The following is a 72,089-nucleotide window of genomic DNA, read 5'->3' as shown; positions in this document are numbered from 1 at the left end:
TTTTCAGATTTCTGCGTCATTTGTTCGCCTAGCTCGCGGATCGATTTTTCAGATTTCTGCGTCATTTGTTCACCTAGCTCTCGGATCGATTTTTCGGATGATTCTTTTTGTTCTGGGAACGATTTTTCTGATTTCTCTGCGTTTTCTTTATTTTGATGCAATAAGGCTTTTATGAGTTCTGCCAAATCAATTTGGTTAGTTGGAGGTTAATTAATTTCTGGCTCTGCTGTGAGCCCATTCGTCCTGTTTTGCATTTCCTCTGAAGTATTCCCCATTGCATATTCGGAACGGTCCAACGTGCTAATATTCGAAATCAAATTATCCCCTTGTTCCATGTTGCTTAAGATGTTGGACCGCCTACTTTTAGCTTGGTTATGTGTCTGCATTAGTTCAATTTATACCCGGTACACAACACACTAATCAGAATAAATGTATCCCCCAAGAATTACGACAGTTACACGAATGTTACCCAACCTAGTACGTACTTTTTCAGACGCAAAACAAATTTATATCTTTGATCGACGTCAGTACAATTTACAATGGAGGAAAAAAAACACATACATATAAAACACACAAATATAGAAAACAAAACAAGACAAACAACACAACGCCGCTCAACAACGCCGTGAATCTTTTGAAAGTCTGCTCAGAAACAACGCAGAAGTTGTTTGAGCGCTTCAGGGAAAAAAATTAAGATTATACAACGCTCGCCGTCTAACGTTTCAGAGATATTAGACTCTAGCGGAATCACAGAACAGGGTCGCCATGTGTAATGTCGTTGCATTAATTTGTTCCGAAAGTGGTGCTGATACTCAAAACTATAAAAGTGAGTTGGAAGCTGCGAGCTATCTGAGGAAGTTAACCTTGCATTACTTCGCAACTGTTTCACCAGGTATCCAGTCTAGCTTACCAAATTCCCAACCAGACTAACATTAATTATAATCTTTTAGTACTAATCTTACGATAACCGGTGATACATATATAAAAAGACAATTTAAATAAAAAGAAATAAATCAGTTTATATTTGCACATTTATTTTAACATTGATCATTGTTCCATTAAAATTTCAGCATATCAAACTTGATAACTAATCTGGTGCCTTATTTAGGATTGTGTAAATGTGAGTTTGTAATCTTACAGAACACATCAAATAGGGAGCCAAGATTGGGAGACTACATACAACACCGCATTCATAAAATAACACACAAATAACGTTGAAACATATGCAAGAGGAAATTAACCACAACCACCCGATTCAATTTTCACCCAAAGAAATTGCGTTCGTAGCGCAGTCCTGTCTGTCATGAAATTACCACACACTTGTATACTAAATTCATACTAACTCTCTGTGAAATCTTCCCGAAAAGAATAGCTGAGGGCTACTTTGATGCTTACACCACATGCTTCACGTGGTCACGTTGGTTTACACAAGAGTGTAACTCCACAATAATTTTGATAATAAAAATAAATTACATCGAAATGCAATTTACAAAAGAAAAACCTCGAACTGATTACTATTGTCTTACTGTTAACCTGATGGGTGAAACAATTGTATAAGCACGAGGTACTGGTCTCAAAAAGTACACCCCACGTGGGTTGAACATAAAGGAAAGTTGCTATATTGAAAATTATTGTCAAGACGAGACATTATAATTTCACGCACATTCGCATTTAAGATTGATGATCTTAGTTAGAGTTACTGAACAACACGTGGTTCCACTTTACTCACAAAGTAATGACAAAGCAACTACCGGAAGATATTTTGAACTTCACACTCGAATTTTGCAGTTTAAGATAACATTATATATTTTCGAGCTAAACCTGCAATAAAGGTGATTAAATTTTCAGTTAGGCTGAACTTAAGAAATCCATTGTCCTACAGACTTAGCAGCCACGCGCTTAGCCGGAGATCTTACCACTTCAGACGCTCGGTGCGGACAGACTGACCTGGGCCCCTACCAAACGTGCTTAACAGATACAAACGGAAGTGACCAGAGGCAGCTTCCTATACCAACATGACAAGGGACAGACAGGACCATACTAAGAATAGAAACCTCTCTGCTTTTAGAAAGCGTAGCTACCTCTTCCGACATTGATCCTACTGTTCTCTAGCAGACAGGCTTGTCTGCTACCATCAAGCATGCAACTACAAATACATTTGCTCATTCATCCTCTCACACAGAAGGGAAGGGGGATGACAGTATCTTATCATATACAGTATATCAAAGAAAGCGGATGTTGGTTCCGTATGAGACTGTGTGACATGAATTACATATAAACTGTGTTTTAAAGTGTAGTAGTGTGACAGATCGTTCTTGTTAATGTGTAAAAGTAACACGTTCCATTGCTCAGTCTCCTCCCAGATAGTCAGAAACACCACAGTAAATTTAGAAGAGGAATTCTACATCTACATCTACATCTACATCCATACTCCACAAGCCACCTGACGGTGTGTGGCGGAGGGTACCTTGAGTACCTCTATCGGTTCTCCCTTCTATTCCAGTCTCGTATTGTCCGTGGAAAGAAGGATTGTCGGTATGCCTCTGTGTGGGCTCTAATCTCTCTGATTTTATCCTCATGGTCTCTTCGCGAGATATACGTAGGAGGGAGCAATATACTGCTTGACTCTTCGGTGAAGGTATGTTCTCGAAACTTTGACAAAAGCCCGTACCGAGCTACTGAGCGTCTCTCCTGCAGAGTCTTCCACTGGAGTTTATCCATCATCTCCGTAACGCTTTCGCGATTACTAAATGATCCTGTAACGAAGCGCGCTGCTCTCCGTTGGATCTTCTCTATATCTTGTATCAACCCTATCTGGTACGGATCCCACACTGCTGAGCAGTATTCAAGCAGTGGGCGAACAAGCGTACTGTAACCTACTTCCTTTGTTTTCGGATTGCATTTCCTTAGGATTCTTCCAATGAATCTCAGTCTGGCATCTGCTTTACCGACGATCAACATTATATGATCATTCATTTTAAATCACTCCTAATGCGTACTCCCAGATAATTTATGGTATTAACTGCTTCCAGTTGCTGACCTGCTATTTTGTAGCTAAATGATAAAGGATATATCTTTCTGTGTATTCTCAGCACATTACACTTGTCTACATTGAGATTCAATTGCCATTCCCTGCACCATGCGTCAATTCGCTGCAGATCCTCCTGCATTTCAGTACAATTTTCCATTGTTACAACCTCTCGATACACCACAGCATCATCTGCAAAAACCCTCAGTGAACTTCCGATGTCATCCACCAGGTCACTTATGTATATTGTGAGTAGCAACGGTCCTATGACACTCCCCTGCGGCACACCTGAAATCACACATACTTCGGAAGACTTCTCTCCATTGAGAATGACATGCTGCGTCCTGTTATCTAGGAACTCCTCAATCCAATCACGCAATTGGTCTGATAGTCCATATGCTCTTACTTTGTTCATTAAACGACTGTGGAGAACTGTATCGAACGCCTTGCGGAAGTCAAGAAACACGGCATCTACCTGTGAACCCGTGTCTATGGCCCTCTGAGTCTCGTGGACGAATAGCGCGAGCTGGGTTTCACATGACCGTCTTTTTCGAAACCCATGCTGATTCCTACAGAGTAGATTTCTAGTCTCCAGAAAAGTCATTATACTCGAACACAATACGTGTTCCAAAATTCTACAACTGATCGATGTTAGAGATATAGGTCTATAGTTCTGCACATCTGTTCGACGTCCCTTCTTGAAAACGGGGATGACCTGTGCCCTTTTCCAATCCTTTGGAACGCTACGCTCTTCTAGAGACCTACGGTACACCGCTGCAAGAAGGGGGGCAAGTTCCTTCGCGTACTCTGTGTAAAATTGAACTGGTATCCCATCAGGTCCAGAGGCCTTTCCTCTTTTGAGCGATTTTAATTGTTTCTCTATCCCTCTGTCGTCTATTTCGATATCTACCATTTTGTCATCTGTGTGACAATCTAGAGAAGGAACTACAGTGCAATCTTCCTCTGTGAAACAACTTTGGAAAAAGACATTTAGTATTTCGGCCTTTAGTCTGTCATCCTCTGTTTCAGTACCATTTTGGTCACAGAGTGTCTGGACATTTTGTTTTGATCCACCTACCGCTTTGACATAAGACCAAAATTTCTTAGGATTTTCTGCCAAGTCAGTACATAGAACTTTACTTTCGAATTCATTGAACGCCTCTCGCATAGCCCTCCTCACACTACATTTCGCTTCGCGTAATTTTTGTTTGTCTGCAAGGCTTTGGCTATGTTTATGTTTGCTGTGAAGTTCTCTTTGCTTCCGCAGCAGTTTTCTAACTCGGTTGTTGTACCACGGTGGCTCTTTTCCATCTCTTACGATCTTGCTTGGCACATACTCATTTAACGCATAATGTACGACGGTTTTGAACTTTGTCCACTGATCCTCAACACTATCTGTACTTGAGACAAAACTTTTGTGTTGAGCCAACAGGTACTCGGAAATCTGCTTTTTGTCACTTTTTCTAAACAGAAAAATCTTCCTACCCTTTTTAATATTCCTATTTACGGCTGAAATCATCGATGCCGTAACCGCTTTATGATCGCTGATTCCCTGTTCTGCGTTAACTTTTTCAAATAGTTCGGGTCTGTTTGTCACCAGAAGGTCTAATATGTTATCGCCACGAGTCGGTTCTCTGTTTAACTGCTCAAGGTAGTTTTCAGATAAAGCACTTAAAAAAAATTTCACTGGATTCTTTGTCCCTGCCACCCGTTATGAACGTCTGAGTCTCCCAGTCTATATCCGGCAAATTAAAATCTCCGCCCAGAACTATAACATGGTGGGGAAATCTACTCGAAATATTTTCCAAATTATCCTTCAGGTGCTCAGCCACAACAGCTGCTGAGCCAGGGGGCCTATAGAGACATCCAATTACCATGTCTGAGCCTGCTTTAACCGTGACCTTCACCCAAATCATTTCACATTTCGGACCTCCGTCAATTTCCTTCGATACTATTGCACTTCTTATCGCTATAAACACGCCTCCCCCTTCTCTGTCCAGCCTGTCTCTGCGGTATACATTCCAATCTGAGTTTAGGATTTCATTACTGTTTACGTCTGGTTTCAGCCAACTTTCTGTCCCTAGTACTATATGGGCGTTGTGACCGCTTATTAATGAGAGCGGTTCTGGGACCTTTCTGTAGACGCTCCTGCAGTTTACTATTAGCACATTAATATTATTATTCCCTGTTGTATTTTGCGTACTCCTACCTTGCCGCGTCTCAGGAGGCATCTTGTCGGGCCTGGGGAGGGGATTCTCTAACCTAAAAAACCACCATGTGCACTCCACACGTACTCCGCTACCCTTGTAGCCGCTTCCGGCGTGTAGTGCACGCCTGACCTACTCAGGGGGACCCTACATTTCTCCACCCGATAACGGAGGTCGAGAAATTTGCACCCCAGATCTCCGCAGAATCGTCTGAGCCTCTGGTTTAAGCCTTCCACTCGGCTCCAAACCAGAGGACCGCGATCGGTTCTGGGAACGATACTACAAATAGTTAGCTCTGGTTTCACCCCGCGAGCGAGGCTTTCCGCCTTCACCAATTCCGCCAACCGCCTGTACGAACTGAGGATGACCTCTGAACCCAGACGGCAGGAGTCATTGGTGCCGACATGAGCAACAATTTGCAGTCGGCTGTATGCCGTAAATGACAACAGATTTAAGAAATGAAAGGAATCCAACAGAGACATTTCAAACCACTTAAACCTAAGTAACCTAAGGATATCACACACATCCATGCCTGAGGCAGGATTCAAACCTGCGACCACAGCAACAGCGTGATTCCGAACTGAAGCGCCTAGAACCGCTCGGCCAGAGAGGCCGACATGTCAGGGGCAAAAACGGTTTTCCAGCACCTAATGTGCAGGCTGCCTGGCTCAACAGGTATGCTGTGGGAGTAGTATCAGTCTGTTTTATCGACCTTTGTCTCAGGGATTACACATGCAGTTGTGCAAATTGGGGTTATGTTGAGATGGTCAGAGAAGACAATGGAGAAGGGGGAGCAGGTAATAGATAGGGAGAGAGAGAGCAGATGGAGATGGAAGAAGACAGTGGTGCATGAGGGACTGGACAGAGAGATGGGGAAAAGAAGCTAGACAGGCACAGGCGCGAAAGGAGATGGCTAGGGAGAAGGCTTGGAAGGAGATGGTAAGAAAAATGAGGGCAGGAGATAGAGAGATGGGGCAGGATCAGATGGACAGAGAGAGGAGGAGGAGGAGTAGAAGATAGAGAGAAAAGGGGAGGAGGAAACAGACACGGGGGGGGGGGGAGGGAGGAAGAGTGGAGAATGAGAGATGGAGGAGGAGGATATGGACAGATAGAGGAAGAAGAAGAGATGGACGTAGAGACGAGGAAGGAGAAAATACGTGCAATACATGTGTCAAATGCATGCATGGGTGAAACTGTGGGAAAAGGCTAGTTACATCTATAAAGGGATGTTGAGTATCGTGTCGCAGGTAGTTGTCAATGATTATTACGAAATTTATTATGGTTTATATTGGGATAAATGTTCACAACTAACTGATGGAGGGCGTCTTAGTATAATTTAAATTAATATTGTGTGTATACTGGTTGCTGGTGAGGAGGAAAGTTAGTTACTAGTATTTTATTAATGATCTCATTCATAAGCAGCCATATCACAGTCATCACAGGCGCTCAAGAAAGTTATAATTAAGCTTGACTTGTTTAATCAGAATCGGACGATGACTCTCCTTGTCCGCAGTCTCGATGATTCGAAGCGATCTGCAATCCTGGCTGAATAAAATGTCTTGGTTTTCTTGCGTTGCGTAGTCAGTCGGGAAACCTCAGATCAAACGGAAAGTTTGCTTTGATAGAGCTTATTATTAGATGAAATAATGGAGCTCTTGGATCTGATAATTGCAGGTACGTTTCCAATTCATCGGAAGTTCCCTTCTGATTACCAACGAAACGAGACCTCCGTGCAGATCTCCAATTAGAGAATACATATATCGTGAAATTCCGTACACACCTTTGATGTAAATGCTCAGTATATATTTTCTTGAGTAGCATACAATATATTCTCAATCTCTTTCTTCCAGTAATCTCGATAGCAAAACTACAATTATTCAATGCCGCTATTCGGCACGGAAAAGATCCTAGAATTCCTCTCAACACACCAGAGAGAATATTACAAAGAGTAATTATGCGCTCATGGAATAGCAATGGTACTGTACTACTTTGCGCATCGATTCTGCCAGTATATAGATGGTCCTCATAGAACTGTGCAGGTATAATTAGTAGAATATAAAGAGATATTTCATTAGTATACTCTACCTTTGAAAACAAATGTACATTCTAAAAGAAGAAGCAGCCGCCAACTATAGAACTAAATTGCATTACTTTTTTGTTGGCAGTGATGCCTTTGCTATGTTCGAGAGTTTAATGAAACGTTATTCTGGAGGGAACGTGAACAAGCACCAGCGATTATTCAGTTATAGCTATAGCACAGCACATTACATTTCAGAAAATGCATTTCGGTATTTGGCCTCAAGGTTTGGAGTTTTCCACAGCCCTTTCATAATTTCCCCAGATAAGTAGAAGAAAATTAACTCATCTTGCTGTTAAGTGCATAACTAACTGAGTTTGAAAACATCGACGGAATACATTGCAAGAGGATCAGTGAACCTGAAACTTGAGCAGACAGGTGACACTGTTGTGAGGACATGGATAATCCTTGCTACCTTTTCAAAACACAAGCATAAATTATACAGAACGGGCGAGACAAGTCCGAGAAGCTTTCTGTAAATATTTCAGTGCACCGAAGAATGTTTCATGACAGCATTGATTCCTAAATTACAACAACAACTAATTACAAATTAGACTTGTAAACTGTATCATTTATTACGTACCTGCGCCCTTTTGAGTTTATGTCTACACTGCAACTGCTGTTGCAAAGGAAATAAAACAATTATGCAGGCTGAAAGCTAATGTATTCTTACGTGTGTGGAGTGACAACTCTAGCCAGAAAAAAATAACTACAGTTACCAATTCTGGGAAATGAAAAAAGTAAAATAAACATTTCTGATTAGTGTACTGGAACGAGAGGATATTCAATCCTTCGATTTATATCGCATCGAGTGAAAATGGCATCTTCTTGGGAAACATATTACAGCATAACATGCACCAACGACCATCCAACAGTTGTCAAACGCGCTAGTGGAGGAATGAAAATCCTTGCCACAAGAAGAACTCTTCACTAGCCTTGTGGCCAGAATGGGAGGACGTTGCAGAGCATGCGCTGCAGTCCGTGATGCTCACACATCCTGTTAAAAACCATGTCTCGCCTTTTGTAGCATCCAAGTGACCGCCACGAATTGCGGTGACTTCAATGTAGTCATTATCTTTGAATATGTATGTCATCTCTGTTCGTCTCACTGCGTATTTCTTTCAGTCATATTCTGTACTATACTGTAGCAGTTCTTCCTATGTATGGTGCAAGTTTCATCGAGCAATGTTACTTGGTAGTGACACATCATGTGAAGGTTACTTTCGCCCTTAAGGTTGGCTCACCAGTGTATCAAACGTGCTTACGTCCTGCAGCTACAAAGAAGCCATATCATCCAGTATCGTCACGTGTTCCATTCTAACGCCTAAAAATATGACATACCTTTCATTATAAAGAAAAAAATAATTTAAGAGGCAATACATCCTCAGACATATCTTTTGAGCTTGTTTCCTTTCCGCATGTTAAAATTAAAGCTTATTTAGTTTCTTTCCTCATAAAGGCCTTTCGTTTCAGTTACTTTGTAATTTAAATACGATTCTGAAGCTATATGCAAAGACACTTAAACATAAAGTAAAACTGCGTAGCTCACGACGAATAGGCCGACTGGAAACAAATTGTCGCGGGGCTCCTTTTACGGTCGGATTTTCCAGCCGTTTAGCAGCGCATATTGACATGGTGGAACACTTTATTGGTCCCTCTTTCAGCGTGAAAAGAATTGTACGTTTACGCTGCCGGCCAGCAGTACAAATTCAATCGACATTTTCGGCAGCTATATTGCTATGTTTTTCAATATTAAACTTTCACTTCCCCGTCGGACTTTATCAAATCCAATACATCATGCCACGAAATTCTGTCCAAGTGAAAAAGAAGTGTTGAAAATTCTGGCACCGCTTTTAGCCATGCAGTTCTGTTTATCGGAAGCGAATCCTCCCTCTGTAAAGGTCGCAATAATATCCTCCTGCTGCCTTTGAACTTTTATATGCACGCAGTGTACAACAGCAATAACGCGAAAATTTACCTTCAGCAGCGAGTTTTATGATTACTTGCCAAATGAGTACTGCGGCAAACAGCCACCGTTCCTTATTACACTTGTAGCGTTATGAATGTACAACGGCATTCCATAGCTTCCCCACGTAATGACGGTGAGGACCTGCCTCCATCACAGCGAGTTTGTGCTGTTGCTAATAAGCTTATGGCCCAGTCAGCAAAGAACTATACAGGTCGAATAAAGGAAAAAAATTCGCGTAGTCACATATGTTTGTACGGTGCTAGAAGGAAGTGCCACGAACACAATAATAAAGATTCTCACCGATGGGGTGCAAACACAACTACCTTTGTAAAAAAAGAAAAATACTACAGGAGGTTTCCCTCTAATTTTCCTTCGTTGACCGGATTATAATGCAAAGATAAATTTTTGCCAAAGTGGTTATTCATATTCTACTCATTTAGTTGTTGTTATGAGTATTGCACATAACCGTTTCTCACAAAATTAGCGAAGAATCAGTGCATGGAAGTTGATTTTACAAGTGATACGTTTTGTTTGCTGAAATCCGAGCAACTACAGACTACTGCTGCGTATAAGCCGTGCAGCTTTGTCAATGCATTATTTTGCAGACACCATGGAGAATGGTGGGGGAGGAGGGAAAGGGAGGGGAAGTAATGGCTAAAACATGAAACGAGAACGAGATAGAACAATGTATCTATCTGATTGCTTGTAATGCGTGTTGGGGAGCGACCACTTAATGTTATTGGAAACCGGTGATTTCCGTCGCAATAAAGAATTAACGCACATCTGGTGAAATTGCTTCAGCACTGACTATCGTTTATATTACTTCAATGGAGGAAAATAAACACACCGAAATACTTTCCTTTCTTTTGTTTGTTTGTTTGAGTGTGTGGCGTGGCCATGAGTCTTCTAACTGGTTTAATGCGGCCTTTTTTTTTTCGTTATTGAATTTCAATTCCCCCCGAAGGGGGCGGGCTGGCAGCAGCTTAGTATTCCGCTCTTCAGCCTACAGATTTTGTGACAAAGATCAGGAGAACAAATAACAATAAAAAACAGGCGATAAAATCGGAGACTTAGAGAGTAACAAAGCGAAAAGAAATCGTGGAACTTCAAACAAACAACAGAGGGATGATTAATGCGGCCAACCAGGGCTTTGTCTTATTGATCTTTCCACGAACAAATCCACGAGAAGGAAATAACAACGGTTCTTCAGTTGTGCATAGCAGTATGCAATCTTAGTAGTATATTTGCTAATTAATGACTCATAGTTGCAAACTACTAACACAAATTACGAAGGACGTTCAGTACCACAGTTTTATCTGGGCCAATTTCGGTTCAAAAAAGCACAGAATTTGTTGTGAGACATCTTGGAATATTTTCGCTGCGGTTTCATGAAGTTCCGATATGTGGCAGCGCTACACGTAGCCATGGAGGTGCGTTCCATACAAAGGACACACGATCCCGCAGTTCGTCTGTGATGATCAGGGGACAAATTGAATAGCGACCATTGTGGTGATAAACGACGCGTGAAATTTTCTCTTGCTTGCACTTCCGTCTCTTTAAAGTTCTATAGGTAAAATAATGTATCGTTTACAAAAGTAATTTAAATTCTGCTGTATAGGGTTCGGAAAACGAAAGATAGATGGAACAGTATCATCTTTCAGCCATTTGCAATTTACATAGTTCGCAAGGAAACAACAACTTCCCTCGAAAAGTTTCGTACGTAGAAAGCGGTCTTCTGTCGCTGAGAAACGTTGCCTACAGACAGCATTTACCTATTTCTCTAAAAGCTGTAGTTTTTAAAGAGGAAACCTGCAATTGAACTAGTTAAATGCACGTTTCTTATATAATCACGTACCCACTTTAGAAGGTGTAGACAGCACATTTACGACTAACAGCATATATCTCCCGATAAACAATGTTCGACCTGTGTTATTATAAGTCTTGAAACACATTGCTTAACAGACTCTTAACACCACAAGCCGATAAAGGTGGCACAGTGATTAGCACACTGGACTCGCATTCCGGAGGACGATTGTTCGAAGCCGCGTCCGGCCACACTGATTTAGTTTTTCCGTGACTTCTCTAAACCGCTTCAGACAAATGCTGCGATGGTTTCTTTGAAAGGGCACGGCTGCCTTCCTTCCCCATAGTTCCCTAATCTGATGGGGCCGATGATCTCGCTGTTTGGTCCCCTCCACTGAATCAACCAGACAACCGACCTTACCACCACAATGGCGCCCAGTCGAATGTTCAAAATATCCCGCAACTGCAGCGCCCTCGGTCAGGATATATTCAAAGACCAGGAGCATTGCAGCCATCTGAGCAAATATCGTCCCGTGAAGTATATAAAGATTTTGAACAGGTTTTTCTATCAAAATACTGGTCTTCTGGAATACAAGAAAGACTAAGGCAGGAAGTGTTATATCCTGAGCCCTTCTCATTCTCTAGAGGATCCTTAAAAAATATTTTGAGAAATATATTAACGAAACATTATACTGGGGCGTACCAATTCCTTTACCTGACATACTCAGAATACTTAAATCCAGATTACCCACGAATATAAGGAATCAGCTTTTGTACATAAATGATAAGGGCTTACTCTTTCATGACCACTCTTGATCACATTGATTTAATTGAGGAGCTGAACTGAGGGCCGTTGCTTCAGAGGCTTCCATGAATATGTCGGCTGCCAGCGGAGATAGGGGAGACCCCATTGCTACGCCGTCTGTCTGCTCGTAGTATTTTCCTTGCCATTTGAAGTACGTTGAAGTCAGGCACAACTCGACCAGGTCGCATATGTCTGGCGGGACATGCTCTTGAAGGATGCGGATAGTTGCTTCTACTGGCACGTTCCTAAATAGTGATTTCACGTTAAAGCTGACCATGATGTCCGTAGGTAAAATTGTTTCTCCCTTTAGGCGTTCTATGAAGTGCGTCGAGTTCTTCACATAAGAGTCCGTCTTCCCAACTAGACGTCTCAGTTTGCAGGCTAGGTGCTTTGCCAAATTGTAAGTAGGTGAATTGATCCCATTCACTATTGATCTCAAAGGACAACTTTCCTTATGTATCTTTGGAACACCGTAAATTCTAGGACTGGTACTCTGGGAATAAGACCCTTGGCTGTGTCAGCGTCAATTCTCGAGTCTTTAATCGCGGCCAGCGTCTTTCCAATTATCTTCGCCGTAGGGTCCGCCCATAGTTCTTTGTAGATGGGATCATTTAATAATTCTTTCATCTTGTCTTCGTACTCCACTAAGGACAAGGTGGATGCATTACACACTGCAGGCGTTTACAAGGTGGAATGCGTATGTGGAGGGGCATACATCAGCGAGACTGGTAGGCTAATAGCAACTCGCATTCGGGAACACGAGCGTTATATTCGTCTAGGGCAACACAATAAGTCCGCAGTGGCAGAACGCCAGCAAGACGGCGGAAAAGAAATAAAATTCAGCGAAGCCTGTGTGTTGGCCAAGCAGCCGCTTATGACGAAACGCAAAATCAGAGAGACCATCGAAATACTTAAACACCCTAATAACATGAACAGGGAGGATGGACTCAGGCCTGCCCCATCTTAGCTGCCAGCAATCAGAGCCCAACAGACCGCACTGTCAACACGAGGCACGAGCGCTACCGGCGAGTAACTGCCGCCGCGCGGCCGACGTCCAGCAGTTGGAAAACAGCAGTAAACTTCTCATTCGACGGTGACCACCAATCATGGTACATAACACAAGAGCCAATAGACAACAGAGGTCACGTTCTCCCTCCACCGCAATAACCCATTAAAATGAAGTTCCCTCTCCTTCTTCCTTAAGTGACCAATGAAACTAACTACCTTCTGTAAAATTATGACGTAATGGCATGCGCAGTGAACACTGACAACAAAATATAAAGGACACTGCATAGCTGGAACGTACCATTAGACCCAGAAGAAGGCCGCTGCAATCGTGGCCGAAACGTTGGTTTTTCTCTAGCAGCAGTAGTTTTATACATTATGACGCGGTACTATACCCAGAAAACTTTTACGTCGACTGACTCTGGCCGCGGAAGCCTACGCAATTATATCAACATACGTTATCGTTTATATGGCATTTATTTACAAGTAAAGTTAGAGTTATGACGGTTCGACTGACTTTTCCAAGGATATTATGAATAACACATTTCACAGTAGGATATTGTTCTTGTAGTAAAACTCGAAGAATGCATCTCAGCATAAGATGGAATTCTCTTTGTGGTCACCTCATGTTTGGTCATCTGGTAGAGATTGTTTTAAGATTTAATTGTGCATGGAATTCCTAGCGAGAGTTACTATTTTATTACAAGTTGGTAAATTGATTTCGGTCGTAAAGGACGCAGTCGGCTGGGATGAATTCAAGCAGCCCGGTGAAAAAATCGTTTAGAAACGAACGAATGTGCTGTAATCACATACCCCTTCAGCTGTCCATAAACCTACTCCCGTAGTTCCGTATGGGAACTGGTCTTCATAATTGAGTACCGCCCGTGTGACCAGATTGGGAGATATTCTGTCATTTGTGCTATTAATGATAGAGGTTTTAGTAAATTTTTTAAAGAAATGTAAACACCACCGTTTTGGCTACATTTTTGTAGGTCAGCGCGATTTTTGGGCGACACGAGGAAATCCAGGTGCATTTTTATGCGCTTATTTTAAAGTTATTTGTAATGATGTTTACCGCTCCGCTGCCTCGTGATATACTGAAACCCCAAAGTTCTAGCAGTCTACAAATAACGACTCCAATGCAAACATTAAACTGCTATAGACAGGTAATTAGCCTATTACAGTAGTGCGTACATACTTTTAACTTACCATAACGCTAGTGGACGAATCAAAATCTGTTTTCCCTATCTTTCTTGTTACAAACTTACTCATAATTAGAGTATATCACAACAGCCTGGAGCACAAAAACAATAAACGGTATTAAACTTAATTTCAAGTAACAAAACAACAACTGAGCTCAACTAAGTCCAACAACGTACACTAGTTGGCTAAAACAGGAATGGGCGACAAATGATAGTGCTGTCCGTTTATCGATAGTTTAAATCTATCGGCGGTATTGTTCGCTTTCGACAGTGCGTATCTCATTTTTGTCTTATGATTGAGAATCAAAATCTCTTTCAGTTAAACTGCCGGGCAACGAAGTCATATGTAATTATTTGATTTAGCTGGGTGCGTCCTTTGATGAGGGGAAAAGTGCTGTGACAGGTTAACGTTACGTTCACATGTTGGAGAAAGGCTTAGCTCATCGAACTGCTCATCTCCCTATGAACGAACACGTTCATCCAACAAGATGGGGCTACGAGTCACACCGCGCGAGATTTCGTAGCAACTGTGAGGAATCTGTTTTCCAACCATGTTAACCACCAGACAAAGGGATATAGGATGGCTGGCCTGATCCGCTGGCTTTTCAGCCTGTGATTTCTTTTTCTATCGGCCTATTTTAAATCACATGTGTTAAGTCCTCCAGCACATGATTTAAAACGTCAACTTGAGGAAGAAATCTAACGAATTCTAGGGAGATGCTGCAACAGGCAATGGGCGATGTTGGCTGAAGACTTTCCGAGTGCGTATCTAAGAAACGTTACTAGAGGAAAACAAAGATTTTTTTTAGGTTTTTCGCTACGTTTACTACTTATTCACTCTTGATAACACTTTTAAAATCACTTGATTTGCTTGCCGCACCCTCTACTAAGGTCAAACGTGGATGGTAAGTAGTTTAGACAAGGGGAGAACTGAAACGTAAGAAATCATGGTACAACAAAAGAATGCTGAAGATCACATGGATAGATCGAGCAGCTAAACAGGAGGTACTCTATCAAATAGGGTAAAAGATATACGTGACAAAACATGAATAAAAGAAGGAATCGCGGGTAGGGCTCATCTTGAGGCATCAGGTAATCGTCAGTTTTGGAATGAAAGTGTAAGTGGTAAAAATTCTACAGGAAGAGCAAGGTACGAATACAGTTATAAGATTCAAGAAGATTCAGTTGCAGTAGTTGTGCAGAGACGAAAAGGCTAGCGCAGAATAAACTATCGTGGAGAACCGCAGCAAACAAGTCTTCAGACTGAAGATTACAACAATATAAATCGCTGTTTAGGATGACGTTTTTCTCTTATCGACTATTCAAGTGGCAGACATTAATAATATGGAATTTTATGCGATTCAGTGAAATAGGTCAGTGGTACCCAAACTTTATTCCCCATTTACTGCAGAGATAATTTTCCATTCCACCCCTAAGCCTAGGTCCTATTCATAACCTTTGAATCATCCTTAATTCAGATTATCTAAAATAGATTATCTACTACAGAAAAGAGGATTATGCTATAAATATATAAAATAAATACGGTAACTGCATCACAGATGTCACAAACGCAAAAAATTATGTGAAATCTTATAATTTTCTGACCTGTTAATGAGATGGCTGAGCATGTTTTCTGGAACCAGCTAGTCTATTCTTGGCTTCGTTATTGCTAGCGTCAAGGGATATTCTGGATTCAAACGATTTCTTCGATTCGTTTCGATTGTTATCAGTGCAGAGAAACAATGCTCACACTATTAAGTAGAGGAGAATGCAGTAAGGTGTGTAATGGCAGCGTCATCAAATTCAGTGTACTATTTATGTACATAACATTAAAAATCACAAACTGACATGTTTTCGATTTTTATTTTCACTCGACTGTCAAGTGACGTATCCAGAAGACTTTCTTTTACTTTTACGGGAAGATCAGGAGAATTTATGGCGGCATTCCAAAACGGATTTGCAGTCCATTTTATGGATTATTGTCTTTCGCAATTTCTGGAAAATATTTGGAAACCTGTAATCTGAATTTTGTTCGTGAAATTAGGTTATTTCCCAAAGTCTATCAGCAATATTAACTCCATTTTATCCACTACGTTCCAACACTGTTGGAAAATCTGCAGTATTCCCTTTATTAACGCAATCAATCCAAAATAAAACTTTTCTATAATATTCCGTTACTTCCTGACAACGTTTAAAAATAATTCTGTCAGAACCTTGGAGCTGAAGGTTGAGCTTGTTAAATTTCTGGAATATTTCCGTCAAATAAGCTAATTACTCCACTTTCCATCTTCAAAATGTTCTACCAGGTAGGATTTCAGTTCTGCAGGGAAACATTTCCCTTCATTTTTCAGTTCAAAAAGAAGAGTCAGCTCGCGAACTCGTCACAATCAGGGCACCTTGGTGTGCAAAGATAATTGAGTGTATTTTCTCGGTAAACAATGCAATGTTGCCACATATTTATGAGATTAATTTTGAGAATACGAGCAGCAAGAAAGCTTTCTTTACATGTCAGTGAAGTAGCACAATCTGTGGACAAACCTACAACCCAGTCTCACGACAAATTTAATTTTTTATCTTATCAAATGTTTTAGAAATACCTTCGTACTAGAATTTAGTCAGTAATAGCGCCTTTTTTTAACATAAACATACTGAACAAATGTAAGTAGGTCAGAATCATCAGTCACATCCTCCGATTCATCCCTTTGAATCGCAAATCTTTTGTCCATAATATTTTCTGCTATCTGCTCAACAATGTATTGTGCTGTATCACGAATTCCGCGCTCTTCACTTGTTTCACAATTCAGAATCTTTAGTGGAATTTTTGAGTATTTATCTTCTATAGTCAAAGAACCATGAATAATAAAATTCGGTTGACTCGTCTGTATAAGCGACGGTTGGTTTCATAGTATCCATAGAGTAGGGTCGGTTTCATAGAATTATTCGACAGTTTGAAGCCGTGGCTCACACACATTTCATGCGAATCCATATTTAATAGAAGATTCGCTGTAATACCTGTAGTCCCGTATCTCGGGTTTTTGTCTTGCTCATGCATGGTTCAACTTCAACTTCAGCACTATTTTCACCTGTGTGGAACACGCGTTGTGGTTGGGGGTTATTCAGGACTATCGCCACTCGCCCTTGCTTCATTGATTTTTAGTTTTCCTCTTATAATGAATTTACCCATCATACAACAAAAGTTAAGTATGTAGTCCACTACCACAATAATAAAAAGAACTACAGCGGTGATAATCGGAAAATCAATTTAGAAATACAAGGGTTGGAACTTTAATAGTGGCAACTGTTTATTTACAGCTCGTACAAAATACATACGAGTTTCAAAGTTTTACTGACCTTCAAAGTAGTCACCACCAGCATTTTGTATAACCTGTTACCAACGATGTGGAAGTCGTAGGATACTCTTAGCAGTGCCAGTTGTGTTGACAGTTTGTGCGACGCTTTCCATAGCCCGACGAATTTGTAGCAGTTCTGAACCGAATGCCGTGAAGGGTTTTCTTCAATTTAGAAATCGAGTTGAATTCACGAGGGCTTAAGTCAGGGGAGTGCAGTAGGTGATACAGCACTAAGCCGACCCATCAGTCAAACAAATTAGCAACAGCTTGCGCTGCACGTGCTTGAGCGCTGTCCTGCAAAATGTTGTCAGGTCCTGCAGAAAGTGTCATCACTTTTGTCTCTAAGCTGGTCGTAGGTTGTGTCCCCTAACTTAAGCCCCCGTGAGTTCAACTCGATTTCTAAACCGAAGGAAACACTTCATGGCATTTACTTCAGAACTGCTACAAATTCGTCGGGTAATAGACCGCGCCGCACAAACTAAAATGGTTCAAATGGCTCTGAGCACTATGGGATAAACATCTGACGTCATCAGTCCCCTAGAACTTAGAACTACTTAAACCTAACTAACCTAAGGACATCAAACACATCCATGCCCGAGGCAGGATTCAAACCTGCGACCGTAGCGGTCACGCGGTGCCAGACTTAAGCGCCTAGAACCGCTCGGCCACTCGTTCGAACTGTCAACACCTGTCAACACAACTGGCACTGCTAAGAGTATCCTACGACTTCCACATTGCTCCAGCGGGTTATACACAATGCTGGTGACTACTTTGAAGTTCAGTAAAACTTTGAAACACGTATCTATTTTTCACAAGCTGTAAATAAATAGTTGCCACTATTAAAGTTCCAACCCATGTTAAAGAATCACATAAGAGCAATTGAGTAAAGTAAGTGATCCTGCACATAAAAGTCACCAAAATATACGAGCACTGAAATGTCGGTAACTTAGATTCGCCGGCCGAAGTGGCCGTGCGGTTCTAGGGGCTACAGTCTGGAACCGCGTAACCGCTACGGTCGCAGGTTCGAATCCTGCCTCGGACATGGATGTGTGTGATGTCTTTAGGTCAGTTACGTTTAAGTAGTTCTAAGTTCTAGGGGACTGATGACACAGCAGTTAAGTCCCATAGTGCTCAGAACAATTTGAACTTAGATTCGCAGACACTATTGTCGTCGACGTCTGAAACAATACAAATGATAAGCAAATGCAGCTGTAATATATCACTGTTGAGAAGACTGGGACAAAAAACAAAATGTTTTCTTGGACTGAGGGCAGTTCAAAACTCTGTCTGAAATATTTTTCGTTATTTGTGATCATACAAGATACGTATTATACTAACTGAACGCTATTTTAATGTTTAGATGCCCACTCCAGAAACTTCATGTATTCCTGAGGGTACGCACACCCATGGTTGAATATCGCCGAAATAGACCATTGACCATACTGTCACTACTCCATGCAAACCGCCAGATGAAGTTCAAGTACCGTTTCAACAAAATAAAATCGTTGTAGTTTGTTACTGACATCAATACTTCATGAAAACTGAATCACGTAAACTAGTTACAAGGCTTGGGCGTGCAATGATGTGTTGAAAGAATCGTAATTCCGATTTTCGTATTAATATGTAGTTCTTTGGTAGTTGTATACCAATTGCACGCATCACTAGTGTAGAGGAAAGCGATTGGAAGCTTCTCTAACCATTTGGACAGTACAAACAGCGTTTCCCTCCTGGCCAAATCCGGCATCACACCGGATTATAGAGTAATGCCACCACTAGCGACAGCCCGTCATAGCTACACCGCAACGCAGGCCTGCCCGGTACCCGCGAATGCAAGATGCAAGCCCGCTGCGGTCGCTGCTGCTGCCGCCTGGCGTCCGAGCACAGAATTATTACCGGACGGCGGGACTTCCCCGGCCGCCCTGCGGTAGTGGACCAGCCGCAGCTACCCGCCGCCACCGCTGCCAACCCACACGACAGGTGCTCGTCAGTGTCACACAAATGTGGCTGTCTCACAGCTGCATCAGCTGGTGACATGCTTTAGCGAGGCTGACGCATGTGGAACAGCCTGCCTGGCGAATATCTATGACACCTGGTGGGTACCGTGCAACGTGGGCTTTCTCCTTTTCAGTCCTACGGTCACAATAAGCGAACAATGGATATTCCGCTGAAAGTGATGATGACTCTGAATTACTTAGTGTGTAGTTCCAAAATACTACAAATAAAAAAACTGAGTGTATACACGTATACATCGTACATTCACATTTATTTGACCACCAATCAAGAGCTAGAAGAGCCACATTTTGCAGTGACAGACGTACAGGAAGAGTGTCAAATGAGATTCTGGAAGTGTGGTGTGCGTCCTGTAAGACCTCCAGTACACCACCATCAGATTATTTGACTTGTCGCTCTAACGAAGTAGGCGAGTGTCAGCAACATGTCTCGTGGTCTTTTCGTGGCGTGTTTATCTTCTGCCGTTAGGTCAGGCGATAGAAATGCCACTTGCACGCTTAGAGTAGCAGATTGAAGGTGACCAACTTTAAACAGAACTTGATTAATTTTCACACACATTTATTAAAAGTAATAACAAGCATAAAAATTACTTAGCTTGGTTCTGGATGCTATTTACAATTGACAATCAGAAGTTCCTTTGGTATTGCTACGTTAATCTTATTCTCACATATATCTCTGATACTTGACAAAAGTGTCTATACATTAATTTTCATGGCTATGTACAGGAATATGGTAATCCTTTTGGGCTCAGACTGAAACTTGACTATAGACTGGTACAGACAAATGTAGAACTCGTACATACTGTTGCAGACAAATGCAGACTGACTAATGGGAGGTCTGTACACTCGTTATAATACCTCGCGCATTCATGTATCACTGCGTGAGTGTGATCCACGAGGAGAAAAGGTCCTACATAGCAGCAATCTCATTGGCTGCGTTACATGTTAATACACGGACCGGCGGAAGCAGAATTTGGTCTGTCTCTACGGCAGCACCATCTCGTAGTGCGGAGACGGACGAGCGCTGCGCCTGCGCTGTTGTACTTAGCGTGGCGCGCTCTACTGGGAAAGTTGTGTAGGCGCTGACTATGCAGAACTATGAACACAACAGGAAGGTACCGACAGGGGTGTGCAGCCATACTGACTCCACCTGTGCGCCAGGTTTCTCGGTCGATGGTTGGTGGTGCAAAGCTCGATCAAGGTGATTTCACAGATTCGTCATTGGGTTTAAAGTTGGGTTACCAGGGGAGTGTGGTAAACTCATCCCAGTTCTCTTCAAAATACTCATGTACACAATGAGCTGTGTGACACATTGCACTGTCCTGCTGGTAGATGCAGAGGTTAAAACAAACTGTGTACAGGGGTGGACATAGTAGCTAAGCATTCTTGCACACTTGTGCTGACTCCTTGTGCCTTCCAGATTTCGGCATCACCCAGTGAAAACCACAGAAACATTCCCAGGACCATAACGCTCCCTCCTTGCTGCAGGGTGTTTGATTTCAGACATCTCACACCCTATACGTCAGCGGCTATCTGTCTGTTGGAACACGAAACGAGTTTCATGTCAAAACGCCACCTATCGCCTCTCAGTGGACCACTAGTAGCGGTAATGGCGAGAAAATTCCAGCTTTCGTTGCTGATGAGCAGAGCAGCATGGATGCATTAACAAGGCGCTTAGTGTAGAGGACCAACAAAGCAGCAATGTTTGCTGAACTGTCATTGAGGAGCCACTGTTGGTACCCCTTGCTTTATCTGGGCGGTCAGCTGCTCAACCTCTCTTAGCCTGTACATATCTCTACTACCATCGTTCACCCCTTTTATCTATGGCCCGTGGCACACCACAGTTATCTTGACATCGGTTTCGCACAGCACCGTTTTGCCATGCAGCACGCGAGAAATTTACGAAGTCAGCCGTTTCGGAAAATTTTTCCACCATTGTCCCGAAACCCTTTTATCATGCCCTTTTGGAAGACAGATAAATCGCTCCATTTCCCCATTACAACAACAACCACACAGTTTCAACATTCCCCAATACACTTCATATGTCTTCTACTGCTAGTAATGCCACCTGCAGTCTGTTAGTCGTTACTGAACGTTGACATCTAACATAGGCGGTGATCACATGAGTGATACAGAACCGTTTCATTAAGTCTATGGCGAATTCTGCTGTCATTTACCTTTCATTTATTGGCCCCGTGGTCTAGGGGGATTAGTAATCGAAACGTCCTCGGTCCCAGGTTCTAAAACCGGCACTGCTTAAATTGTGAATAAAAATCATCAGCAATGGCAGCCGAAGACTTCCGCCACGAAAGGTCACCCTCATTCTGCTAACGGCCATTTCAAAGATGGCGGAGGAGGAGACAGAGGTTCGAGGCACTCTCTAGCTCTTAGGGTCGGAAACTGTTCCTGGGCTCATGGTCAGTAATGGAAAAAAGTGTCATGATGATCTCTCCATCGGCAGACTAGCCCCATTCACAACTTCAGGAGGGGACTGCCAAGGGGGAGGTGACCTTGAGAAAGAGACTGAATAACCAACAGAAGGGTAATATTCTAAGAGTCCGAATGTGGAGTGTAAAGAGTTTGAACATGGTAGAGAAGATGGAAAATCTGAAAAGGAAAATAGACATAGTGGGGGTCAGTGAATTGAAATGCAAAAAGGCTAGGATTTCTGGTTATATGAGTACAGGGTAATATCAACAGAACCAGAAAATAGGGTAACAGGAGTAGAATCCGATATGAACAGGAAGGTAGGGCAAAGTGCAGCGATTGCGAACTGTTCAGTGACAGGGTTGTCATCATCAGAATCGACAGCAAAGCAACACCGCCAACATTAGTTCACTTATACATGCCGACTTCGTGAGCAGAAACGAAAAGACAGAGAAAGTGTATGAGTACATTGGACAGGTAATTCAGTACGTAAAGGGAGATGAAAATCTGATAGTCATCGGGAATTTGAATGCAATTGTAGGGGAAGGAGTAGAAGAAAGATATGGGAGAAATGGGCTTGGTAGTAGGAATTAGAGAGGAGAATGAGTAATTGAGTTCCGCAATAGATTTTAGTTACTAATAGCGAATATTTTGTTCAAGAAGAGGAGGCGGTACACCTGGAGAAAGCCGGAATATACTGGAAGATTTCAATTGGGTTACAACTTGGTCTAGCAGATATTCAGATATCCGACACTGGATTGTAAGGCTTATCCAGGAAAACATACAAACTCAGACCACAATTTAGTACTAATGAAAAGTAGGCTAAAGTTTAAGAGAATAGTTAAGAAAAATCACAGCACGAAGAAATGGTATATGGAATCACAAAGGAATGCCCAGGTACGCTGAAGGTCTCTTAGGCTATATATAATATAATAATGAGTAGCTCAGTAAATAGTTCTACGAAAGAGGATTGGACATCTCTAAAATGACAATCACACAAGCTGGAAAGAAAAAGGTAGGTACGAAGAAGCTACTGTGAAGAAACTATAGGTCATAGAACGACTTCTTCGGTTGTTCGACGAAAGAAAGAAGTGCAGAATTGTTGAGGAAAATTCAGGAATACAGAAATACAAGTAGCTTAGAAATGTAATAAATAGGAAGTGCAGGGAAGTTAAAACAAAATGACTGCATGACAAATGTAAAGGAACTGAAAAAGCCGGCCTCGGTGGCCATGCGGTTTTAGGCGTTTCAGTCCGGAACTGCGCGACTGCTACGGTCGCAGGTTCGAATCCTGCCTCGGGCATGGATGTGTGTGATGTCCTTAGGTTAGTTAGGTTTAAGTAGTTCTAAGTTCTAGGGGACTGATGACCTCAGATGTTGTCCCATAGTGCTCAGAGCCATTTGAACTATTTTTTTTAACTGAAAAAGGTATGATTGTCGGAAGGACTAACTAAGCATGCAGTAAAATCAAAACAACATTCGGTGACATTACAAGCAAGACCAGTAACATTAAAAGTTCAATAGGAAATTCTACTGTTAAACGTAGAGGAGGGAGCAGATGGTGGTAGCAGTGCACTGAACGCCTCTATGATGTGAAGAACTTGTCTGATGACGTGATAGAAGAAGAAATAGAGTAGATAGGGAAGAGCCAAGGGCTCCAGTATTAGAATCGGAATTTAAAAGGACTTCGGAGGGTTTAAGGTCAAATAAGGCACAAGGGATACATAACATGCCGATGAAATATCTGAATCATTGGGTCAAGTGGTAACAAAGCCACTATTCATATTGGCGTGCAGAATGTACGAGACTTGTGACACAGCATCACACTTTCGCAAAAAGGTTCGAAGATTGCAAGTGCTGACAAGAGCGAGAATTATTGCACGATCAGCTTCATAGTTCACGCATCCAAGTTGCTAAGAATAATAATACACCGTAAACTGGACATACTTTGATTGCCGTGGCTACTTCGACAACCCATATACTAAAGGACTGCTAGCTCAGTTAGTTGTTCAGTATATACTATTTGGTGGTAAAACTCCATCAATTTACGCTAGATGGTGCAAAGTAGTGCCGATTTCCTTGTGCAACAGTTGGCGAACGTGTTGCGACATATAATTCTATACGAAAAAGAATATTGAAACCTGGTTGCGCAAACTTCACCGATATCATAGAAATGCAAAGCCATAGGTGTTTTAAACTATATCATATATATTACACGATTAGTTCTAAAAACAAACCACTGATTAGGTTTTTATTCACATGTATATATCTGCCAGTACATACGATTTCTGAAGTCATGGGCATGATTTACTTCGACCACTGGTCATTGTTACCCCAGGAATACAGGCATATAATTTATAAAACAATGTTGATGCCATTGACAATAGGGAACTGATTAATACATACACTAAAGAACCAAACAAACCTGTACAGGTTCCTAATATCCTGTAGGGCCCCCGGGAGCACGCAGAAGTGCCTCAGCACGACGTGTCATGGACTCGACTAATGTCTGTAGTAGTGCTCGAGGGAATTAACATCATGAATCCTGCAGGGCTGTGCCTAAATCAGTAAGAGTGTGAGGGGTGGAGATCTCTTAGGAACAGTACTTCGCAGTGCATCCCAAATACGCTCAATAATGTTCAGGTCTGTGGAGTTTGGTGACCAGCGGAAGTCTTTAAACTCAGAAGAGTGTTCCTGGAGCCACTCTGTACCAATTACGGACGCGTGGGGGTGCCGCATTGTCCTACTGGAATTCTGTCGGAAGGAACAATGGACATGAATGGATGCAGGTGATCAGACACGACGCCTATGTACATGTCTTCTGCTAGAGTCGTACAGAGCTTCCACCAGTTTGAACAGTCCCCTGCTGACATGCAAGGTCCATGGATTCATCAGGTTGTCTCTTTTGTGACTTGGCAAGACAGCCAAGCCGCTATGATTGGTAGCCGAAAGGCACGCGCTAAGCCCACGCAGGATGGCGCGAGGCCTGGACATTTAAGGAAGCTAGACTCCAGCAAAAAAGGTCGTAGCTGTTGGAACACTTAACCCCAATCCACAATTGGTGAACATCGGTCTGACGGTGCATGCATCACAAGACAAATAGCAAATGATAATGGCGCCTTGCTTGGTCGTAGCAAATGACGCAGCTGAAGGCCATGCTAAGCATCGTCTCGGCAAATGAGAGCGCAATTTGTCAGTGAACCATCGCTAGCAAAGTCGGCTGCACAACTGGGGCGAGTGCAAGGACGTCTCTCTAGACCTGCCGTGTGGCGGCGCTCGGTCTGCAATCACTGATAGTGGCGACACGCGGTTCCGACGTATACTAGCGGACCGCGGCCGATTTAAAGGCTACCACCTAGCAAGTGTGGTGTCTGGCGGTGACACCACATTCTTCCCCCGCAAATCGGCGAACGGTTGTGTTATAAGGCTTCCACCCGCCGTGGGGAGGACCCCATGTTAAAGTATGCGACGAGGTGGGGAGCCTAACAACACGCGAGGCTGTGCCACCCGCACCCTGCCATTCGGTCCGAGGGAGCTAGGAAACGCCTGAAAACCTAGTCCAGGGTGCACGCCAACATGCGGTGTATGCGCCCGTATATTGACAGGAGGGGCCGAAGGGTCGACCTCCATCGGGTCGGGGCACTTGACGAGCGAAGACGCCATGTGGTCCGGAGCGGGCAAGAAATCCATGGCGGAGGACAACGGGTCACGGGAAGCGATCGGCGGCGCGTTACCCAGGGAGGCGCCCGGCGGTTGCAGCGACGCGTCCACTGCGGGTGTCGCCGGCGGGAGAACAGGCGGAGGCGTCGGCGGCGGCGCGTCGCCATGGGGCAAAATGGAAGGCATCGTCGGTAACACCTGGGGCTGAGGCGAGCCAGTAGATGGGTCCCCAGGGCGCTGACCGGACGGCACCGTCGCTGAAAGCAGACGGGGAGCGGCAGATCCCATGCGACGACAGAGGTGCAGCTGATTGAGATGCCGACGCACCTCACCAGAGGCCCCCAAAACCAGATACATAGCGTGGCCGAGGCAGCGAAGAATGCGCCCTGCGAGCCAACGCCGTGAACCGCGATGGTTGCCGTAATAGACAACGTCGCCTGGAGAAAAATCAGGTGGCTGCCGCTGCACAGGAACGTGATGCGGTGGATGTAGCAAAGACATCAAGGTTCGATGAGGGCGACCGTGAAGCAACTCAGCCGGTGAGCGACCATCTCGGGGCTGAGAGCGATACGAGGACAAAAAGAGCAATAACGCGTCCTCCCGAAAATGCGACTCTTTCAACTTCAACATCTGTGACTTGAAAGACCGGACCAAACGTTCAGCGGCACCGTTTGACTGTGGCGAAAACGGCGGGGACGTCAGATGTTGAAAACCATTGGCCTTGCAGAATGACTGAAATTCTGCGGACATGAATTGTGGGCCATTGTCGGAAACAATAGTCTGTGGAAGACCTTCAATGCAAAAGATAGATAACGCTTGGAAGGTGCAGATGACGTCGTGGAAGACATCCGGACAAAAAAAGGAAAATTACTGAATGAATCGACCAGAACCAACCATCGAGCATTCCAGAATGGACCAGCAGAATCGATGTGTAAGCGTTGCCAAGGGGAAGTGGCTTTCGGCCATGCAAAGAATTTCCGCGGTGGTGCGGATTGTTGTTCGGCACACACCATGTAAGATGAGTACATATTCATAATTGCGGCATCGATTCCGAACCAAGTACAGTGCTGACGAGCAAGTTGTTTCGTTCTCACTATACCCCAATGTCCTTGGTGGAGAGGCTTTAAGACAGAGGACTGTAACGAACGTGGGACCACGACCCTGGACTGATCATTATCAGAACGCTACAGTAAAACACCACGTCGTACAAAAAGTCTCTCATTGTGAGCAAAAAATCGGCGAACCAAGGGATCCTCGATCCCTGACTGACAAGGGCCATTGCGTAGCAACAAAACGCAGAACGGTAGCAAGGACAGGGTCGGCAGCTGTGGCCGTAGCTACTCGATGAAAATCAATCGGAAACGATTCGACCACGTCATCGGTTTCCGAATCAATGAACATGCAAGCAAGTTCGGAAGAATCGAATGCTCTATCCTCAGCAACGGGCAAACGGGACAACGCATCGGCGTTTCCGTGCTTAGCAGTGGACCGATACAAGATATCGTAGCGGTACTGCGAGAGGAAAATAGACCAGCGAATGAATTTCTGCGCTGTACGTGGAGGTATAGGCTTGGTCGGATGAAAAACCGATGTCAAAGGTTTGTGGTCTGTGATGATGGTAAAGTGACGACCATACAAGAAATCATGAAACTTTGTAACACCAAATACGAGAGCCAATCCTTCTTTCTCAATCTGTGAATAATTTCTTTGGCAGACGACAGCAATTTGGACGCCAAGGCAATAGGGCGATCGTGCGAACCATCTTTGTGCGCAAGCACAGCACCGATCCCGAAATCCTATGCATCCGCCATCAACAAAAGGGGCTTCCGAGGATCGAATGGCGTAAGGCATGTATTGGAAAGCAACGCCGATTTCAACCGGCGAAAGGCGCGGTCGCATTCCGTCGTCCAGACGAACGGAACACCCTTACGGCGTAAGCGACGAAGCGGAGCTGAAATGGAGGAGGCGTAGCGCACATAGCGATGATAGTAATTTATTTTTCTCAGCACACTCTGTAGCTGCTTCAAATTCTGCGGCGAAGGCAAGTCTTGTATGGCACGGAGGTGCTCTGGACTGGGATGTATGCCTTGGGCATTGAGTACGTGTCCCAGATAGGGTAAGTCACTAGCAAAAAACACACATTTGTCCTTCCGCAAACGAAGACCATTTTGTCGCAAGACCTGAAATAATGTTCTGAGATCGGCTAAATGTTCTTCTTCCGTATTTCCGGAGATCACAATATCGTCCAGATAGTTGGCTGCAGTAGGGACCGACGCACAAACAGTTTGTAGATATTGCTGAAACAATGCAGGGGCGGATGCACACCCGAATGGCAGTCGTTTGAATCGATACAAACCAAGATGCGTGTTAACCACCAAAACGCGCTGGGATTTCGTCCACCGGTATTTGCAAGTACGCATCTGCTAGGTCCAACTTCGAAAAATATATACCCGGGCACAGTTTGTCAAAAAGATCTTCTGGGCGGGGTAAAGGAAAAGTTGCAGTCACTAGTTGTGGATTCACTGTTGCCTTGAAGTCAACGCAAAGTCTCAATTTTCCGGAAGGTTTTTGCAAAATTACTAAGGGGGATGCCCAGAGAGAAGCCTGCACACGTTCAATTACACCATGTGATTCCAAATCGTTCAATGTTTTTGCGACCTCATCACGCAATGCGTGGGGAGCATTTCGGTTGCGCGGTTACTTTCAGCTCCAAATGTGCTTTATAGTTCTGTATGCAAATTCGTCACAGAGACGAGAAACACTGGCTGAAGGCACAGTCTGGTTCACTGATAGGACCTGATTGACTATAGACAAGTTAAACAACTGAAATAAATCTAAACCAAACAAGTTCACAGTAGAAGAAGAACGAAGGACGTAAAATGACACAAGTTTTGTTTGTCCCTTGTATGTTGCAAGAAGGCTACACTGTCCTAACACAGGGATCACTTGTCCTGAATATGTAGTTAGCTTAACATTTGCGGCACGCAACGGAGGTGTGCCCAGCTGTTTGTACGTGTCGTGATTGATCAGTGAAACTGCAGCTCCGGTATCGAGCTGGAACGGTATCACTTTGCCGTTAATGTCCAAGTCAACAAAAAGTTAATTGCCCTGCTGACGACAAGAGCGACTGTCTCATGCAACGTGAACTGACACTAGTAGAGATTCACTTGGGATTTGACGGGATTTCCTTTGATGTCGACACACACGTTTTGTGGGACGAACACAGTCACTGTGAGAGAGAGTAGCACTGGGCGGAGTGGCATGAACTACATGAATTTCCATGGGCGAAGGTTCACGAACCCGAGTATTCTTGGTTCGATTCCGGCGCGAAACAAAGGGCCTGGTATGGTTGTGAGTGTCCAATCTGAGCTTTTTCTGGCAAACACTCTGAACATGTCCTTTTTTATTACAGAAAAAGCAAATAGCCTGGCGTGACGGGCAATTCTCACGCAAATGTCTAGTAGCACACTGCGGGCATGATTTCACCGCATTTGCATGCTGGCGCGGGACACGTGGCTGAGAGCCAGGCGGCTTTGGCACGGCGGGGCGCGAGGACTGTTTACTGTTCTGTGCAGCTCGCCCGGCGGGCCGGTTAACGTGACACACAGGTGGCGAAGTTTCAAATGATTCCTGAGCAAAGTCAAGTGTGTCCTGCCGATCCAATATGTCCATCACTTGTTGAAGGGAGGGATTGACTAGTTTCAATATCTGTTCCCGTATACGAACATCAGAAACGTTCTGTGCAATTGCATCGCGCACCATAGTATCTGAATAAGGGAGTCCACATTCACACTCAAAACCACAATCCCTAGTAAGGCCTTGCAAGGTTGCAACCCACTCCCGATTAGTCTGACCTGCCGTACGTTTTCTACGAAAGAAGGTATACCATTTGGCAACAACATTGACTGATTCTTTGAAATATGCATCTAATGCAGACAAAATTTCGTCGTAGGACAGAGTTGCTACGTCGCGTCGGGGAAATAATTTCACTATCACTCGGTACGTCTGGACGCCAACGGATGCTAAAAAAAAGGCTGCCGCTCGTTACCTTGAATTCTGTAGGCGGCGAGATGAAATCCAAATTGGCGTGACCACTCCGTCCAGCTTTCCAGTGCTCCATCAAAAGGACGAAAAGGTGGTGCAACTGCGTGTTGTGGCTGCGTGAGCGGTGGAGCGGCGGCTGCCTCATCGTTTTTCAGTGCACGTTGAGCCTGGACTAGCTGTCCAAGGGCATCCAATAAGGCCTGCGTCTGCCGATTCTGCAAGCGATAAAATTCGGACAGTACATCTGGAGATTGTGGCGAAGCCATGACACCTTAAATCAGGAAAATCAATACGATCGCAAAATCCTCGTCGTCAAACTGTTGTGACTTGGCAAGACAGCCAAGCCACTATGATTGGTAGCCGAAAGGCACGCGTTAAGCTCACGCAGGATGGCGTGAGGTCTGGAACAGTTAAAGGAGTTGACTCTAGTAAAAAAAGTACGGAGCTTCTGAAATACGTAACTTTAATCCATAATTGGTGAACATCGGTCTGATGGTACATGCATCACAAGACAAATAGCAAATGATAATGGCGCCTTGCTTGGTCGTAGAAAATGACGCAGCTGAAGGCCATGCTAAGCATCGTCTCGGCAAATGAGAGCGCAATTTGTCAGTGAACCATCGCTAGCAAAGTCGGCTTCACAACTGGGGCGAGTGCTACGACGTCTCTCTAGACCTGCCGTGTGGCGGCGCTCGGTCTGCAATCACTGATAGTGGCGACACGCGGGTTCGACGTATACTAGCTGACGGCGGCCGATTTAAAGGCTACCACCTAGCAAGTGTGGTGTCTGGCGGTGACACCACAGTCTCCATACGCGTGGACATTACTCCGATCGATACGATCTGAAACGAGACTCGTCCGACCAGGCAACATGGTTCCAGTCATCAACAGTCCAATGTCGGTGTTGACGGGCCCAGGCGAGGCATAAATCTTCGTGTCGTGCAGCCATCGAGGATACACGAGTGCGCCCTCGGCTCCGAAAGTCCATATCGATGTTGTTTAGTTGAATGGTTCGCATGCTGACACTTGTTGATGGCTCAGCAGTGAAATCTGCAGCAATTTGAGGAAGGGTTGCACTTCTGTCACGTTGAACGATTCTCTTCAGCCGTCGTTGGTCCCGTTATTACAGGATCGTTTTCCGGCCGTAGCGATGTCGGAGATTTGATGTTTTACCGGATTCCTGATATTCACGGTACACTAGTGAAAAGGTCGTACGAGAATATCCCCACTTCATGGCTCCCTCGGAGATGCTGTGTCACATCGCTCTTGCGCTGGCTGTAACACCACGTTTAACTCAGTTAAATCCTGATAACTTGCCATTGTAATAGCAGTAACCGGTCTGACAACTGCACCAGACGCTTGATGTCTCTTACAGGCGTTGCCGACCCCAACGCTTTATTCTGCCTGTTTACCTAGATCTGTATTTGAACATCCATGCGTATACCAATTTCTTTGGCGTTTCAGTGTATATCGGCCAGTATCCTTGCTTACAGCATTTTCAAAAATCTTTGAGAAAGTAGTATACTCAAGAGTGGTTAGCCATCTCAACAGTAATGGGATACTTAGTAAATCACAGTTCGGATGTCAAAAATGCTGTTCCACTGAGACACCAATATACAATTTCACTGTCCACATAATAGAGTCTTTAAATAGTAAAATCTCCCCAACAGGAATTTTCTGTGACTTGTCCAAAGCATTTGATTGTGTGAACCATGAAATTATGTTACAAAAATTACAATTCTATGGTATAAATGTCATACGAACAGAACAGGAAGCAAAAATTTTCCTTATATGGGTCAAGTGATTTAAATAAGTTTCCCATTTCATCTAACTGGGATCAAATTACATTAGGTTTCCACAGAGTTCAGTGATGGGTCCCCTTCTGTTCTTGATATATGTGAGCGACCTCCCTTCCTATCTGAAACAGGAAGCTGAACTGACACTGTTTGCTGATGATACAAGCACCATTATTAATCCAGTAAAAGAAACTCCAATTGAAAATGATACAAATAAGGCACTTGGAAAAGTCATTAATTGATTTTCTGCAAGTGGGCATGCTCTAAACTTTGAAAAAACACAGTACATCCAATTTTCTGCTGCAAAAGTACAGTTCCTTCAATAAATATAACACATCAACAGAAGTCAGTAACCAGGGTAGAGCATACTAAGTTTTTGGGTGTACGTATAGATGAAATCTTAATTGGAAAATTCATATTTTGGATCTTCTAAAGCGACTAGGTTGAACAACTTTTGCAATCAGAATAATTGCCAATTTTTAGGATATAGAAATTAGTAAGCTAACATACTTTGCATACTTTCACTCTCTGATGTCAAACAGAATAATATTTTGGGGTATCTCAACATTTAGACTAAAAGCATTCACTGCTCAAAAGAAAGTGGTTAGAGTAATGTGTGGGGTTCATAGTCGCACATCCTGTAGGCATCTTTTTAAAAGATTGGGAATTCTTGCAACAGCCTCACAGGACACTTACTCACTAATGAAATTTGTTCTCAAGAACATGGACCAGTTTAGAAACAACAGTGACATTCATTGTTATAATACCAGAAAAAAAGAAAGACTTACACTATCCTTTACTCAACCTATCTTTGGCACAGAAAGGGGTAAAAAACACTGCTATAAAATTTTTTGACAAATTACCAGATGAAATAAAATATCTGACACACAACAGTAATAGCTTCAAAAATAAATGGAAATCATATGTCCTTGACAACTCCTGCTATACCACATGTGAATTCTTCGATAGAAATAAATAAATCTATAAATATAGTATATGCATTTTGTGCCATTTAAGGAAATGGGGTAAATAATAGAAATATTAATCTTTAACTTTGTATTGAAATATATTAAAAACTTGTTTCATATGTGCATTGATTTTGCACTTGACAATTTCCACATCATACCGGCTACCGTACCGTGTGATTGATCAATGGAACACGCAAGCAACTAACTAACTAACTATTAACTATCTGCATAAGGATGAAGGCTGATTTGTGATTGTTAATGTGTGTACAACTCACAAAAAGAAATGTCAGTCACTGCAACCTGTTGTGGTTCAGGCAGTGTTTAAGGTACAATATATAATGTCAAATATCTCTGGAGAAAGGAATGAAGTTTGTTTAGATACAAGTGCTAGATATTTACTCGATAAACGAGGATCAAAAAATGGTTCCAATGGCTCTGAGCACTATGGCACTTAACATCTTAGGTCACCAGCCCCTAGAACTTAGAACTACTTTAACCTAACTAACCTAAGGACATCACACACATCCATGCCCAAGGCAGGATTCGAACCTTCGACCGTAGCAGTCTCGCGGTTCCGGACTGAAGCGCCTAGAACAGCAAGGCCACCGCGGCCGGCGAAAACGAAGATCAGATAACTTTAGTTGTCACTGCACAAGATGTTTTGAAACGACGATTTAAGTTTAAGATGAATGAAACCGAAGTTATTATCAGCAATGAAATTGGAGCTATTTGTGCGGTACTCAATGCTTGTACCATTCGTTATATTTATAATTTTGATGATGGGTAACACTGCTTGATTTACGTACCATGTTAGCCGCTTCTTTTATGAGGATTAACAAACCACTTAACAAAACTTTGCCGGCCGGAGTGGCCGAGCGGTTCTAGGCGCTACAGTCTGAAACCGCGCGACCGCCACGGTCGCAGGTTCGAATCCCGCCTCGGGCATGGATGTATGTGATGTCCTTAGGATAGTTAGGTTTAAGTAGTTCTAAGTTCTAGGGGACTGATGACCCCAGAAGTTAAGTCCCATAGTGCTCAGAGCCATTTGAACCATTTTTGAAGAAAACTTTAGATCAACGAATCTGTTTTCATGTGGTCAAAACGTCATTGTGTTTCTGAAATGTTGATCACAAAAAGAATGATAATTGACAGTTGTGGTGGAAATATAGACCGGTCAATGTACACCCAAATACATGATAACTTCGACCATCTACAATTTATCTCATTACTTTCTCTGCATTTCAGAAAATGTGCTGTACTAATTAGTATGTAATCCTTGCATACAAGCCCCTATGTTCACTAACATAAATATCACAGAAGTTGAAAAAACACTCATGATAATTACGTTTTAATCTGAAAATCGGTCAAAGTATACCCAGTTTACGGTCCAGAAGAATGTAAAAGAAAATTGAGGATGTGTTAGATGACAATTACTTTGGCTTTAGGTCAGATAAGGGCACCAACACGCATTCATAGCTTTTGTCGACCTTGAAAAAGATTTCGACAGTGTAAACTGGTGCAACATGTTTGAAATTCTGAGAAAAATAGGGGGTAGGTTACAGGGAAAAACGAATTATATGCAATGTGTACAAGAACCAAGATGGAACAATACAAGAACCAAGATGGAACAATAAAAATTGAAGACCAAGAACGAAGCGGTCAGATTAAAAAAGGCGTAAGACAGGGATGTAGTCATTCGCAACTTGTATGGTGGCAGGCTATTTTTCCCGCCTCACATGTGATTCTCCGTAACATGCCAATTCTTTTCATACGGCAATTGCCATACTTTGGACATAATTAGAATAATTTCCGTAATGAGGAATGTAATGAGCAATGGACACATGCACAGATTTCATCTATATGGTATTAATTAATCCATCATTTGCATGCAGATTAATGCATACATTTTTACAGCAATGTGAAACTGAAGAGGGCAGTTGCTCAGGCTAGGACGCAGAAGCGCGACATGGAAATAGACTTTCGGAAATGTTTGCGAGGCACACCGATTCTGATCGTAGGGAGCCAATTTAAGACGACAATGGTCTGGGCTCTCGCCTCTGCATATTTCTATGACAGGTAGGAAAAACTCTCTACGTCGCTGTTTTAATAAACGCTCAGATCACGTGATCCTGTCGTGAATAGCACGTGGTGTTCATGTGTAGAGACACCTGCGCTGGTGAAACTTAAACGCAATAACAAAAACTCAGAGGCTGATTGAACGAATGGAAGACAAGGAGGGAGAAGGCGACGTTATTGCAACACAGAAGTTTGCTGGAAAATTCCGATCGGCTTGAACAAGTAGGTATGAAATGTACCGAGTACTACCATTGGCCAGTACCAGCGTTGGTGCGAGGCAAGACTGCGATACAGTGGGGGACGTTCACGACAATATAGTCAGTTGCGGATAGGTACTTGAGGCTGTCTTTTCTCGAGAGGCGTCGAGTGTTGCACAGGGTGCTTACGTGACACAGAGAGAGGTTTTTCTGTGAACATATTTGGTTCACTGGGCTCTGTTCCATTTGTGCTGATTCCTCCGCGGATCTCCAAAATGGAGAAACGAGATGAGTTGTTCTAGTTAACTTTCTGGTGAAAATTTTGAGAGCAATATTGTGCACGTCGCCCAACCTTGTCGAATATACACAGGTATTTTGTCTTAGCCTAGGGACACATACTGTCTTCCGCTTTTAGGAAGTTTAGGGAAGTTTCCCGGGGTAAATTCGGTCAGGGGGCAGCACAGGTTGACAAGCACAAGCCACACAGCACGCAGCAGCTGCCCACCTCGCTACTGTCGCTGCACACTTCGAAAGGTAAATGACACATTACTGAGGCAGTAACTGTTGACGTCACTAGCGTGCTTTCACTTCAGACCTGCATAAGCTACGAGTAATTGCTAGAGTTTCCTCATGTTCGAGACCTGCCATGTGACCCTAAGGTTCAATCTCGGATAAGTAATACAGGTGACACGAAACACTGCCCAGCTACAGTACCTTTGTTTATTTTTTCAGGGTGAGTATTACTGATGCAGATTTCAGGTGAGATTTCTACTTGCACTTTTGTCATAATTTTTCATATTTAGTTTTGTAACATTTGATGAATATACTTTCCTTACCCTATATTTTTGGCACGGGATCTTCCTAGACTGTAAAGGATTTTCCTGAGATTACCATTTTCGCATCCTGAACCTCAATGTGTATGGTAATTTATGTAATAAAAAAATTCTGTCTACAGGGAATAGACTGTTTGTTTGTCCTAAAACAAAGGTCCTCCTTCCTCAATAAGATATTCTAGGTGCACCTTCAACACGTATTCTTCTATTCTTACAGTGGGTGTGTTTTGGATCTATCTACCTGGCAGAACCTGGGTTCACAGACTTAATATTTTCCTTTTCCGAGCACTCTTTGTGCGATAAGGGGTAGGGTAGTTTACACAAAAACCAGAGCGCTCCGGATGTTAGATCCTACTGTACAATTTATGCACTGAATTAGCAATGACAAAAATAAAAGAAAGGTTCACAAGTGGAATTAAAATAAAAGATGAAACGATATCTGTGATGAGATTCGCTGATGACATTGCTACCTTTAGTGAAAGTGAAAAAGATTTACAAGATCTGTTGAATGGAATGAGAACAGCTAGAAACTTAACATCAAAATTGTAGATGAAGTTACGGATTTCTGCAACTAGGCAGCAGAATAACCCATGATGGATGGAGCATGGAGGATACAAAAAGCAGAGTGGCAAAAAGGGCTTTCCTGGCCGGGAGAAGTCTGCTAGTATCAAACATACACCCTAATTTAAGGAAGAAATTTCTATAAGGTACGTTTGGAGGACAGTATTGTACGGTAGTTAAACATGGACTGTGAGAAGACAGGAACGGAAGAGAGTCGAAGCATTTGAGATGTAGTGTTACAGAAGAACGTTGAAAATTAGGTGGACTGATAATTTAAAAATGAGGAGGTTCCGCGCAGAATCGGTGAGGAAATCAATGTGAGGAAAGCACTGACAAGAAGAAGAGGCAGGATGGTAGGGCATCTGTTAAGACATCTCGGGATGACATCAATGGTACTAGAGGCATCTGCAGAGGGTAGAAGCTATAGAGAAAGAGGGAGATTGAAATACATCCAGCAAATAGTTGCGGACTTAGGCTGAAAGTGCTACTCTGGGATTATAAAGGTTGGCACCGGAGAGGAACTCGTAGCGATGACTGAATAAAAAAGAAGTCTGCTTTTCAAGTGAACAGTATAATATGGTTTCGTCTTTGGTATCCCGCTAAACGCTGTGGATAGTAAAAGCACAGTCCCATTGACAACTTATTCACAATCTGCCGAAGCATTTAAACAGAAGGATTCATTAATGAGGAAAGACATGTCACGTATAGGTTCATACATTTAAGTGCAAATGTTCTAATGTGTTTGAATTCCTAAGGGACCAAACTGCTGAGGTCATCGGTCCCTAGACTTACATATTACTTAAACTAACTTATGCTAAGAACAACACACACACCCATGCCCAAGGGAGGACTTGAACCTCCGGCGGGAGGAACCGTGCAATCCGTGACATGGCGCCTCAAACCACGCGGCAACGCAGCGCGACCATTTAACTGCAAATTCAAATAGTTTTTACGTGTTCTTGGTGTCAATAAATGACAATGTGAATTTCACAACCCAGGGGGAGAGAGTGGCATATCCACTCAGCTTCCCCGCCCTTCTTCCTTGAGCCATTACCGCTCTTTCCGTTTACAGATAGTACCTCATGTTATGATGTCGAACGAATCTTCGCCATTGTTTGGTGGCCAATGCTAAATAGAAATATACAAATCTGTCCTCTGCATATACAGCAGGTTTGTCAGTGAAGTCGATAAGGAGCTGGCTGCATGGTCTTGGTCGACAACGACTAAAATAATTAGAAATCGTTGGTAAAAAATAATAAATTGTTCTTAACTGGTGGTACAGGAGTCTTCATAGGAGGAATATAATTACAAACGGAGAGTTATAGAGGCATCATCACATAGGCAATACTTCAACTAAGCGCCTTGTTAGAGGTTGCCTCCTATCAGCTGAAGACTATATTACTTTCCTACTTGACGTCCCGAGGAAGTGTGGCCTTTAAAATGACTTTTTTTTAATAATATGAATTTTTATATATGTGTTTGGAGAGAGAGAGAGAGAGAGAGAGATTCTTGATTGAGATTTTTACTGTAAGTCGTAACTTGTACCTGAATTTTGGTTGCTGCCTCTTTGAATGATGAGCTTCTGCACCATTTGGAGGAAGTTATTGTTCTTTAAGGTTTTAAAATACGACTCTGTTAGTTACTTGGCCGTATTGCGGATAGCTCTGAGCCCAAGTTTTCGTAGCTTTTCATACCTAAGGGACGACTGTTGTAATGAAATAAGATCGAACAGTAGTCTGCTTTTCGTGAGAAAAGGAGATTTCTTAGCACACAAACTTCCTTCAAACTACACGTCTTGCTACATCAAAATTGGTCAGTGGAGTTCAGCACCATACTATTGTACAAGAACATAATCCAATTACTGTAATTAATAAATTATGAGAGGTTGTTACTTATTGAATGAAAACTATAGAGAATGCATTTCTTTTCCTGTATTTTAGTGAACTTTGTACACTTAAAATTCTGTCAATTGATAGACGGCGACGACAATGAAGTTCACCTACTTTTCCAAAAACAAAATATTTTTATTCTTCACTTCCAGAAAATTTGTATACATAAATGTTTAGCAACTCTTATGCATACTTTACTCGGTTTTATCACTAAAATATAAATTTTCATTAAATGTAACAATACGTTCTGAGCGACGGCCTAGCAACACGTCCTCTTTGCACAAGATACAGATTAAAAGTTCTCTTTTTCTTTTTTAATAAATCAATTGTTTTTTGTTTTTTTTTAGAGTCCATACTCAAAGATTCACAATTACTATTGTTTCGGGGATTGCGCGCTAAAGAGTTTGTTGCTGTCTAGCTGCGCTTCACTTTACTTCAAGTACTTCTTGAATCAAATTTACATTTACGGCATTTACATACATTACTGAGCTTCTCAGAATAAAATCAGACACAAATTAGTTAAAAAAAGTGGCAGTGAGGCTCACATAACATTACAGGCAGAGCGCACGCTAGAGACTGGTTGCAAGCCGCGGGGCGGCGCTAGTCTCGACTCGCGCGTCCAGCGATACTAGTACGGTCCGCGGTCGATAACTGCAACCCCTAACAAGTGTGGTATCGAACATTGATACCACACCTCACATGGCAGTCATTGTGCACTCTGTCTTTGTTAACAACGTGTGATTTCGCACTTATCTTACGACTGCTCTGTTACATCACGTGAATTATTCCCGTATCTTTCCAAGGCTGGCTGATAAAATCATGTCTTTGGTGTTTCTTGCAGTACACCTCTGATAAAATCAGATTTTCTGGACCTTGTTAAATGATTAAGGTTTTTTTTTAACAATACTTGTAGGAGGAAAACAAACGTAGTAGTGGTTCGCTACTAACTGTGCATAGCAGCATGCAGTCTATGGATGTTCTTCTCTTTCATGACACCCTGTTTATTCAGTACCTTTGTCCTGTACGCTGATAACCCAAACCTTTATGACCAACTGCTTAAAAACTTGTTTGTCGTCTTTGGAACGAAATACGTCACCGCTTCCGCGTATCAGCAATCCGACAGTTTGTTGGTACGATTGTGGAGGCACATGGCATTAGATGTCTACGCACAGGTCATGTAATACGCGTAAATAACGGGCCGCTGACTTGTGTACGCGGTAATCGCACCCGATAGCGACGCAGATGCGTTCCACAGGGTTTACGTCAGGCGAATTTGGTCTCTGAGACACCAGTGCTCCTCAAACCACTGTAGCACGGTTCTAGGTCTGAGACACGGATAGTTATACGGCGGAAAGATAGCATCGCCATCCGGGAAGACATCAAGCATGAAGAGATGCAGGTGATTCCCACCTGTCAGCCTGTCCCATGCAAGCGTAGGAGAATGTCTCCCGTAGCATAATACTGCTCCCTTCAGTCTGCGTCCGTGGAGCGCTGCAAGTTTCGAGCCGCCGTTCGCCTCGCGTCGGCATTGGTAAAGACGACCATCGGCCTAGATTAGCAAAAATGTGGTTCACCCGAAGATACGACACGTTTCCCTCTACCGACGGTCGAATCCCGATGGTACCGCGCCCCCTGCAATCGTAATTATCGATGTCATTCGGTCAACATGTGAACACGTAGAGGTGGTCTGCTGCGAAGCTCCATGTTCGTTCTACAGTGTACCATGAAGTCTGTGTTCCGAAACACTTGTGCGTGCACCAACATTGCGCTCTTCCGAGAGAGAAGCCACAGACCACCATCTGTCCTGCTTTACAGAGCAGACAAGTTTCCGCTCTCCACGTTCTGTGAAGAGTCGTGGAGGTCCAACCTTTAGTTTCACTGTCCTTCTACCTCTTTCCGTAGATGCTCACGACAGTAGCACGTGAACATTCGACCAGCTTCGCCGTTTCCGAGACGCTCGTTCACAGGCTCTGAGTAATCATAATCTGTCCTTCGCAAAAGTCATTTATCTCAATGGATTTCCCCCATTTGCAACCCATATCTTCGCTAGGGTGATCCTGTGTTCGTGTCTGCTCCGCCTACATACATTTGTTACCGCATCACGTGCCCGTAACGCCACCAGGTGGCGTCCAACGTCGCTTGGGGCAGTGCTCATAGTGTTTTGGCTTATCAGTCTATGTGTTCATATGAAACTGCGTCTGTTGAGAGTAACCAGTCTAGGATGTGCTTCAGAGCATTATAGGTGGTGTGCTTTATCATAGATCAACATCTACATTTATCTGATTACGCTAAAATTCACAATTAAATGTCAGTCAGAGGGTTCGTGGACCCAACCTGAAATTATTTCTGTACCATTCCACTCTCGTACAACGCACTGAAAAACAACGAACACACAACTTTTTCAATAGGTGAGCTGATATCTCTAATTGTATTAAGATAATCAATCCTCCCTATGTAGGTGAGGCTAACAAAATATTTTCACGCTCTGAGGACAAAGCTGGTGATTCAAGTTTCATAAGAACATCCTGCCACAACGAAAAACGCTATTCTTTTAATGATTGCCGCACCATTTTGCGTATCATATCCGTGGGTCTCTCTCCCCTATACCGCGATAACACGGAACCAGCAGTCCTGCTTTGAACTTTATCGGTGTCCTCCGTCATTCCTATCTGATATGGATCCCACACCGCACAACAATACTCCAGAACAGGGCGAACAAGCATAGTGTAAGCACTCTCTTTATTAGACATGCTGCATTTTCTAAGTGTTCTGCCAATAAATGGCAGTCTTTGATTTGCTTTCCCCAAAACGTTATCCACAGGGCGTTCGGCCATTCCCGTTACAGACTTCTACGACTTGTAAAGGGAAGTGAGTACATCATATTCTGAATAGGAATCCAAGTCAAAAAACGTATCTTATTCGTTCTACGACGGTTTCAGTTCAGATCTGCTGGCACGAGTTCTGGCAGCTGCACTAGAAATTGAAGAGACACCAAGTGGGATGGAGAGTGAGTACCAGAACATGCTTCGCACGTACAATGTCTGTAACAACGTTGGTGGCCGCCATATCGAGCCGCTCTTGTAGTGCATCAGTACTGTTCTGTACGTACAATATTCAGATATTTTTTTTTTTTTTTTTTTGGAATAATGTAATCGCATAATGTTTCAGTGTTAATACAAACAAATGTATTTAAAGTGTGTACTGGATGTTTCGTTATGTTTCATTTGCTGCCTAATGACTGTACCGCTGCACACCTAATGCAATTCCTCAAGCAAAAGTGAATGAATTAAACATTTCAATTGAAACTGTCGTAAAACGGAAGCTGTACGCTTCCAGACAAGGGTTCCTATCCACAGTATTCTGTACTCTCTCTCCTCTACAAGTCCTAAAAGTGGGTAACGGTAATTTCCGAACCCCCAGCATGTGACCTTTTCAATTTAAGCTATTCGTAATTGTAGTCTCGAGTATTTTGGTGAATTTATGGTCTTTCGACTTTCGTGTGTTCTATGTAACCGAAATTTAGCAGATTCTCTTTATTACTTACGTGGACGATTCCACACTTATCATTATTTAGAGTCAACCGCCACTTTTCACACCATGCATATACACTCCTGGAAATGGTAAAAAGAACACATTGACACCGGTGTGTCAGACCCACCATACTTGCTCCGGACACTGCGAGAGGGCTGCTATACAAGCAATGATCACACGCACGGCACAGCGGACACACCAGGAACCGCGGTGTTGGCCGTCGAATGGCGCTAGCTGCGCAGCATTTGTGCACCGCCGCCGTCAGTGTCAGCCAGTTTGCCGTGGCATACGGAGCTCCATCGCAGTCTTTAACACTGGTAGCATGCCACGACAGCGTGGACGTGAACCGTATGTGCAGTTGACGGACTTTGAGCGAGGGCGTATAGTGGGCATGCGGGAGGCCGGGTGGACGTACCGCCGAATTGCTCAACACGTGGGGCGTGAGGTCTCCACAGTACATCGATGTTGTCGCCAGTGGTCGGCGGAAGGTGCACGTGCCCGTCGACCTGGGACCGGACCGCAGCGACGCACGGATGCACGCCAAGACCGTAGGATCCTACGCAGTGCCGTAGGGGACCGCACCGCCACTTCTCAGCAAATTAGGGACACTGTTGCTCCTGGGGTATCGGCGAAGACCATTCGCAACCGTCTCCATGAAGCTGGGCTACGGTCCCGCACACCGTTAGGCCGTCTTCCGCTCACGCCCCAACATCGTGCAGCCCGCCTCCAGTGGTGTCGCGACAGGCGTGAATGGAGGGACGAATGGAGACGTGTCGTCTTCAGCGATGAGAGTCGCTTCTGCCTTGCTGCCAATGATGGTCGTATGCGTGTTTGGCGCCGTGCAGGTGAGCGCCACAATCAGGACTGCATACGACCGAGGCACACAGGGCCAACACCCGGCATCATGGTGTGGGGAGCGATCTCCTACACTGGCCGTACACCACTGGTGATCGTCGAGGGGACACTGAATAGTGCACGGTACATCCAAACCGTCATCGAACCCATCGTTCTACCATTCCTAGACCGGCAAGGGAACTTGCTGTTCCAACAGGACAATGCACGTCCGCATGTATCCCGTGCCACCCAACGTGCTCTAGAAGGTGTAAGTCAACTACCCTGGCCAGCAAGATCTCCGGATCTGTCCCCCATTGAGCATGTTTGGGACTGGATGAAGCGTCGTCTCACGCGGTCTGCACGTCCAGCACGAACGCTGGTCCAACTGAGGCGCCAGGTGGAAATGGCATGGCAAGCCGTTCCACAGGACTACATCCAGCATCTCTACGATCGTCTCCATGGGAGAATAGCAGCCTGCATTGCTGCAAAAGGTGGATATACACTGTACTAGTGCCGACATTGTGCATGCTCTGTTGCCTGTGTCTATGTGCCTGTGGTTCTGTCAGTGTGATCATGTGATGTATCTGACCCCAGGAATGTGTCAATAAAGTTTCCCCTTCCTGGGACAATGAATTCACGGTGTTCTTATTTCAATTTCCAGGAGTGTACAAACAAATGTACTTGAAGCGTGAACTGGATGTTTCGTTATGTTTCATTTGCTGCCTAATGACTATACCGCTGCACACCTAATGCAATTTGTCAAGCAAAAGTGAATGAATTAAACATTTCAATTGAAACTGTCGTAAAACGGAAGCTGTACGTTTCCAGACAAGGGTTCCTATCCACAGTATTCTGTACTCACTGCCCTCTACAAGTCCTAAAAGTGGGTAACGGTAATTTCCGAACCCCCCAGCATGTGACCTTTTCAATTTAAGCTATTCGTAATTGTAGTCTCGAAGTATTTTGGTGAATTTATGGTCTTTCGACTTTCGTGTGTTCTCATGTAACCGAAATTTAGCAGATTCTCTTTATTACTTACGTGGACGATTCCACACTTATCATTATTTAGAGTCAACCGCCACTTTTCACACCATGCATATATCTTGTCTAAATCGTTTTGAAATTAGTATTGACGATCTGACGACTTTATAAGATGATAAATGAAAGCTTTATCTGCAAACAATTTAAGAGGGCTGCTCAGAATGTCTCCTAAATCGTTAATGTAGATCATGGACGGCAGAGAGCCTGTAACATTTCCTTGGTTAACATTAGTTCAGGAAATCACGAATACCTTCGGAAAATTGAGATGATACTTCACAGGCACGCAGTTTCATTCGAAGTCGCTTGCGAGGAACGGTGGCAAAAGCCTTCTGGAAATCTAAAAATATGGGATCAATTTGGCATCCCTTGTCGATTGCCCTCTTTACTTGACAAGAATAAACAGCTAGTTGTGTTTCACAAGAACGATATTTCTTGAACACGTGCTGCCTGTTTGTCAAACAATTCTTTTCTTCGAGGTAACTAGTGATCTTCGAACCCAGTAATGTCCGAAAGTCCTGCTGCAAATGGAGGTTAGCGAAGTAGGTCTGTAATTTAGCAGATTACTTCCATTTCCCTTCGTGGGAAATGGTTTGACTTGAGCAACTTTCCAATCTTTAGGTACGGACCTTTCTACTAGCGAGTGGTTGTTTATGATTGCTAAGTATGGAGCTATTGTATCAGCATACTCTGAGAGGAGCCTGACTGATATGCAGCTTGGAGGTGGAGAAGTTGCTTTCATTGGGTTAAGCTGCTTTGCAACATCTACAATATCCACTTCCAATTTACTCATGTCGGCAGTTACCTGTTGATAATGTGTGGAATATACTGATTATTGGGGCTCTGTAGAGGTCAAGTTGACTTTAAACTGAAAATAAGTAGAAAACACGGAAGGAAAATTTAAATTCTCATACTCCGTTCATTTCTAAGTGAATGGCTGAAGAATGGCATAGTGTCATTTTTTAATTTCTTTTTCGTAAGTCTTACTCAAGACTCTTGAGTACTTACTGTTCCTATTGTTTGGTGGCAAAATTGTCAGACCGCAAATGCCAATGTCAACGATTCAGTTCTCAGTCCATCTTGCGTTCCTTTCCTATCGCTTATCACTTCTTACATCTCTCTCAGTAGTTTTTGTATGTAAAAATCGCCAAGCACCTTTGTGCTTTGCAGCCCACGTTAAACTGTAACTGCTTCTGTAACTGACCGTCAGTCACTTCTGAGTTTTTAAGGAGCCAAACCATTACCATAACCTGTAGGATCCCACCTATTAGAGCAATGTGGCGTTCAGTTTTTAACATTATCAGAGTTTCATTTTATTTACAGTATTTTCCCACTAAGACATAGAAATTACGTGAAAAAGTGTTTCCAAATTCGAACGATCTGCGGACTATTCGTATATAGCCTTCGATGCAAAAGTAACATAAAATACGAAAACTAGTCATTAAATATCACTAGCAACACGAGGCAATAGTAATGAAATGCTTAGTAACCACATAATATATATAATGTAGCGCTAGAATTCTTACATTTTTCGTAGAGTAATAGCGTTCCCATATTTGTACAACTGCTGTCTATTGCAAGATAAACTTAGTCCCAGACTAGTACATGTGGAAAATAAAACAGACTGCGTGTTAAACTTACTGTGGACGAAGTACACTCTTCACTTACGGCTAGTGGTAATCCGCGTAACTGCCACTGCAGGCTACTGTGCCGCTACACAAAATGTAGATTCAACTCGAACATCGCCAGATAACGATTACGAAAACAAAAGTTTTTCGTTATAAAAGAAAAATTTCATGTCATAGTAGGCAAGGAGCCTTTGGCTGCAGGAAATTTAATCCGAATTATTGATGCCTATCCTTCAAAGATAAAGAATTGAAGTGAAGGCTAGGTAGGGAAGGATAAAGAAAAGACCGGAATACAGGAAAAGAAATTAAATTTTTAGCTTGTACGCTTGGATATACCCTGTCACTAAGGAAGAGACGCGATGAAAAGAACTTTGAGCGAATGAATGTTTGAGTTAAGTAGACGTGCAACTCTAAAAAGAATACTTGGATATAGTCTACTGTGTATAAGCAGTAGCCATAAAGTACGCCTCGGAATATAAAATAGGTGTTGGAAGGTCGAGGAAAAACTGGCGACCAAAATTTTCTTCGTCGTAGCCTAATACTTCAAAAGACGATGAAAGAGGACACTGAGAACAATGTAGAAACGACACATTACTTTATCATCGATTTTAACAGATGTCATACCGGCTTATTTCTGTGGACCTAGAATTCATGTGCTCTGTGTTACGAACTCGTTTCATGTCTAGATCTACATGTGCTGTAGAAGTTACCACACGGTACATGGAGAAGGGTACCTTTCATGATTGTTAGTTATTCCCTTCCTCGTTCCACTCTCATATGGAACAAGTTATTGTTTCCTATGAGACCAGAGTTTTCTTATCTTGTCTTCGTCATCCTTGCGCGAAATGTGCGCTGGTGGGAGTAAAACTATTCTGTAGTCGGTCGCAAATTCCAGTTCTCCAAACCTTTTGAACAATGTTTCAGGGAAAGAACGTCTTCTTTCCTGCTGGGGTTTCCGTTTGAGTTCAGGGAGAATACGCGTAATATTCGCCTTTGATCAAACCACTCCTTCTCCGTCTCCTTCTTCTTCTTCCGTTCATGTGTTAGACATGCTGTCTGTTACGGTAGTCCATCATCTGAATGGCGTTTCTGTGCATTTACAACTATACACGTTTATCGGGAGTCTTTCTCCACCCAAACAGCTATATTTTCCTTCCACTTTCTCCTATTTCTTTTTAATTTTCTTGTGTATGTTTTATATTTCTACATAGTTCCTTGCATCCTCATTTCAGTTACTGTCTTCTCTCTTACATCCCTCTTAACAAACTTCATTTCTTGAGCCTGTATTATACTTCCTTGGTGTCTTGGTGTGACTGGTGCTGCTATAGTTCTGTAAACGTTTCTTATCTTTATTCCGAAATTTTTTTGCAGACGTCCCATATATGGAAATAAATTTATATAACTGTTTGACAACGTCATGTCGTATTCACATGTGATGCTGCACCCTAGATATTAAAAAAATTATCTTGCTCAAAGTTTTTATTTCTCAAGTCTATATATTAATTTAATGCCATTACTTACATTTATTTACAGACAATTTTTGGTTTTATACTTAGGCTGTCTGCTGTGAATAATAGATTTCCATTTGAAGGTCGTCTTCGTTATCTACAATCAGAGTTCGATTTTCTAAATATAGGATGGCATTTAGTCCAGCGTCCGGAGCTAAATATACTCACAATTTTCCATTAACTGACCACTTCATCTTTGTATACAAAGAGTATTGATGAAATATATTATTCTTGTCTTGCCCCCATGTTTAAATTCATTGGCTTTATGTTTCCCATACCTGTAAATATTTTGGTGCTTGTATAATAGCTCTTAATATCATTTATGCGACGAGATGAAAACCTCGTTCAGCCATTACATTCCATAACATTTCTGTATCACAGTATCAAATACTTTTCAAAATCTACAGGGTACTCCGAAAATGTCCGCTAAAATACTTCTAGGTCTTGTAGAAGGGACTGAGCAGATAATACTCTGAACTGGAACCCACGTTCGGAGACGTACCGTTTCCGTGCTACAACCAGCTGAAAACATTACGGTATATTGATCATCTTTACTTATGGACCGTCTGACAGCAACTGAATAAGACACAATTTTAGTGCCATACGCGTTTCGCCTTTATTTTCTGCAAGGCATCATCAGTGGCTGGGAATATGTACATATGTCAGCTATTTAAATTACATTTCTGTCACTGTGCCTATAGGTTATAAACAGTTCTGGTGGTTGGTATTTCCTATTAAGTAGTAATGTTTTGAACTGTACTTACAGGTTGCGTGGACAATTTCTTACATATTACGCTCCTGTTGAATTTTTGGTGTTGTTATTCTTCTTATGAACGCCAATTTGCGGTATTTTCAACATTCCACAGTACTATGCACTGAACAATGTTTTAATGCAATGTTTTGGTTTCTGTTGGCGACTGTCAAATGTTTTTGCCAAAGATCGAATGTTATTGCCAAACTTATGAGTGTAACTATTGAAGCATCTGTGGTCTGTTCGTGTATGCATTTCTGTGTGCGTTTGTGTGTGTGTGTGTGTGTGTGTGTGTGTGTGTGTGTGTTTTGGTGTGATATTAATTTTATTTATTATAATTTCTAATTTTTTTCTGTGTGTGTGTATGTGTGTTTTGGTGTGATATAATTGTGTGTATGTGTGTGTGTGTGTGTGCGTGTGTGTGTCCAGATGGTGTGGGGAAGAGTTCTTTGTTTTATGTTATCATTTCCTTTATTAAGTGTAGTAGGGAGCCTGTGCTGATGTGTGTTTGTTCATTTATCACATGTTTGTTTTCAGCTATGGCTTTCTGGATGTGGAAGTTTTCTTGTGTTTGTATAAGATGTTTGTCATGGTTGCTTATTCTCATTATTTTCATTTCTTGTTCCATGTTTGTTGGATGATGGTTACAGTGTTTAAAATGCTCTGCAAATGTGGAATTGTTTGTTTCATACTTCCAACATCTGATATGTTCTTTGTATCTTGTTTCAAAATTCCTGCATGTCATGCCTATGTATACTGCATCACAATTTTGACATTCAAGTCTATATATTCCTGCTTGTTGGAATTTGTCCCTCTTGATCGGTGGCTGGCTTAAGTGTGATTGAAGGGTTTGCCCAGGCTTATATGCTATTTTGAAGCTCTGTCTCTTTAGGATGTTTGCAACTCTGTGTGTTAGTTTATGTGTGTAGGTCATGGTGTACCATCTGGTTCTTTTCTGTGTGGTGTTGTCATTGTGTGTGTTTGTTGAGTGTATTTGTAAGTTTTCAGCTTGTGAGTTCTTTTGTATTCTGGAAATGTTGTGTTTGTTTTGCATCTGTGTTTTTATTTTTTGATTGAGCATGTGTACCACATGTGTGTCATACCCGTCGTTCCTAGCTATTTGTATGATTGTACTCATTTCTTGTTCATAGTTTCTCTTGCTAAATGGGATTCTGTTTAATCTATGTAACATGCGTCTTAGTGCTGCAAGTTTCTGGCTGTGGGGGTGGTTGGATGTGGAATGTATTATTGTGTCTGTGGCTGTTGGTTTTCTAAAGATGTTAAATGTATGTTTGCCATTTTCTTTTTTAATTGTAATATCAAGAAAATTTATTTGATTTTCTTTTTCTTTTTCAAGTGTGAATTTTATATTCTGATGAGCTTTGTTTATTTCTGAATGGAGTTCATCTATTTTTTCACTTGGCTCATCTACCAGACAAATAATGTCATCTGCGTATCTGTACCAATATATGATTTGGAAACTTTCATTTGTGGTTATCTTATCAAATATCTGATTTTCTAGGTGACTGATGAAAATGTTTGCTAGTGTTACTGATATTGGGGATCCCATGGGCAGTCCATCAGTTTGTAGATAATATTCTTTCTCAAACTGAAAGTAGTTTTGTTCAGTTGTCAGTGTGAGCATATCTGTTATTTCTTTTATTGCGTCTGTGGCGAGGTTGCTGTGGGATGAGAGATTTTGTTCTATGATTTCTATTGTTTCTGTGATACGGATGGAGGTATATATATTTTCTATATCGAATGAAATCAGTGATGCCCGGCGTGGTACCTGTATGTTCTGTATGTTTTCTATTAGGTTTCCTGTGTTTATCACTGTTCCTTTGTTTTCTGCTTTATAGTGTTTTGTAACTAACTTTCGGAGGTGTTTGGCTATGCGGTATGTTGGGGCTTTCTTAAAGTTGATAACAGCTCTCATTGGCATTCCGTCTTTATGTACTTTCTGTTGACTGCGGAGTGTTGGTGCTTGTGGGTTTTTCTGTGTTAAGTAGTTTTTCAGTTTGTCTGTGAGTGTGTGTTCAATGTTTTTCAGTGTTCGTTTCACATTTGCCTGGAATCGTGTAGTTGGATCTGACTTTAGTTTTTGTATGGCATTGGTGTTTACGTATTCCTTGGTTTTTGTGATGTATTGCTCTTTATCCATGAGTACTGTTACATTTCCCTTGTCTGCTCTTCTTATTAATACGTTATTGTTTGTTAACTTTTGTTTTAACCTTCTCATAGTGGCTGCTTCTGTTTGGTTGTTCTTATTGTGTGTCTGCTGTGTTTGTTTTATTGTGCCTTTTATTCCTTCTTTTACTAGTTCTCTTGTCAGCCCTATGTTTATTTCACAATTATTTTGTTGTTCTTCACGTGTAAGGATGTGTTCAGTTTCTACTATGAGATTTTCTATGTACTGATTGTTCACTTTTCTATTGGTGCAGTGTTTCAAACCCTTTTCCAAGAGCAATTTTTCATTTTCGTGTAGTTCTGTCTCTGTTAGGTTAACTAAGCGTGGATGCAATGTGTGTTGGTGTTCATGTGGTTTCACATTTAAAATGTAAATGTGTTTTTGCGTCTTTTTTACTGCTAGTTTCATTACCTTCTGATTATGTTTGTTTTGTAAATGTTTCATTTCTGTGTATGTGTTATGTTCAGTTTTTTCTACTAGTGCCATGAATACTGCGGCGTTTCCTACATTTTTTGCCAATTCTAGATGAGTCTCATAGAGCATCATGTTTAGGTACTGTTTTTTTTCGAATAGAGCATCTTAATTGCATGTAGTAACCAATATCGTTCTGCAAATGATTTCGACTTTTCTGCCACTGTAGAAATGTTGTTAACCTTTACATTAATGTAACTTGGAATTAAATCGTTCTTTTTGCATGTTTTGCTGAATTTTATGTGCTGTATCGGCTTATGCAGTCTCTGACGTATTTTCTTGAACCTGTTGTGCACGTTGACAGGGAATGCTTGACATAGCTGTATTGACATCTTCAACTTTTGTAGTCCTGTCTTCCTCAATTGCGTGTAATATTACGGTATATTGATAATTTTTACTTATGGACCGTCTGACAGCAACTGAATAAAACACAATTTTAGTGCCATACGCGTTTCGCATTTATTTTCTGCAAGGCATCATCAGTGGCCTGGAATATGTACCTATGTCAGCTATTTAATTTACATTTTTGTCACTGTGCCTATAGGTTATAAACATTTCGGTGGTTGGTATTTCCTATTAAGTAGTAATGTTTTGAACTGCACTTACAAGTTGCGTGGACAATTTCTTATATATTACGATTCTTTTCCATTTTTGATGTTGTTCTTCTTCTTATGAACACCAATTTGCGGTTTTTTCCACATTCCACAGCAATATGAACTGAACGCTTGTTTTAATGCAATTTTTTGGTTTCTGTTGCCGACTGTCAAACGTTTTTGCCACAGATCGAATGTTATTGCAAAACTTACGAGTGTAACTATTGAAGTATCTGTGGTCTGTTCGTGTATTCATGTGTGTGTGCGTGTGTGTGTGTGTGTGTGTGTGCGTGCGTGTGTGCGTGCGTGTGCGTGTGTGTGTGTGTGTGTGTGTGTGTGTGTGTGTGTGCGTTTTGGTGTGATATTAATTTAATGTTATATAATTTTCAATTTTTTTTTGTTCTGTGTGTGTGTGTTTTGGTGTGATATAATTTTGTGTATATGTGTGTGTGTGTGTGTGTGTGTGTGTGTGTGTGTGTGTGTGTGTGTGTGTGTGTCCAGATGGTGTGGGGAAGAGTTTCTTTGTTTTATGTTATCATTTCCTTTATTAAGTGTAGTAGGGAGCCTGTGCTGATGTGTGTTTGTTCATTTATCACATGTTTGTTTTCAGCTATGGCTTTCTGGATGTGGAAGTTTTCTTGCGTTTGTATAAGATGTTTGTCATGGCTGCTTATTATCATTATTTTCATTTCTTGATCCATGTTTGTAGGATGATGGTTACAGTGTTTTAAATGCTCTGCAAATGTGGAATTGTTTGTTTCATACTTCCAACATCTGATATGTTCTTTGTATCTTGTTTCAAAATTCCTGCATGTCATGCCTATGTATACTGCATCACAATTTTGATATTCAAGTCTATATATTCCTGATTGTTGGCATTTGTCCCTCTTGGTAGCTGGCTGGCTTAAGTGTGATTGAAGGGTTTGCCCAGGCTTATATGCTATTTTGAAGCCGTGTCTCTTTAGGATGTTTGCAACTCTGTGTGTTAGTTTATGTGTGTAGGTCATGGTGTACCATCTGGTTCTTTTCTGTGTGGTGTTGTCATTGTGTGTGTTTGTTGAGTGTATTTGTAAGTTTTCAGCTTGTGAGTTCTTTTGTATTCTGGAAATGTTGTGTTTGTTTTGTATTTGCGTTTTTATTTTTTGATTGACCCTGTGTACCACATGTGTGTCATACCTGTTGTTGCTAGGTATTTGTGTGATTGTACTCATTTCTTGTTCATAGTTTCTCTTGCTGAATGGGATTCTGTTTAATCTATGTAACATGTGTCTTAGTGCTACTAGTTTCTGGCTGTGGGGGTGGTTGGATGTGGAATGTATTATTGTGTCTGTGGCTGTTGGTTTTCTAAAGATGTTAAATGTATGTTTGCCAATTTCCTTTTTAATTGTAATGTCAAGAAAATTTATTTGATTTTCTTTTTCTTTTTCAAGTGTGAATTTTATATTCTGATGAGCTTTGTTTATTTCTGAATGGAGTTCATCTATTTTTTCACTTGGCTCATCTACCAGACAAATAATGTCATTCATGTATCTGTACCAACATATGACTTGGAAACTTTCATTTTTGGTTATCTTTTCAAATATATGATTTTCTTGGTGACTGATGAAAATGTTTGTTAGTTTTCCTGATATTTGGGATCCCATGGGCAGTCCATCAGTTTGTAGATAATTATCTTTCTCAAACTGAAAGTAGTTTTGTTCAGTTGTCAGTCTGAGCATATCTGCTTTTTCTTTTATTGCGTCTGTGGTCAGGTTGCGGTGGGATGAGAGATTTGGTTCTATGATTTCTATTGTTTCTGTGATACAGATGGAGGTATACATATTTTCTATATCGAATGAAATAAGTAATGCTGTGGCACACAGGCTCAATCAAAAAATAAAAACACAGATGCAAAACAAACACAACATTTCCAGAATACAAAAGAACTCACAAGCTGAAAACTTACAAATACACTCAACAAACACACACAATGACAACACCACACAGAAAAGAACCAGATGGTACACCATGACCTACACACATAAACCAACACACAGAGTTGCAAACATCCTAAAGAGACAGGGCTTCAAAATAGCATATAAGCCTGGGCAAACCCTTCAATCACACTTAAGCCAGCCAGCTACCAAGAGGGACAAATTCCAACAATCAGGAATATATAGACTTGAATGTCAAAATTGTGATGCAGTATACATAGGCATGACATGCAGGAATTTTGAAACAAGATACAAAGAACATATCAGATGTTGGAAGTATGAAACAAACCATTCCACATTTGCAGAGCATTTAAAACACTGTAACCATCATCCAACAAACATGGAACAAGAAATGAAAATAATGAGAATAAGCAACCATGACAAACATCTTATACAAACGCAAGAAAACTTCCACATCCAGAAAGCCATAGCTGAAAACAAACATGTGATAAATGAACAAACACACATCAGCACAGGCTCCCTATTACACTTAATAAAGGAAATGATAACATAAAACAAAAAAACTCTTCCCCACACCATCTGGACACACACACACACACAAAATTATATCACACCAAAACACACACACACACACACAGCACAAAAAAAATTAAAAATTATATAAAATAAATATCACACCAAAACACAACACACACACACACACACAAACGCACACACATGCATACACGAACAGACCACAGATACTTCAATAGTTACACTCATAAGTTTGGCAGTAACATTCGATCTTTAGCAAAAACATTTGACAGTCGGCAACAGAAACCAAAACATTGCATTAAAACAAGCGTTCAGTGCATAGTGCTGTCGAATGTGGAAAATACCGCAAATTGGTGTTCATAAGAAGAAGAACAACACCAAAAATTCAACAGGAGCGTAATATGTAAGAAATTGTCCTCGCCACCTGTAAGTACAGTTCAAAACATTACCACTTAATAGGAAATACCAACCACCAGAACTGTTTATAACCTATAGGCACAGTGACAGAAATGTAATTTAAATAGCTAACATATGTACATATTCCAGGCCACTGATGATGCCTTGCAGAAAATAAAGGCGAAACGCGTATGGCACTGAAATTGTGTTTTATTCAGTTGCTGTCAGACGGTCCATAAGTAAAAATTATCAATATACCGTAATATTAAACGCAATTGAGGAAGACAGGACTACAAAAGTTGAATCTGAAAACATGTTAATAACGCGAAAACTTTTACAAATAATTTAGAAGGCATGACTCAGTTCATCAGTTGGTGAGGAGTCCACTCATTAATAACCAAAGAAACAAAAAGGAAACTTAATCAGTTTCCACATACAGTGTTGTTTTGCAGTACAGCCACTTCCAATTCGCGCGTACAGCGTCTCCTTGGAGCACCACATTCACGCCCACTAACGTTGAAGTTATCCCTTTCTGAAAGCCCTTTCTTAATTTTGGCGGAAAGGGTATGCCATGGGTTTTGACGTTGTGGAGAACGATCTTGATAAAGGTGACGAGCAGCTACTCCACGTGAGGTTCGCCATACAGAAGGATCATGTCGGTGTATTCTGCAAATTTGTACTCAACCATGCTGCTCCAACACTCATTGACACGTGAATGAAGCTCGAACCGGGTCAGAGAGGTAGAATAGACATCAAATGACATCAGTCGATCCGACGTAAGCACCCTCCACCATAACTAGGCTTCCTTCTTAAACTCTCGTCTGTTTCTATAACTTGTTGCTGTGTACGTTGATCAGACCTATCGTCAACAAATCAAGCAGTACTCCTCTTGATGTCTACCTTAAAGCGAACTAGGCGGGGATTCGAAACACTCGAGCAGTTCTCAGCAATGGGTTACATGCATGTTCTGTACGTAGTCTCCTTTATAGAAAGGCTACACTTTCCTAGAATTCTCCCAACAAGAAGCAGTCGACCATTCGCCGTCTCTACAGCCCATCTTAAATACTCATTCCATTTCATGTCGCTTTGCAACGTTACACCTAATCAACGTGACTGGTCGGGTAGCAAAGTACTATTAATGTACTCGAACTTTGCAAGATAGTTCGCCTTCTCATCCGTACTAAGTTACTTGGATCCACATGTAGAGCCATTTATCACACTGAATAGAAATTCTGTCAGAGTCATCTTGTATGCTACTACAGTCATTTAATGACGACAATTTCCTGCATACTGCAGCGTCATCAACAAACAGTCGCAAACAGCTGTTCAACCGATTCATCAGATCGTTTAAGAATATTACAGCGGGCAGGTTGAGGGACAGCTATGGTAAAAGTTGAAGTTGGCTCTGATACGTCAGAATGTACAGGATTTGACCTCCCAGTATGGGGCAATAGTGCAGCAGTGGCAGGTGTGAGATGCTTCATGGGAACAATGCTGGCCGAATTAGACCTTCATTCAGTCATAATTACAGCACTAGAGATAGCACCGGAGAGGCAGTGAATGGCCCCTTGATGTAAGTGACCATGCCCTGTACAGTTCGCTGGGGTCAGCAGTAGACGTCCATAAGGGCGGTGCATTGTGTGTTACCCAGGGCCATTTCACGGGCTGGCAATGTTCTGCTGCCAGCACAATAGCAAAGACGCTGATTCGGGGTGGCAGAGGCGGCCAGTGGTGGACAGCAGAAAGTGGCCTCAGATTTCGAACGGAAGCACGTGAAGCTCACCATACTAGCCGGTACATCACACAGTTCGCCTGCGAGGAAGCAATCCATCTTCAATGAAATTTACATATGCTGTTTGACTGAAAAACAAATGACTCAGATTAAAATGTTGGCCCCGAATATAACAAATCTTTACCTTTAGGCTTGCAAACAACCACTGTACCAGAACTCTTGTTCTAACTACACAGCAACTGAACAAAAAATTTAAAGCATCTGGCTTTCTGCTAAAAATGCCTGAAAATTCACAAACAGCACTTTACAGAAATATTTTAGTTGTATTAAGCCTCATAACTAATGCTCATATTTTCACGAATACACTCTGACAATCACTGTGCCTAATAGACATGAGACTCGATGGTAATTAAATTTATTGACATATCTGTGGGCACTGCCAAAAACCAAATTTCATTTACCGTACTCGTGATGTGGAATGCAAAAGGGTATCTTACCAATTTCCACAAAATGCTTCTCAGTATACAACTCGCTATGTGCAAAGCGAGTATGCAAACACAAACTCAGTCATGAAAATATAGAATGAAAAATGAGAAACTAAACTTAGTCACTGATAAATGAGAACAAGGGCTTCGATTATAGCTATGCTTCATTAAGGAATAACAACAGTATATCTTTTCATAAAGTTCTCAGAACAAGATGACTTAGCAAAATATGTCTTAAAAACTTTATTGTGTATAATTGCCTTCCTCGACACTTATTATATTTGTATATGGATTACTTTAACAGATGGTTTTATCATTCTTACACTAATACAGGTTCATCAACGTCTTTCTTCAAAATATATTATCACAAAATCTCTTTTTTTAATAATGATACCTCCACTTTACGGCTGGTCAGCTTCCATCCTCTTCAACTTGTCAAACACACACTGCTTCTCTCTTCAAAAGAAGTAACCTCTCAGACTATTTCTGGTCTCCAAAACAAACTTAAAAAGAATATTATTATGTCGCTACTACAGGGTTGAGTACATTAATTAAATTCGTAACTTCATTCAGAATAAAAGCCAAAACTTCTTGAAAATCAACATGGCAAATAGGACATAACTCCTTCAGTAGATTTCGGAGCATTAATAGCACGACAGGATAATGCAATCAGTCTACGAAGGAAACTAGTGAGAAAAACCTCGTCCGAGCCATCACACGATATTGTGGAGGAGCCCCACTAAGCAGGACCTACTGAGGATACAAAAAAGGGCGGCACGAATGGTTAAATGCTTGAGCGTCACAAAGATGTTGCAAAAACCTGAACCGGCAGACTCTTGAATACAGAGACGAACAAACCCGATGTTTCCAGAACCAGCTTGAAGTGGGCAATCTAGGCGTATATCACATCACCTAACGTATCTCCCGTAGGTATCGTAAAGTAAGATTAATCTCATTATAGTGCACACAGCGGCACTGGAGCGAACGTTTTCACGTAGTCCACACGCGAATGGAACGAAAGTACAGTGCGAAGTAGATGAACTTCTGCTGTTAGGGACTAGTCGGACAATATGGAATACAGTGACTTCTCAACCGTCGAGTGGTGTTCACAAGCGGGTGAAGCTGAAGTACCTGAAGATGTTGCCATGAGGCCCTGTAGTTAGTGCAATTCGTCTCTCGTGTGAGTTACAGCGCAGAAAAATTGTTTTCCTCGTGTGACAAAATTTTTGCACGGGAGTTTTCAAAATTATGCAGTTACTGAAAATTCACAGTGAGAATTAAAACTATCAAATGGTTCAAATGGCTCTGAGCACTATGGGACTTAACTGCTAAGGCCATCAGTCCCCTAGAACTTAGAACTACTAAAACATACCTAACCTAAGGACATCACACACATCCATGCCCGAGGCAGGATTCGAACCTGCGACCGTAGCGGTCACGCGGTTCCAGACTGTAGGGCCTGGAACCGCTCGGCCACACCGGCCGGCTTAAAACTATCCAATTTACTAAGTAAACGAGTAGTAGCTCGTTTCGTAAAGATCGATTTTCGGCTGTGGATACAACTTATTGTACTATTATATTGTTAAGTCGAAGACTGCGTTTCTCACAATATGTAACACGTTTCAAATTGTATGCACACCTTGAGCGTGCAGGTGCTGAGCACGAAGAGTAAATTTGTGAATTTTGCAAATGGATGAATGTGAAACGAATCATCTCTACTACATAAACATACATTCGTTCTATAACTGTTTTTAAGTTGATAAGCTTAATAGATTTGTTGTTGTTTGTTGTGGCCTTCAGTCCGAAGCCTGGTTTGATCCATCTCTTCACCCTACTCAATCCTCTACAAGTGTCTTCATCTCCGAATAACTACTGCGGCCTACACCCTTCTGAATCTGCTTACTGTATACATCCCTTGGTCTCCCTCTACTGTTTTTATCTCTCACTAGTCACTAAATTGGTGATATTTTGATGTCTCAGAATGCGTCCTACCAAACGACCCTTTCTTGTAGTCAGGTTGCGCCACAGTTTCCTTTCTTCCCCAATTCTATTCAGGACCTCATTAGCTGTGTGACAGACCCATCTAATGGCTCTGAGTACTATGGAACTTCTGAGGTCATCAGTCCTCTCTACCTATCTAATCTTCAGCATTCTTCTGTAGCACCACACTTCAGAAGTGGTTATTCTCCTCTTGTCTAAACTGTTTATTGTCCATGTTTCACTTCCATTCATGTCTACACTCCACACAAATGCTTTCAGAAAAGACTTCCTGACACTTAACTCTGCATTAAATGTTCACAAATTTCTCTTCTTTACAAATGATTTTCTTGCCACTTTTTATATCCTCTCTACATCGGGCAACATCAGTCATTTTTGCTGCACAAACACCAAAACTCATCTATTACATTAAGTGTCTCGTTCATTAATCTAATTCCTTCGTCATCACCTGATTTAATTCGACTACATTCCATTATTCTTCTTTTGTTTTTGTTGACGTCCATTTTATATCCTCCTTTCAAAACACTGTCTATTCCGATCAACTGTTCTAGGAAGTCCTTTGCTGTCTCTGACAGAATTACAACGTCATCGGCAACTTCAAAGTTTTTTATTTCTTCTCGCTTAACTTTCATCCCTACTCCAAATATTTCTTTGGTGTCCTTTAGTGCTTGCTCAATGTACGGATTGAATAACATCGGGGATAGGATACATCCCCGTCTCACTTCCTTCTCAACAACTGCTTCCCTTTCATGCCCTCGACTCTTATAACTGCCGTGTGGTCCCCTTACAAGCTATACACGGCCTTTCAGTCCCTGCAATTTACCCGTGCTACCTTCAGAATTTCAAACAGAGCACTCCAGTGAACAAATCTGTTAAGAGCTTGAACGAAGAAAAATCTCATAACGGTATTTTTGGAAAATTAAATATAATTCTCTCTCATATTTACACGATTTTCTGCACCTCTGCATTTCTCCCGACTATTCGATATTAAGCTCCAAGTACAAATTTTTTTAAATTCTTACAACGCAGCTGTTTTACAATTTTTTGAGAGATGTGGAAACACTTGTTGCGAAATAGTTGAATTTTATGATAAAGTGCGTTTGAAATAGGCTTAATGCACGCCTGGGATTAGCTTGGACAGTCCTGGCTTTTTAGTGCTGTCAGGGATAATAAGCGGGGTTGCAAAAATATCACGGGTTGATAATTTTATGTCTGGTGAGCACTTTTTTTTAATTTTTGACCTAAATATTCCACATCGCGTTCAAACAAATCATTTCTGAAAAAAACTCATCCTGCAACTGAATAAATAAACATTAATGTTTCAGTAAACAGTTGAGACTTGTAAGCAACTTACGAAACACATTACAGGTTGGACACAAAAAAATATGTTCACATATCCTGGGTTTGATCGAAAGAAATGTGATATTGCAGTGCCTGTATTGTTCAGAAGTACCATGCAACTTTCCTTGGAACATGCATGCATATCTGAAGGCACAGGCACTGAAGCGACTGCAGCTGTTATGAAACAGGTGAAATGTAGTTGCAGTTGCGTATATTGACAACCATCAATTGTATAATTGAAAGACGACAGTGAAAATACGTGCCGGACCGGAACTCGAACCCGGGTTTCCGGGTTATCTCGAGCGGTCGCCTGACCATCAGGGTATCAGAGCTCGCTTCACTGGCGGACCCAGACGCCCGTACGTCGTTAACTATGTATCTACAACCTGCACTCGTACATCCATTATGTATATTCCAGTACAGGCAGACAATTGCATAGTCGCTTGCCCTGTGTCGGATGCACGTCCGAAGTAACACTGTATAGTACTTCAGTATCGCACTTCAGTATCGCATTTATCCGCCCAATCCCTGGCAAGCGATTTTTCAATTAAAATGTTTTTGGGAACATACATAATGGATGTAACAGTGCAGGTTGACGACGTTTGAAACTTTGGGTCTGGCCGTGATGTATGCTCAGATAGCCTAATAGTAAGACGACCACCCGTGATAACCGGGGAATCCGACTTTTAGTCCCAAACCGGCACAGAGTTTCAATGTCGTTATTCCACAATACAGATGATGGTTTCCTGTATTCGCAACCACGAATGCATGTCATGTATCAAAAAAATATGATAAACATATCATGAGATCTAAGAGTGAGTTCAGTCTGAAGGAAGGACAATAAAAATAAACGATATTACGTAACAACCAAACTTCACAAAAGCATCTTCTATTATGCACTTCGCAGCAGTTTGCAGAGAACAGATGCAAATGTTGATTTAGAGGTACAGGTAAAAAAGAACTTCTGTGAAATCCACGAAAACCTTTTAATAGGCCTATGGCAATAGTGAATCTCAGACGCCCTGAGGTTTTATCTGTAGGCCTTATTTGGATATGTGGTAAGAGATATTCACACGAACGTTGATCCAGTGTAATACGACACGTATCGACAGTTTTAATCTGCCAGGAAGTTTCACATCAGCGCACGTTCCGCTGCAGAGTGAAAATCTCATTCTGGATACATCCCCCAAGCTGTGACTAAGCCATATCTCCACAATATCCTTTCTTCCAGGAGTGCTAGTTCTGCAATGTTGGCAGTAGAGCTTCTGTGAAGTTTGGAAAGTAGGAGACGAGGTACTGGCGGAAATTAAAGCCGTGAGGACGGGGCGTCAGTCGTGCTTGGGTAGCTCAGATGGTGGAGCACTTGCCCGCGAAAAGCAAAGGTCCCGACTTCGAGTCTCCATCCGGCACACAGTTTTAATCTGCCAGGAAGTTTCATATCAGCGCACACCCCACTGCAGAGTGAAAATCTCACTCTGGATATCTGTTTCTGCACGTTGATGATAGTAGGGAAAGTTTCTTGTGTATATGAAACAACAGTTTTGTGTGTTTCGCAAACAGTCTGTCTATTCTAACACTTTTTCAGAGGTCCGTACTTCATTCGGTAAAAAGGGAACCCTTACTGCATCACTTTCATGTCCACCTGTCCGTCGGACGGTCCATCTATCAAAAACCCTTTTTCTCGTGAACGGGTACACGTAAGAAATTGAAATATATGTCACGTACTAACGTGTTTGTCCATTGGCGGTATAATAAACGTTAGCCTCTAAGTTAGTGGTTCTCAACCTTGTCGAGACCAATACCCCTGAGTGCAATTAGGTGTTAGCTATTAAAGCCTCCCCACCACCGTTCCTCCCACCGTCATCGAGATTAGCGCCTAACTAAACTTCAAAACGAAAAAGAATTTTCTTTGAAAATTTCCGTTTTCAAGATGATGAATGACAAATAATATGTAGGTTTTGCGTGTGTTTTATTAAACCATAAACTGAAGATTAATTTCGACAATTGATATTGACCATTTTTAACAATCTGTTTTTGTAAAATAATGGAGCAAGTCTCAGTGCATCGCGAGTGCTACCTACAATTCCTCATCAGGAAAGACAGTTAGCTATCCATATTGTGGGTAGACTTCCTCCGTACCATTCACACTCCTAGTAACACTTTCTTCCCCCAAAATCAATTGAGTCAAAATGTGTGTACTGTGATTATTATGATAATCACTTAATTACTGGACTCCTTCATTCTGATCTGACAGAAACTGGAAGTCCTTCAGGCTGCCAGTGCTTTGTATCTGACCACTCTCGCTAATAATAATAATAATAATAATACTGTTTAGGACTTAGAGAAGTGTAGTACCATAACTTAGTTACTGTTGTATTGTGTTGTCGGTAGGTTTTTATCATTGCGAAGGGAACAATGAAGAAATTTTAGATCCATTGCAGTAACTACCTACAACTCGGAGAAGGCATTTTCATGAGATATTGAGCATATTTCATATCTGTGTCTCAATTTTACTGTCAGAAAGGCAAGGTTCACATTATATGTGTTAAGGAGCAACTATGTGAATACAACGTCCACACATACATTTCACAACCTGTAATCCCCACCACACTGTGTTACGGTAAGTGTTATTGCTAGACTTTGAAAAATTACTGGTATTGATTCAAATGGCTCTGAGCACTATGGGACTTAACGTCTGACGTCATCAGTCTCCGAGACTTAGAACTACTTAAACCTAACTAACCTAAGGACAGCACACACATCCATGCCCGAGGCAGGATTCGAGCCTGCGACCGTAGCAGCAGCGCGGTTCCGGACTGAAGCGCCTAGAACCGCTCGGCCACAACGGTCGGCTGTAATCAGTATTACAGAGCTACAAAATAGTAATAATATTGATGATCTTTCAAACATAATTAATGTTTTGACCGAAACACAATTCAATCCTTTTGTTTTTACCTCCAAGAAAACTTCATTTTATCCCTCAGAGGGTACTTACCCACAGGTTGACAACCACTGTTCTAAGTAAATGCAGTAAAAAGGTACAGCCATTCATATTATGTCCCACATTATGACACTCATCAAAACCTAAAAGGTACTTCCCGTTGGCCTAGGATCAGGAAATTTGGCACGAGGCAAGGTCTCAGAGTACAATCAAAGAAGAAAGTCGAAATCTGTAAATCTGTGATTATAACACACGAAAAAAATTCTTTGGCATTTGTTATCAGAGTGTCTGGCTGTCCATCCGTCTGTTAAGACCCATTTTTTCTCAGGAACGGCTGCACGTATCAAGTTGAAATCTATGTCACATCCTAAGGTCTATGGTCCCTTCGCGACATAATAAATGTTAGCTTCTAAGTCAATGTAATCCAAAGGTACTGGCGTTTATGTCAAATATTTTGATACTCACAGACTCACTCATCAAAACCAACAAGGTATTTCCGTTGATCTACAATGACGAAATTTGAACAAGAAATTAAGTTTCATAGCACACGTGATAGAAGAAGTTCGAAATATTTTAATTTGGAATTATATCTTACGAAAAAATATATCTTCCTTCATTTTTTATCCGACGTCAACCTTGAAATTGAAACAATCAGTAGTTCTGCATTCATGCTGCCTGGGTCGCAACGGTAAAACATCAGGCAAGGAATAACTTTATTATCCGTAAGACGCGTTTCGGAATTTATCCATCATCAGATATCCAGGAGCTATTACTGCGTGTAGACATGGTGTATCATCTTGTGTGTGAAACAAACATTAGCTGACCAGCTTGCCACATTTAAGTGCAGTAATCACACCAGGATATCTGACAATGCATAAATTCCGAAACAAGTCTTACGAGTAATATAGTCATTCCTTGCCTGATAATTGACTTTCACCATTGTGACCCAGTCAGCCTGAATGGAGATCTACTGATTATTAGAATAATGGTCAACTGCCTCCCGCATGACTTTGGCACATTTATTTATTATTCTTCCTTGAGCTTTTCCTCTGTACAAAGGTTTTTCTCCAACATAACAGTTACCCGGAAATTATTACGAGGCGTGTTTTTTTAAGTAAGTACCGTTCTGAAATTAAAAAAAGACGTGCTAAGATATCGCAATAATTTTATTTTTACATGAAAGCCTGTACCTTAATCTACATTTCTACATAATTTGCGTCAATATTGGGGCACTTGTCGTAACGTTGTACCAATTTTTGAATACCCTACACATAGAAGTCTGCCACCTGACTTGTTAACCACTGCATCACCACTGTTTTGACTTCGTCATCGTCTTGAAGACGCTGACCGCCCAGGTGTTTCTTCAAGTGCATGTACGGATGGTAGTCACTGGGCGCAAGATCGGGGCTGTACGAAGGATGATCTGGAGTTTCCCATCGAAAAGATGTGATGAGATCTTTGGTCTGATTCGCCACATGCGGACGGGCGTTGTCCTGCAGCAAAACGATGCCCTTGCTCAACTTCCATGGACTGTTGCTTTAATTCTTGTGTGACGTAGGCCACCCATGTTTCATCGCCCGTAACAGTTTGGCTTAAGAAATCATCATCATCGTTGTGGTACCGCTCAAGGAAAGTCAATGCACTGTCTAAACGTTTGGTTTTGTGCACATGCGTCAACAATTCCGGTACCCAAGGTGCTCACAATTTTCGGCAACTCAAGTGGTCGGTCACAATGCCATACAAAACACTACAAGAAACATTAGGAAAATCCTGCAAGGAGGAAATCGTAAAGCGTCTTTCCCTCACCTTATTGTCCACTTCCTGCTCCAAACTTTCATTAACGACCGAAGGTCGCCCACTCCGTTGTTCATCATGCATATTTGTGCTGCCATCTTTAAATGCTCTCACCCACTTTCTTACCATTCCATCACTCATGTTTTCTCCGTAAACTGCACTGATCTCACGATGAATATCGATCGCTTTTAGGCTTTTAGCACTAAGAAATCTTATAACAGCCCGTACTTCATAGTGGGCGGGACTCACGATTATCGGAGGCATCTTATACACTTAGTACACAACGTAAACAAGAAAGAATCAGACTGTAATGGTGTCAGTGCGTAGATTAAGGTACAGGCCTTTCATGTAAAAATAAAATTATTGATATATCTTAGCCAGTCTTTTTTTAATTTCGATACGGTACTTACTTAAAAAACACGCCTCGTACATCTGTTACATAAAATCTCAATTTATCTCCTCAGGATGTTCCTCCAGGTATTTCGAGATTCTATCTCTTCTTCTGTGCGACAGGCGTTCTCATTGTAAATTGTACATTTTAGAGCCAGGTAATTATACGGCGTCCTCTTCCCTTCTTTCCCGCCTGTTCCAGTCCCAGGATCTTTTACGGCGTTCTGGCTTCCTCCAAACATTTTACATGCCTGCACCATTGTAATTTCCTTATTTCCATGTGTTCTATCTCTTACCTTCATTCTCTTTCTTATTTCGTCTTTTCTGATTTTCTCTTTTCTAGAAATTCTTTCTGATATTTTCAGAAGTCCATTTCTACTCCTAGCAGTTTTTTTTGTGTGTGTTTCGGATTAGTAGTCCCTCCGGTCGCAGGTTCGAATCCTGCCTCGGGCATGGACGTGTGTGATGTCCTTAGGTTAGTCAGGTTTAAGTAGTTCTAAGTTCTAGGGGACTGATGACCTCAGATGTTAAATCTCATAGTACTCAGAGCCATTTTTGACATAACTATACTCTCTTGTATCGGTTTATATATGATTCTTTTATTCATTTCTGCTCATTAAGATCAAGTTAAGTAACTCAGTGGTCTCATATTATTGTCACTAAAACATTCTCGAAAATCTTGGAATCACAGGGGCCGGTAACTTGCCAGTTTCAATGTTGATAGCAGGAAAAAGTGGTCGACTTTCTCGATTCCCAGAAAGGATGAACTGTTTATTTACATAATTAATTTTATTATGAACCCTCAGAGTGGGCAAAGTAAGAGCATATGGACTATGAGACCAATTGTGTGATTCGATTGAAGAGTTCCTAGATAACAGAACGCAGCATGTCACTCTCAATGGAGAGAAGTCTTCCGAAGTAAGAGTGATTTCAGGTGTGCCGCAGGGGAGTGTCGTAAGACCGTTGCTATTCACAATACACATAAATGACCTTGCGGATAACATCGGAAGTTCTCTGAGGCTTTTTGCGGATGATGCTGTGGTATATCGAGAGGTTGTAACAATGGAAAATTGTACTGAAATGCAGGAGGATCTGCAGCGAATTGATGCATGGTGCAGGGAATGGCAATTGAATCTCAATGTAGACAAGTGTAATGTGCTGCGAATACATAGAAAGAAAGAGCTCTTATCATTTAGCTACAATATAGCAGGTCAGCAACTGGACGCAGTTAATTCCATAAATTATCTGGGAGTAGGCATTAGGAGTGATTTAAAATGGAAAGATCATATAAAGTTGATCGTCGGTAAAGCAGATGCCAAACTGAGATTCATTGGAAGAATCCTAAGGCAATGCAATCCGAAAGGAAAGGAAATAGGTTTCAGTACACTTGTTCTCCCACTGCTTGAATACTGCTCACCGGAGTGGGATCCGTACCAGATAGGGTTGATAAAAGAGATAGAGAAGATCCAACGGAGAGCAGCGCGCTTCGTTACAGGGTCATTTAGTAATCGCGAAAGCGTTACGGAGATGATAGATAAACTCCAGTGAAAGACTCTGCAGGAGAGACGCTCAGTAGCTCGGTACGGGCTTTTGTCGAAGTTTCGAGAACATACCTGCACCGAGGAGTCAAGTAGTATATTGCTCCCTCCTACGTATATCTCGCGAAGAGACTGTGGTGTCACCGCCAGACACCACACTTGCTAGGTGGTAGCCTTTAAATCGGCCGCGGTCCGCTAGTATTCGACGGACCCGCGTGTCGCCACTGCCAGTGATTGCAGACCGAGCGCCGCCACACGGCCGGACTAGAGACACTTCCTAGCACTCGCCCCAGTTGTACAGCCGACTTTGCTAGAGATGGTTCACTGACAAATTACGCTCTCATTTGCCGAGACGATAGTTAGCATAGCCTTCAGCTACGTCATTTGCTACGACCTAGCAAGGCGCCATTATCAATTGCTATTTATCTTGTGATGCCTGTACCGTCAGACCGATGTACACCAATTATGGATTAAAGTTAAGTATTCCAGCAGCAACGTACCTTATTGGCTATATTAATTACATTGTCCTGTTCCAGACCTCACGTCAGCCTGCGTGAGCTTAACGCGTGCCTTTCGGCTACCAATCATAGTGGCTTGGCTGTCTTGCCAAGTCATAACAGAGACCGTGAGGATAAAATCACAGAGATTTGAGCCCACACAGAGGCACACCGACAATCCTTCTTTCCACGGACAATACGGGACTAGAAACAGAAGGGAGAAACGATAGATGTACTCAAGGCTCCCTCCGCCACACATCGTCAGGTGGCTTGTGGAGTTTGGATGTAGATGTAGATGTAGAGTCCTAGTCCCCCCTGGGCAATTTTTTGTTTTTTAATATGCCTAAAAACGAATATAGCTTTCCCTGTAAAACCAAGCTATCGCGACTTACGTGCTTTCTTACGTCGATGTGGAACTGTTTCGGAACTGTGTGCACACGATGGAGAGAGGCGCACAGCAAGTAGCGAAAGATCGTGAGGTCGCGTGGCGTGAGCCACCTCCCGGAGCAAACAGACGCCGGGAACAAAAGGGAGGCGTCACGCAGCCACCCCCTCACCAGCGCCCTCGCGGAAGCCGAGCCGGGAAGGAAGGAAGAAAGAAAGAGGCAGGAAGGGATTTTCCGTGCCGACGATCTTAATCCCGGCGGCGCAAACAGGTCGGCGCGCAGAGCACAAAGCGGCCATAGTAGCAGCTGTGTCCCCGCTTCGTTCAGTGCCCAAGAAGGAGCACTTTGTACCGGCCAGATAGGGCCCTCCATTGAGCGCCGGCCCCGGCTGTACTCATTTCCTCCTCTGGCGGGCCTGCTCCGAAAGAAAGAGGCGCTCAGCACGTGGGAGGCGGAGTGCAGGCGCGGCCAGAGGTCGGCGGGCGATGAATACCGCGGCGCAACAGGCGAGGCGAGCTCGGCCGGGGGCTGTGGCACTGTGCTGCAGTAACCCTTTTGTTGTCACCCCTCACGCCTATTGTTGAACTGCAGTCTGCTGCACCTGCCGGCAGCTGGACCCGGCAGCTGGGCAGGTACTGGGAGACCTGTTGACGCCGCACCACTCGACTCCCTCCACTTGACCCAGACTGGGAGCGGGTTTAAGGCCCACGTCTCGCTGTTACTGTGCCTCGGCGCACCTTCAGCGCTTATCGCGATGATCGGCCAAAGACGGCTTCACTTGCTTTCGGAGCGCTGTATTTCGTTTGTCACTCCCACAAGACCCAAAGAAAAAAATAGAAAAGACAGCTTTTGTAATTTCATGTGCACTGACCAGACGGTTATGCTCTGTACGAATACTATGGTACTCTAAAATTCTGTTCCAGCCTTTCAACAACTCTGCTGCCGTTAGAGCGTTTATCCCTTCGCCGCAACTACGGCGGAAGCAGATGGCATCGACGTTCTTGTTGTTTACCTCAGTCTAACTCAAAATCTATTAGATGCTTCGCTTTCGGAAGGCTAAGAGCAGCAGGGTGGCAGTTCTGACGTTGCGATTGATAAAGCCTAGTTTACACGACGATATTGGGCTGGGCGACTCGTTGCACGGAGTGAGTTGCACGCAAATGGTTTCATACTTGACTGTGAACACGGTGAAACCATTATACACTTCAGTTTCGTCGTTTTGTGGGTTCCAGAATCGTGTCTGAAATGAAAGTTTTGGCAGCTGCACGTCGCACGAGTTGTGATGGAGTTAAATCTTGTTGGGTTGAATCGCTGCATAAGAAAATAATAAGAAACGTGTTTCGATTCGTGACTGGATGAAGAAAAGACGTCAGCTCGGTTGCTCAGCATTCTTTCTGAAATAATTTGTAATGGAAGACCCATGAAGTTCTTTTAATTATCTTATAATGTCACCAGAACTGTTCATGTTTGTTCTAAATAGAGTTAATTTTGCGATAAGAAATAAAGATACTGTAATGCATTAATTACTTCACCAGAACTGAAATTACGTATCACATTGCGTGCATTACAATCGAGAACACTCGGCATTCTATAAGATGAGGATTTAGTTGGTGATGATAGTTTTTCATTAACACAAATAATTATTAACATTAACAGTAATAATTATTAACATTAACGGCAGTAATTATTCGAACAGGCCGCACTGAGAAGAGAATGGTTTGCAAACTACCCTCTGGAAGATCTGTACGTGGCAATATTTCAAAATTCAAACACGTGTGAATGGGGAGCACTGCTGCGACGTTTTAAATAGATGAATACTGAATAAAGAATGCAGCTTCTGGATTTGTGTAGCCTTGCCTCCTGTCTACAACAAAAGAGTCGGCCAATTCGAACGATGTTTCAAATGGTTCAAATGGCTCGGAGCACTATGGGACTTAACTTCTGAGGTCATCAGTCCCCTAGAACTTAGAATTACTTACACCTAACTAACCTAAGGACAGCACACACATCCGTGGCCAACGTCGAACGATGGGATTACAGTCTTGTAGACGAGACCATTTCCACAGCTAGAATTGCATTTGTTTGTATTTTTCTTAATTCTGTTGTATATGCGCTTCTTATTCAATAAAATTTGCCCTGTAGGACAGATATTGTCAAACTCTGTGTTCTGGTCGCACGTGAAGGTCTCAGTAGCAGTAATATATTCCTTATTTTTGTAATCAGCATCACTGCAATCCCAAAAAAACTATGCAAAGCATAGATATCCAAAAAGCGAACATTATTCTCCGTTCCTCACTGCATATTTCAGTTTGTCTACACTCTACGAACACACATAACCTCAAAACCCATGCAACTCTTGTCGCGAAAATTGGAACACGCCGAAAGCGTTTAGTGTTACCGACGAGTTGCGCAAACGCGCGGCGCGCATGCGCAGTAGCCGGTAGCGCAGTTACGTGCAACCTAGTGTCGTCGTGTAAACTACGCTTAATAGAAGCAAGGCTTAAGAATTTTCCGCGCCAGACGATGCGTTCGAGACTGTTGTTCCAATTCTCAGGAGTCCAGTACACATAATCTGTGGTAGAAAGTGCTAACAACGGCAAAATGGCGGAATCCGTTGGTAGCGATTTCTAACTTTAAAATCCAGTAGACAGTAACTACGTAAGAGGAAATGTGACACTTACAACGAAGTACTACGGAATTAGACGTGAAATACGTTTCTTGATTACAAAAAGTCCTCTAGTAGAGTGGGAAACGCACTTCCATTCGATTTGGCGACCTCGTAAAAGCGTTCGACAATGTAAAATGGTGCAAGATGCTTCAAAATCTAGTAAAAAAATTGAAATACGCTCTAGGGAAAGACAGATAATATACACTGAGGTGGCTAAAATGGAATACCTCTTATTATCGGGTCGGACCTCCTTTTGCCCAGCAGACTACAGCAACCCGGCATGTCGTGAACTGAAGGAGTCTTTGGAAGACCCTTGCAGAACTACTGAGTCATGTTGCCCCTATAGACGACAAAAATTGCGAAAGGGTTGCCAGTACAGGATTTTGAGCAAGAACAGACCTCTTGATTGTGCTCCATAAATGTTCGATGGGGTTTCTGTCTTGCCATCTCGGTAGTCCAAATCGTTCTCTCGAATAGTCCAGAATGTTCTTCAAACCAATCGTGAACAACTGTGGTCCAGTGATATGGCGCATTGTCATCCATAAAAATTCTATCGTTGTTTGGGTACATGAATTCGATGAATGGCTGCATGTGGTCTCCAAGTAGCTGAACATAACCATTTCCAGTCACTTGGACGAGAGGACGTAGTCCATTCCATGTAAACCCATCCCACACCATTATGGAACCACCACCATCTTGGTGCGCAGCTCGTGGTCGTGCGGTAGCGTTCTCGCTTCCCACGCCCGGGTTCCCGGGTTCGATTCCCGGCGGGGTCAGGGATTTTCTCTGCCTCGTGATGACTGGGTGTTGTGTGATGTCCTTAGGTTAGATCTAAGTTCTAGGGGACTGCGGACCATACATGTTAAGTCCCATAGCGCTCAGAACCATTTGAACCACCATATTGCACAGTGCCTTGTGGACAACATCGTGGGGTCTGTGCCACACTCGAAACCTACCATCAGCTCTCAGCAACTGATACCTCGACTCATCTGACCTGGCCAAGGTATTTCAGTCGTCAAGGGTCCAGCCGATATGGTCACTAGCCCAGGAGGGGCGCTGCGGTCGATGTCGTGCTGGAAGCAGAGGCACTCGCATCGGTCGTCTGCTGCCATAGCCCATTAACGTCTAATTTCGGCACATTGTCCTAACATATACGCTCGTCGGACGTCCCAAATTGATTACTGGGTTATGGTGAAATCACAGAATAATGTAGATAGAGAGGTACAAATTAACCAACATGCTTGGAATCACATGAGGTTTTATCAGAACCAAAAAAAATACAAACGTTCAAAAAATGTCCGACAGATGGCGCTTCATCTGATCAGAATAGCAATAATTAGCGTAACAAAGTAAGACAAAGCAAAGATGATGTTCTTTACAGGAAATGCTCAATATGTCGACCATCATTTCTCAACAATAGCTGTAGTCGAGGAATAATGTTGTGAACAGCACTGTACAGCATGTCCGGAGTTATGGTGAGGCATTGGCGTCGGATGTTGTCTTTCAGCATCCCTAGAGATGTTGGCCGATCACGATACACTTGCGACTGCAGGTAACCCCAAAGCCAATAGTCAAACGGACTGAGGTCTGGGGACCTGGGAGGCCAAGCATGACGAAAGTGGCGGCTGAGCACACGATCATTACCAAACGGCGCCCGCAAGAGATCTTTCACGCGTCTAGCAGTATGGGGTGGTTCTAATAAAACCCCATGTCTTTCCAAGAATGTGTGTCAATTTTTACCTCTCTATCTACATTATTCCGTGGTTTCTTAAGTTTTCAAATTTGTACTGACTTTTTTATGACCCGGTATGTGTGCATATCGCTATCCCATGACCTTAGTTACCTCAGTATACAATATATGGAAGAACGAAGAGGGTACAGTAAGACTGGAAGACTAAAAAGGAAGTGTTATAGATCGAAGAAGCAATGTCGGAAATAAAAGGAAGATCCAAGAGTGGGATTAAGATCCGGGGTAAAAGGATGTCAGCGATAAGATTCGCTTAGGGGCTTTACTATTTCTCAGTGGTATTGAAAACGAATCACATGAACGTACTCATCAATGAGAAAATGTACTTAGAGTAAGCTGAAGAAAGTCTGAAGTGATGAGGTGAGGTAGAAATGTTATTTGCGATAAACAGCAAAATTACGACACAAGATTTAAAAGAGGTTAAGGAATTCTGCTCCTTGGGAGTAAAAATAACACATAACGAAGGAAGGTAATAAAAGTAAACTTCTTTAGTGTAGTTAAAAAGCCATATCTTCATAACGTTTACAATGTCCCAAAATTAAACTGTCGCTAAGTTTAATATCTGAATCCTACATTTTCCTTGCTCGCGGCCACGTGGCACTCGAGTTGCGCTTATGAGTCGTCTCTTTCTCAAAAGCGTAGAACAGCAGTTTCTATAGCGGTAAAATAGAATATATTACATTGCCATAATTTCAAATTAGCTTATAAAAGAAAACATTTTAAACTATGCTCTATTTTGTTTGCTGATAAGATATCTGCATACCATATACAAAAATACATGCCGGTTACGACAGAGCTTATAAACCCTCACCTGAAGAAAAGCTCACACGTAAAAGTGATACCTAACTAATTGAGCATTACTCCATTCCACTGTGCTTTAGTCACGAAACTGACACCCCACATTTCCACTTTGGTGCCGAACAAAGGATGTACGGACAACAATAGCAAAACTATTTTGTAAAATATGAATCTGTAAGTATTGCACTTATTTATCTGCTGCTCATAAAGGATTGTAAGACGGCATTGCTCATTCGGCGACATGTGCTTCTATAGTCTTTCGATTCGTTAACATTAAATAACTATTCGTACGATATTGCGATATCTGTGTTATTCCGAATTACGATGCAATGTGCCTTTGGAAATGGGCACTGCAGTACCGTATGTATCCGCCGGCGCCGGGCAAGCGACTTTCAGATACATTGTCTCCCCTGTACGGGAATGTATACAATGGATGTGCAACAACAGGTTGCTAACACGTGG

This window comes from Schistocerca cancellata, chromosome 1 (assembly GCF_023864275.1).
Source record: "Schistocerca cancellata isolate TAMUIC-IGC-003103 chromosome 1, iqSchCanc2.1, whole genome shotgun sequence".
NCBI classification, from domain to species: domain Eukaryota; kingdom Metazoa; phylum Arthropoda; class Insecta; order Orthoptera; family Acrididae; genus Schistocerca; species Schistocerca cancellata.
This window is presented reverse-complemented; position numbering follows the sequence as displayed.